At 34.9% G+C, this 72089-nt stretch overlaps 1 pseudogene across 1 annotated transcript; it reads left to right on the top strand.

Annotated features, from left to right (window-relative positions):
• The first annotated feature begins 34031 nt into the window (after window positions 1-34031).
• Window positions 34032-53179, top strand: LOC143584146 (uncharacterized; annotated as a pseudogene). The gene is made up of 22 exons (XR_013144308.1): window positions 34032-34092; window positions 43037-43262; window positions 44488-44937; window positions 45577-45830; window positions 45913-46125; window positions 46221-46352; window positions 46902-47029; window positions 47129-47177; window positions 47250-47351; window positions 47427-47534; window positions 47614-47756; window positions 48745-48808; window positions 48991-49242; window positions 49643-49738; window positions 50299-50388; window positions 50477-50509; window positions 50876-51010; window positions 51671-51731; window positions 52454-52509; window positions 52592-52648; window positions 52773-52893; window positions 52977-53179. The product of XR_013144308.1 is annotated as an uncharacterized LOC143584146 (transcript).
• Window positions 53180-72089: the final 18910 nt, after the last annotated feature.

Below are 72089 nucleotides of genomic sequence, written 5' to 3'. Positions count from 1 at the left end.
CAAGAAATGCCGAATCAATCTACCACGACTGCTCTAGCTTGCATGGATCAAATCATTCAAGGTGCTCAAGTTTCAAGGTCCCAAGTCACGTGCAACTGAAGATTCAAGCTACTAGGAGACTTTGCCACTCGTCGTATTCTATCTTACTCGAATTTGACTTTTCTGCTTTATATCGACTATTTAATGAATTTTTAATTAACGTTTATATGAATTATTGAAGTACTAAATTAAGATTTTCTATTATTATGTCTCTCGATTAGATTTAAAAAAAATATTTATCGAAAGGTTGTTTTATAAAATTCCCCCATTTTAGATAATCAAACTATAATTTTTATTTAAAGGATGTCTCTCTTATAACTCTTTTCCCTAAAATATTTCTATTGAAATTAGATTTTCAAACGTTTTTGTAAATCCACACGATGGGACGAGTTATATGGACCATCCGACGATCTAAATAATTATGGTCCGGAACATAATTATCGAAGTCCTCGCATGGAAATCATAATGCGTACCACTACGTGTCGTAATAGAGAATCAAAAGTGGTTGAGATAACGGTACAAATGTAAAGATGATAAGGACATGGTAGATACGCCGCTGGTACATCCTATATATAAGTGCCCTTATCGATTTTCATTTGGAGCACTGCTTCAACTATTCAAAGTTCTGTATTATGATTAATTTTAAAAAAATATATTTAATATTTTCCTTTCCTCAAAATTTAATAGTTTTGTTATAGTATCCTTTAATTTCGAGATGAAATTCCCTAAAGTAGGAGAGACTGTAACAACTGGTACTTTTCAAATTAATATTCTTGTTAGAAACCCGACCCATTTCGATGTTCGGGAAATTTTATCGCGTTTATCGAGTTAATTCATTTTTATATGTTATTCTTAATTATTTATTCATTATATAATTATAACTTTCTTACCTTGGCAAAAATTGCCCAAACATAAACTCGTATCTTGTTATGCATCCATCCTCAAACCCTAGGGTTTAAAATGAAATTTCTTATTATAACCCATCAAGAATCTAATTAAACCAAGATCCGAACCAGATACCCATACCCATTTTACTATACCCGATTATAATCATGTGTCTCGGACCTCAATTCTCATCATTATTTTGGAAATCAAATCAAGATACGTGTTATTCTTATGGTAATCGGTCTACCGAGTCTATGTATTAGGAAACAAGATCAATATGGACATGTAATCAACGTTTAAACAAAACAGTGTTAGCCTAATTATCAATATACAGTATAATCATCATTTTACTTCAATTGATCACACCTGCACCCTTCTCATACCAGCACAAACAAAACCCCTTAGGTTAACTGGATTTTTTAGATCTGCAACTACTCATTCTTAAACGTTATTCTCCGGCCCTGTGTTGATCAAATTAACCATCGTCTGATTATATTTTAAGGTAATTAAAACATATTTTGTGTTCTTTTTTGATCACTAATCAAAAGCCCTAAACCTAATTTATCTGATTCATAACAGATTTAGCAGTTGAATTGTTAGGGTTCTTGAATTAGTTTTGATCTTGCGTCTGTGTGGTTATTATTTTTATTCTGCAGAAGTGTATCATCTAACACCCTAGCTCAGATGGCTAGGGTAAGGGTGTTAAAGGTTGGGGGTGCTGGAGGGCGTGGGTTCGATCCCCTCCAGACTCGATTTTTTTGTTATTTTTTGTATTAATTCATTTAATCCAATATATAAACATGTTTAACTATTTAAACTATATTACAAATATAATACATACAATAACTAATCAGTACTTTTATAAAACCGACACATTAACTAGTTTTTTCCGAATCGTGTTTAACACTATATATAATACATACATATATATGTGTGTGTGTGCGTGTGCAGGGCCGGCCACAAGGGAGGGCAAGGAGGGCTTAGGTCCCAGGCCCATACCTTAAAGAGGCCCATGATTTTTTTAAAAAAGTTTTTACATATATGTAGTTTTGGGTCATACCGTTTGCTTATCGATTACGTAAGAGGAGAAACACCAAATTTTGAGTTCCTGGATTTTTTTCCGGCGAGGCTGAGAGGATTGTGAGGCGGCAGTAATATGGTTAATGAAGAAGACACCTTAAACTAAAGTACAATATTTATTTTAATGTTTTGTTTGATTTTTAATTTGACGTGTGGGAGTTACGAAGCATCACTTTGTTACATTAATTCATAAGAGACAAACTTTGTTATTCAAATTTCCTTCATTAGTGGGTAACATTTAGTAAGACTTCTTTTCACATTTTTTCTAATTTGCCATTCAAAATTATTTTTTATCGTTTTATATGTATTTATTTATACTTCAAATACCAACTAAAGTATTATTATACGAAGGCGTAAAGTATTCTCACGTATAATACAACTATCGTTTAAAAAATTACCTACATATACTTGTGAGTTATAAAATAAAGTTTTATACAAACCCTTAGTTAAAATTTCTTAGTTTCACCACTGCAACAAAGAACGGGTGACGAAGAAATGATAAGCTAGAGATTGCCTTATTTGCTCCTTACTAGTACCATAGTTGCGATATCATAATCTCCGAACATAGACCACATACCTTATTGATGTTTATTAAAAAATAAAGAAAGAAAACTAATGTTTATTAAATTTTTCATTAACATGTTACTAAGTTATTAATGCTTAATGACCATAGTTAAATAAAAAAAACATAAAAACAGAAATAATATAGAAAAGAAGTTAAAAAAGGCACAAATCGTTTAAGAATTTAGTTAGATCAGTTTGCTAAAAAAGCCTTTTGTTTTGTTTATTATTATCATATTCGTTTAAAATAAGATGAGCTTATATTTAAGGGCCTTTTATTTTTTATGTCCTAGGCCCCGAGTTTTTTCCGTATTTTCATAGACGGCCCTGTATGTGTGTGTGTGTGTGTGTGTGTAGATAATAGATATTTGAAATTTATTAATGTTAAAGGTTTAAAAAGGTTTTGTTTATTTAACATATGTATGTAAAACATATTGTATACCTTATTATTATATATAATTATTTGGCTAACTTTTTTATAAAATATTTTATTTTATATAAATTATGTATTATTTACAATAGTTATTTAAAAAGAAATCATTATTAATGGTAATATATATATACACACACATTAAATGTATTTTTAGCGTAATTATTCAAAACAATCCTCTTTATATAATTTATCAAAACTCATAAATATTTATTTAATTAAGTATTTTATCTTTATAAGTATATAATTAAAAATATACTATTTATTATAAACTTAATAAATAATAGTGTTGATCCAAAATAATAAAAATTATTAATAAATAGCTTTTGTAATATTTACTCTTTCATCAAAATCCTGAACCTCCATCTAGTTTTAGATTTGTTGTCGAAGTTATATTTATTCCCTCAACTATTCTTTATTAGGTTTTCTCGTCGGTATTTTCAGAAGAGTGTGACTCTTATTTTCTACCGTATTCATTTATCTCTTGCTTATTTACTCAGGTGATTATATCACTCCCCTCTTTTAATTATTTTATCTTTCGGGGACATATGCGTAACTAGCTATTTTTATATTATATGGTATCAAACCGCAACTGTTTTCCTTTGTGTGTATATCAGTTTCCCTAACTTGATATTTGCTTACATGCTTTATTTGAACGCATTTTGGAGAAGTTCCACATTTATAGTATGATCATACGACTATCTTTGGCAACCGATATTTTTATGGTAAGGGTTTAGTCCTTGTTTTGTAACCAATGTCCATTTATATGGAATTGGTTGAGCCCTTTCTTTATGGTTTGATTGATTGTTTATGTGTTATGGCTTAACTGTTTATCTCACAGGAACAGTTCGCACTTTTATTTATTATTATTATTATAGTGTCTTAAATCTGGTGTTATACTCACTCAATCTAGTGTTGACAAAATTATTGTATTTTTAACGCATATGCAGGTTATCGTGTGATGTGATTCTCAAGTTGTTTGAAGACACTTAGGAATGCATGCTAGAGAGAAAAACAAGAATATTATATTTTTGTTTGTCCTTACTTGTTCTATTTATGAAATCATGTACTTTGATTTATGGAAATTAAATTATAGATATCGTCATTTTAAATATTGATAGTACCTTGTGAGCTGTTAGCAATCAGCTCACGCCCCGGAATTTCCGCTTTAGGTTGGGGTGTGACAGGCTGAGATGATAATAGAGACAATTGCTGGGCCGTCCGGAGATGGTGAAGTCAACGGTGGCGGTTCGGAGATAGTGACCGGGATGGTGTTTTTCATGATTTTTGAGGAAGAAACAAAGAGTTATAATATTAAAAATAGTTTAATAAATTTAATAAAGTTGTAGGGTATTTTTATATTGTTTATCTTTTAGAAAATTAACACTTACTTAATTATCATAACTAACGGAGTTAACAGTTTGTTAGACTAGGGTTGTTGTCGGTAACAAAACTGAAAGTTGGGATTGTCACCGGTCAAATTGTTAGTTGGGATTATTATCGGCCAATATTTGATAGTTTGGATAATTAGAATCCAATTTTCCTTATAAACTTGATGATAATCACATCAATGATAATAACAATGACAAGATTCCACAAAGATTAAAGTTAAATAACCGACCTGCATGTCTGAAGTCCCCAAGGTGAGGTTGTCACGAAGAAGCTGCATTATAAGGGTGTTATCCTTGTAAGAATCCTCTCCTAGGGTATCCAACTCGGCAATAACTTCATCAAATGCCTAGATAATTACAAAACAGCCATCAGCTGTCTTCACACACTCATAATAACAAGCAAGTATGAATATATATAACTTGTTTTTCAACTATTTTGCAAGATTACACGCACGATCAGGTGAATTCAAAATCTAATAGTCAAACATGGAGAAGTTGAGTGCAAGTACAAGTCGAATAGGATGTGTGGGAGCCAGTTCTCCATTTGCAATATCATGCAATCACTAGACTTTAGAGTTTGGATCTTAGAAACTTGTTTTGGTTTAGCATATACTAATTACAGGATGATCATTTTCTGTATTCTTCGCTAAAGAAGTTGGAGTAAACAAAAGAATCGAGAATGAATATAGAATCAATCATGCGAATCAAATAATAATAGATAGATTAAACATTCATACAAATTGCACAATCATTTAAACAGTGTAACAGTTTATTATTTTATGAATGCAGAATGCAACAGAGCCTTAACCGTTAACAACACTAAACTTGTGTGTTAGTAACATGTTGAATCTATGCCTCAATTCAAACTAGGAAATGGTACTTAAAACGTTCAGTCGCTCACTAATCAATATTCCAATAGTTTAGTGCACCTGATATTTTAGCAAAGATTAATTTCATATTTCATTTTCAGAGTTATAAAAATCCTAAAACAGTGAGAGTTTAGATGAATGCACCAGAGTAGGGTAATGTTTCAAGTGATATGTAGTTGAGCATAATTTATTTTCGAAGGTATTTTGATAGTATTAAATATGTACACAAATGTTATGATTCTGTACTCGTTATTGCAAGTAGAAAAATACCCAGTAACCATGTTGAATATGTACACAAAGATAAGAGTAAACCAACAGCTATAACTAACTAACTAAACAAGCTAACATACCGCAACTCACTACCCAAACTAAACAGGCTACATGTGGTGATGTCACACAAGGTGATAGGTGTACAAGAAAGAAACAAGTGTAACTAGTGAATAACTAACATAATCAAACAAAGTTAAATTTAGGCACTATACCCTTCCTAAATGTCGTAGCGAACAAGTGTATATTACCTTTTGGAATTCCTAACTGATCAAATTAGTAGGGGTGATTATTCAAATTGACTTTGAATTTGGTTAAGGTTTAAAAAACCGATAAAAAATTTACAAAAATTTTAATATTTGAAAAGCCTTGAGATATATATATATATATATATATATATATCACTTCTAGGTATTCTCTTTAAAAATAATTTCACATATGAGCACTGATTTACACAATCTAACAAGTAAAATAGTGATAAAATTTAATCAACAAATTCAAAACCCTAACCTGAGCCGCAAAATATCGGTCAGAATTTAGGAAGAGATATTATCGGCAATATTGATTGATATTTGGCTTCCTAGATATTGGTCATCTCACTGATTTTTTCAGTTGAGAAGTTTTGGGCCATAATATAAACACTTTTAATGTTCTACCACCTACCCATCAAAATTGTTGGCCCAAAGACAAGTACCCATTATACTTTGATCAATCGTCCAATTGTATACCCTAATACCCACCAATCGACAACCCATTCTTCTCCAATTCATCGGCAGTCATCGTCCCAACTCCGCAAGACTCCAACGCTCCCAAATTTGACTCTTGATTTTACAATTAATGTTATATAGGTTTTAGTGTTTTACACATGATATTATTAAAATTACCAATAGCCCTCCGATAACTCAAATATTGGTCTTTGACCGAAATTTGGTTTTTTACCACATTAACTAATATGAAAATTCAATGATATGACGTGAGGTCGAAGACTCACTCAAAAATAAACCCAATACAACTAATTAGATAGCAGTAAGTGGGTGTCGAACACAGAGAGTTTGTGGAAAATGTGTTACTAAGTAGCTTTGTAATCTGACTTTATTAAATTAAACTAAATTGCATAAAAAGTAACTTCAAAGATTTTTGTTTGATTAACGAAAAGAACTGAAAACAATTTAACGAGTTTTACTGATTCAATAAAAAGAATGCTCTCTCCCGATTTCAGGTTTCCAAGATTGATAATGTTAACTTTTACTTTTGGGATGAACTACATAGACATAGTTCGTGAGTATGTGTTTGATTGTGATAAAAGAGGACTAAGTACTTGGATTGTAAAAACGCAAGGTTGTCACTCGATAATCAGCTTTATATAGCCAACCCTAATTCCCTTCCAATAAATCCCGATTGCCTATGGCACCAAGAACTGATAGCCAAGAACATGAATTACACTATACTAACAATTACTAATCAAACTAACAATCACCATAGCAAAACAATCATAAGATCAATTTACTATCCCACAAATAACATAAACAATTAACAAACATCCAATGGAAAGCCTTACAATTCGGGAGAGAACACAAAAGAAATTAGCCATAATTCAGTTCATCATCATATCAATTAGGGTATGCATATGAATCAAAAATACCAAATCAATGATTGGAATCAGCAAACTATTGTTCTTGAGCCCAAATATTGTCGCTAGGTCGTCTCCAAATGATAGATATATGAAAAGACATTGAAAAACGGAATATAAACACAAGAACTCGGCAGTTACAACTTCCTGACCGTGGTCCACGGTGCCCACCGTGAGCCACGGTGCCCAGAACGCCACGGTACGGTGTGTTCTAGTCTGTTGTGATCAGTTAGATCGTGGGCCACGGTGGTCCTCAGCCACAATATTCATTTACTTGTCTCTTTTGACCTCTCTCGAGTCTCCGGTTCCTTCGGTTGCCTCATTGTACACCATAATAGCTCCGTAACCTCCTTTTAACCTGCAAATAACCACACAATAGTAGTCATCTAGTTCCATGAAATTAAGACTTATTACATAGATTTTTATATCTTTAAGCTCACTTACGTGTCATACTCCGATGCACCCGTCACATTCCCACACTAAACCGTTGCTTGCCCCCAAGCAACACCTCAAATAACATTTTTTTCATTTTTAACTTATAACCACCAAACATACCAACAATTCTGGCTTATTCAAAGTCCCAAGTCATACCATATTCCCTCTTTACTATAGGTTTGCACTAGCATACAATAATATTCTATTAAACCATAGAATTCTAACCAAACCTATCATGCTTTCAGTTTTTACCCATACATAGCACACCTTCACACTTTAACCCTCTTCTCACTGATCATTCACAAATTTTCAAATATAACCAATTCTCCTAGCATACGCTTGTACAATCATCAAATCTCCACCTATATAAATGCTTTGACACAAATGCAAATTAAGAGGGCTTAAAACAGTTTATAACGGGGATAGGTGTAAGGGTATGGAAAGGAATATTTAAAGTAGCTCAAACGATCCTTTCCGGCTTATTACAAACAAACTAAGTAAATAATGAAATAAGCCACTATATATATCACTAACTTCTCTTTTTTTCATGTTTTTTCACTACATAACACTTTGAACATTGCATCTCTAACACAACTTTTTTTTATCAAAACATAATAAACATAATGCTTAATACATCCTACTGATGAATACTAAAACAATTAAAAATACAAAGAAACCTACTAAGCTGGATCATATCGCAATTTTAACATCGGGGTTGATTGAATAAACAAAATAAGTCCAAAATTGTTTTCTAAGGGAACCAACCCCCCCCCCACCCCCACCCCTCTCATTATCCACGCTCGTATATGTAACGTATGAGGCCCAACCCCCAAAACCCACACTTTCACTCATCCAGAAGAGGCTTTAACCTAATTGCCTCTATCACTTTTGCACTCATGCCAAGCTAAGGTCTCGAAATGCACGGATTGAACAAGTTCCATCGAAGGATATCAACCTTCTCACCAATCTTTACTTTCTTAATGCCCAAGTGTGAATGGACATGTTATGCATGTTATTATACCAAAAGCATGCTAACCTTGACTAGAATAATACATAACCTCCTTTTTTAAAACAACTAAGCAAACATGTCTTTTAGGGAATTGTGACCATGAAAAGGGACCAAAACCTTACCCCGTCATCTTACCACTTTCCGATTTTCTTTTTAAATTTAAAAAAAAGTTTATTTTTTTATTTTTTATTTTTTTTAGAAAAAAATTGAAAAAGAAAATTCCCCGACCCCCACACTTGAGATACATTGTCCCCAATGTATGGTTTTAAGAAAATAAAAACAAAGACACTACTAAGTAAAACTCCACTTCTTTCCATGAAAAACCTGGGTTGTTCCTAACAAAGTGTCAAAGAGAAATCCATAATAATTTCCCCACACTTGGTTTTGCTAAAATGGTAGCTTAAAATACCACTAATAACAAATAAACTAGAAATTATAATACAAAATAAAATTAAAATATACAAAATGTATAATTACCACCTTTTTGAAACTTTTATGACATTCAAGGTGGGTGACTGGCTCACTCCCGTGCAGCTTTCTCGTTATAAGCACGCTCATTTTCAAGCAATTGTTTCCAGTGTTTCGGCAAACCAGGGTCAGGCCTAAACATCCTCATCCTCCACCACAGATGATTTAGGTTATGTGGGTGTCTCACTTTCGTCTTCCTTGGTCAACTACCTTTTTCTTCCACCTTCTCACTCTATTGTTGTTCAACTTCTTTCTTCTCAACTGACCAATCAACAGAAAACACTCCACTTTCGTGTGATCCTTTCTCAAGGATACACATTGTTAACAAAATCCGCCTTCAGGCTTTCCTTGTCAACAAAAGGGTCAGTAATATTTTCAAATAATAAACATTTATCACGATTCCCACACTTTATTCCCAGTGTCCCCTTAGCATAATCAATCACTGCAACTGAAGTGGCAAGGAAGGGTCTACCTAATATGACTGTGGGTTGCGTGTTAGTTATATTTTTAGCATAATCAAGTGCTAAAAAGTCAACTGGGTAACAAAAATCTTCCACATGCACCATCACATTATGTATCATGCCTCAGGGAAGTGTATGGGTTTGATCCGCTGAAACCAAGGTGGTGTTTACTTTTTGTAGCCGAAAAAACTCATACTGATCATATAAACTACCGGGCATGATAGTAACACAAGATCCAAGATCTAGTAGTGCCCGATCAGCTTTAAATTCACCAATTTGGATTGATAAAAGGGCCACTCCTAGGTCTTGAAGTTTACTCGGGATAATATTATTATCAACCCTCTCATCCCATATTTTGGTTAATTTGTCATATAAATATTTATCACAAGAACAATTTTCACAAAAAGATGTTTCATTCGGTTGTAATTCAGAGTTATTTTGAAAAATTGTTTCATAATTACCCAAAATTTCAATATCATCACTAATATCTTCCACCACCCTCTAAACAAACTGTGGTGTTGGATCACTTTGAACACTAGAAATTCCAAAATTAGGTAAAAGACTTGCCGCGTTGATATGTCTGTTGTTCCCCTTCTTTAAGCTCGAGCTGTTTTTCTTCAAATTCACCACATCGGTTGCAAGTTGACCCATTTGAGTGGTCAATGATTGGATGGCTTTGTCATGGACTTCTTCCTTTTGCATTCTCACTTCATCAAGTTGATTTCTTCGTTGCATGTCTGGTTGCATCATCTTTAACATGTCCATGACTTCATTCCCACTTGATGAACTTTGACCCGCATACCCACTTTGACCTTGAAACCCTTGATTATTCCCACCATGAAAATTACTTTGATTGTTATATTGTTGGCGAGTAACATAAATTCCTTGATTCCCTTGGAAATTCGGGTTGGATTGAGTAGCCGGATTTCCATAGCAAAAATTTGAATGATTTCTCAACCCGGAGTGGTAAGTGTTTGAGTTCATATTGTAATTCTTACCACCTCCCCCTTGAAGTGCATTCACCTCTTCTACTTGTACTTGTTCCACCGTACACACCTCCTATGCATGAACCAACTCATTACAATTTGTATAAACATCAATTACCTTGTTAGTGGTTTGTACCCTTTCATCTTCAACGGCCTGTACTTGTGGTCTTCCAATTGCCAGCCTTGCTCTTCTTTCGGTTTGAGCCTTTCTCTTTGATGTGACCGCCATTTGATCCAAATATGCCCAATCATCTTGTTCATAATTAGTACCAAATGTACCATTTGTGATTGACCTCAAATCCCACTCATCTTCCATACTTAACCCCTCATAAAAGCATTCAGCAATTCCTAAAGAGCAATACCATGATGAGGACAATTCTTAATCATCATGTTAAACCGCTCAAATGCTTCATGAAACATCTCACCTGATTGTTGTTAGAAAGTTCTCAAACTCCTTCTTGCATCATTGGTCTTTTAAGCTATGTAATACTCTTCAAAAAATTTTTGTTGCATCTCGGCCCAAGTATAAATGGATGCGGAAGGTAATGTGTAAAATCATCTCTTCTCCTTATCTTCCAATGAGAATTGAAAAAGAACCAACTTAACCTCACCCGATGAAAACCCTTGACCTCGAATCTTGTTGCAAATTGAGTCATACGCCTCCAAGTGAAAGTAAGGTTCCTCCGTTGCTAGACCCTTATACTTTGGTAGACTTTGGAGTGAATTGGTTCTAACCTCAAATGCCCTTCCTTGTTGATTGTGAGGAATAACCACCGGAGATGGATTATTAGTGATGATTGGTCGAAATGAGCTTCAATCCCCCTTACCATCTCTCTTGCATGCCTTCTTGGTACCCCCATTGGTATTCTTGGTTGACCCATTTGCCTATAAACGGGCCTTGGATGTGCAAATTGTTGAAATTGTGGTTGGGGAAATTGTTGTTGAAATTGTTGCCCATGTGGTTGCACTTGTTGTGGAGCTTGTTGTTGTTGAATAACATGTGGCAGTCGAACTTGTTGTTGAATAACTGGTGGTGGTTGTCTATTAATTTCTTGCACAGGTTCCGTTTACTGCCTTTGAACATAACCAACATTCCCTTGATGCACCATTTGACTTCCATCACCCCCTATGTAGTAACTTTCCACTTCATACCCCTCAAACATAACCATCACCTTGTGTTCTTGAATATTGAATGAAAGGTGGTGGTTGATATTGGTAGCTAGATTGTGGTTGTTGAAAGGTTGGTTGTTGGTTTTGTTGAGATGATGATGCACCAAAGGTAGGAAAAAAATTGGAAATAGGTGGCAATGTTGATGATATTGAGTAAGTGAGTTGAGTTTTCATTGGCTCGGTTGTGTAGGTTGGTTTTACTTCACTCAATGAAGTAGGTATGGTAATAGAAAATGGTGGAGGTGGAATTGGTGGAGGTGTAACTGGAACTGTTTGACCCGTAGTGGGAGCGGGTGAATCCATGGTCTTGTTTGATGCAGTTAGAGAACCAAGAAGCTTGTTCTCCCTAAGTAACACTCGGTTTCGTCTAAGATTTGATTCAATCCCGAGATCAAAGACTAGTGGTGATGACATGTTAGAGCCTTTAGTATGCATACACCTGTAAGTAGCTGCACACTAACACAACCAGCATAAACCCAAAAATAACAAACAAAACAACAAAAGCTAACACACGTTGCGCACTACTCCCTGGCAACGGCGCCAAAATTTGACGTGTGGTCGAAGATTCACTCAAAAATAAACTGAATACAAAAAATTCGATAGCAGTAAGTGGGTGTCGAACACAGAGAGTTTGTGGAAAATGTGTTACTAAGTAGCTTTGTAATCTGATTATATTAAATTAAACTAAATTGCATAAAAAGTAACTTCAAAGATGTGTTTGTTTTGTTTGATTAACGAAAAGAACTGAAAACAATTTAACGAGTTTTACTGATTCAATAAAAAGAATGCTCTCTCCCGATTTCAGGTTTCCAAGATTGATAATGTTAACTTTTACTTTTGGGATGAACTACATAGACATAGTTCGTGAGTATGTGTTTGATTGTGATAAAAGAGGACTAAGTACTTGGATTGTAAAAACGCAAGGTTATCACTCGATAATCAGCTTTATATAGCAACCCTAATTCCCTTCCAATAAATCCGAATTGCCTATGGCACCAAGAACTGATAGTCAAGAATACGAATTACACTATACTAACAATTACTAATCAAACTCACAATCACCATAGCAATACAATCATAAGATCAATTTACTATCCCACAAATAACATAAACAATTAACAAACATCCAATGGAAAACCTTACAATTCGGGAGAGAACACAAAAGAAATTAGCCATAATTCGGTTCATCATCACATCAATTAGAGTATGCGTATGAATCAAAAATACCAAATCAATGATTGGAATCACCAAACTATTGTTCTTGAGCCCAAAAATTGCCCTTAGGTCATCTCCAAATGATAGATATATGAAAATATATTGAAAATGGAATATAAACACAAGAACTCATCAGTTACAACTTCCGGGTCGTGGCCCACCGTGGGCCACGGTGCCCAGAACGCCACGATACAGTGGGTTCTGGTCTGCTATGATCAATTGGACCATGGCCCACGGTCCAGACCCTGGGCCACGGTGGTCCTCAGGTACAATCTTCATGTACTTGTCTCTTTTGATCTCTCTCGAGTCTCCGGTTGCCTCATTGTACACCATAATAGCTCCGGAACTTCCTTTTAACCTACAAATAACCACAAAACAGTAGTCATCTAGTTCCATGAAATTAACACTTAATACATAGATTTTTATATCATTTAAGCTCACTTACGGGTCATACTCTGATGCACCCATCATGATACAATCAACATATGAACCCTAATTCCACAATCTAACAACTAAAATAGTGATAACACCCTAACCTGGGCTGCCTTGTAAGCTGAAATTGTATTCTCAGCCGCATTTTTCCTTTAGAAAGCCGTCTTAAACTCAGCCAAATACCTATAATAGTCCCCCTTTCATCTTCAAATAAAACACCTTCGAATCCCTACTACTCGCTGTCGCAATCAGCTTCGAGTCCAGAACCTTCAGAATCCCATCACATATCGACGACAACTTCGTCTCAATCTTAGACCTGTACCCACGGATCATGGACACATTTCCTTCATTACCTCTACTCTCCTCTTTCTACTCGATTGATGAGATTATTCGCCAGGATGCTCTGTGTGCTCCGATGATGTTCTTGGAGGTTACGTTCCTCGACAATAACTTCTTCGGTTACGGTGGTGACGAGTTGTTCTATGAAGAGGACCATTTCCTCATAGCGTTAGGCCAGTTGGCCATGTACACGTTGTCTTCACAAGGTGAAGGTGATGATGCTGACATTAAAAGTGAACGGAGCGATTACTGTGAAGAGAGATAGAGATGGAGAGTGCGGTATTGTACACAAACTACAAAGAATTTATTGGTTCCAGAGTAGAAATGGAAATGACTATTATCAAAAGATCCGATGTATAGTGTAACTAGGGGTAGCCTCCGCTAGGGGTGTACAAAAAGATCCGAATTCCTATCCAAAAATCCGAATCCGGACTATCCAAAAATTAACGCCGCTCATAGTCTCCACATCTCATCTTCAGTCTCCACTACTTTGGTCTCCTCATATCCTCTCCTCGTCGCCTCTGATGAGTGATAACCAGTGGATGACGATAGTGGACACCGGTGATCGTTTACATCTCCTCTTTTCCTCTCCAACTCTGTCGCTCTCCTTATTATTCTCTTCCTCCCTCCGATGGTGGTTCGAGTTTCCGATGGTGGTGTTCTAAATTTCCAAATTAGGTAGATATTGGGTTCGTTTATAAGATATCACAATGTGTTTTAGATTTGTGATATATTACTTGTAATCTTGGATTTTGATACGTAATTAGAATTTGGAACAGTTTTTATTTCTTTTTATTCTTTTTTTTCATTTTTTTCGAATATCTGTTTTAGTATCTGAACGAATATCCAAAATTTTGGATATCCAAAATTTCGGTTACGGATTCGGATAGTGAAATACACTATCCAAAATGTTAGGATATCCGAAGTTCGAATATCCGAAACTCCTGATATCCGGTCTTGAACACCCCTAGCCTCCGCTACCCCTCAACTTTTCGTTGATAGTGTAAATTTGTTTTATTTTGGGTCGGTTTTCATATTTCGTTACCCTGAAAAAAGATTGTGTTACCCCTATTTGTTTATATGCCAACCAATTTAAAATTCCAAATAAAATAATGCCAAAACAAAATTGATAGCCCAAAGCAAATAAAAACCATTAACCATTTCTTTTTCTTTTGTTTGAACGAGAAACATCAAACAATCACAAACTCAAACGGAAACATGCTCAACAAAATCATCATTTTGTAAAAGTTCAAATCAAATAAAGCCTAAACAAAGTTTATAGCCCAAATCAAATAAAACCCATTACCCATTTTTTCTTTCGTTTGAACGAGAAACATCAAACGGAAACATGCTCAACAAAATCATCATTTTGAGGTTGAAGCTTTTAATACGGTTTTGGATATGCAAATTCAAGAACATGGAAATAGATTCGGTGAGCTCTCAACTAGTTTGTTAGAAAATATGTCCGGTGTAAATCTATGAGATTCGTTTTCCAAGTTTGGCTTATCTAAGATGGTGGCATTTTTCGGAGATATGTTCGAATGAATTTAGTAATGAAAGAGGGTATATTTCAAGTGATCTGACGACCTTTTATTATATTTTAAATGAAGATGATAAATTTGGAAGATTGGATGGAATGTGTGAGTTTGTTCGTGTAATGTTGGAAACCGGAAAGCACACAACTTTTCCTTTAGTTTATCGAATATTATAGCTAGCGTTGGTTTTACCGATTGCAACCGCAACTTTTAAAATATGTATTAGAAAATGAAGCTTATCAATGCGGGTTTGCACAACGAAATGGGTGATGAATATTTTGACAAATGCTTTAATTTTTGTGGTCGAAAGAGAAACGTTTGATAAAATAAAAGAAAAGGGTGTGATGGCTCGATTTCAAGCTTTTAAAAACCAAACAGGAGAAATTGTACCCCATGTGTTTAATTATATCTATTATCGCGTTTCTACTATTGTTTCGTTTACATTGTATGAAATATGGTAAAAAAATTGAATGTTACCCATGAAATTTATGTCTAGATCCACCATTGTATTTCAAGTAAGGGCCGTCGAAATTATCAGTCACTCGAGCTCGCACCTCGATTGCTTGAAAAATATTTGTTTTTTCGCTCGATTGTAAACGAGCCGCTCTGCTCGGTTTGGTTTGGCTCGAATATTTTTAATTTATTTTATGTATAATTATATAGAAACTAATATATATATATATATATATAAGTTAATAGACAAAACACATAAATATAAGTATACAATTTTTTAACCCTTTTAAATTTTTCTTATTTTTGTCAAATTTATAATTTCATTTGTTCGCTTCAAGTTTTTAGAATACTGAAAGTTTGTTTACATGTTCATTATATCTCACTCAAACTTTTTAATCATAAAAATCTACAACTCATTACACGTTTGTCTAACAACTACTAGTTTGTTTACAAATTTTATTATTTACAACCTTCAAACTTGTTTCTTATTGAAAGTATTAAAGTTGAAAAGGAAATAAATAAAGCTGGAAAATTGTTTGATGTTTGATCAAAAAGTGTTTAATTCGATTTTGGTTCGTTTCAATTTTCGCTCAACTCAGATTTCAGTTGTTTCATTCGGTTCGGTTGTAAACGAGCCGAGCAACAAGCAAGTCTTCTCTCGGTTCGGCTCGACTCGTGAATAGCCTTAATTTCAAGCATTTTTTTAAACAACTAAGTGTTATAATATAAAAATAGAACTTTTAGAGAGATTTAGAAGGGAAAGAAGTACAATATAATTATGGAAGAATATATATATGTGTGTGTGTGTGTGTGTGTGTGAAGGTGCATTATTTCCTCTACATTAGCATGGTATTTATATTTTATACTATAGGAAGGTATATTGTTTAGTAGACAGATTCACTATTTAGGGGACAACTAGATTAGTAACTTTCACCCTAGCATTTGAAAATTGTTAACCCAATAATCAATAGATATTCATAACACTCCACCTTTGATGAAAATTTTCAAAACTTTGGGGTCTTGAAGTACTAACTCATTAAAAACCTTAGTTAATAAAACCTAGTGGGGATAAACCTTACTTAATGAAACCAAGTGCATTACATTGTTCTTATATGTCGCATGCCAATATCATGAACATGTTTTCTAAAAGTTGTTGTGGTAAGTGCTTTTGCGAAAAGATCAACTAAATTGTTGCTGATTGGACACGTCTTATTTTAACTTGTTTATCCTTGATAAGAACTTGATTATATGAAAAGAACCTCGAAGGTATATGTTTTGCTATGTTAGTTTTAATATACCATTCTTTCATTTGCGAGACACAACCAGAATTATCTTCATAGATTGGTGTTGAACTTGCATCTTTCTCTAATCCACAAGTGGTTCCAGCTATTAACCAAACACACTCTCTAGAAGCTTCATCTATTGCAATGAATTCAGCATGATTTGAGGGCGTTGCAACAAGTGTTTCTTTCTGAGAGCGCCATGAAATTGTAGTTCCTTCATTCTTAAACACATTTCCAGTTTCAGATCTTGCTTTATGGGGATTAGACAAATAACCTGCATCTGCATAACCAACTAACCTTTCTTTTGAATCATTAGAGAATAAAATAAACCTAAATCAATAGTTCCTTCTAGATACCGAAAAATATATATAATGTAATTCCAATTTTTTTAGTAAGGGATGAACTTAATCTTGCCAACAAATTAACTACAAAAGAAATGTCAGGTCTCATACAGTTAGTAAGATACATAAGCGCTCCAATTTCATTGAGATATGGTAATTCTGGAATGGCACTTGTCGTGACAGTGCGTAATTAAAGTTCATCGTGTCTCTAACTACTACTTGTGTAGTATTAGGGCTACTTAGGGGTGTATGGATCGATCCTAGTTTTGTTCTGATTTCTAACTTCTGCTTTATGTGGGATGGAATAATGTGTGTACGCCACACGCACCTTCTCATAGGTGCATGTACTAGCTGGATGTGTATCCCTCTGTTTCTGGTTTTGGATGCTTCTGTGTTACACGACCTATTTTATTATTATTGCATCACAATCGTGTAGTTTAGTATATGTGTATGCTTCTGTTATAGTTCTGATATGTTTGTATACGTTTATATGTATGTGTTTGTGTATCTGATTATGTTCCAATCGTGTATTGGATTATGGTTCTGATTATGTTAAGCATTTGTTTCTATTTCGGTGTGGATTTCGAGTTTGTATTCGTTTCAGTTTTAGCATCAACTTAGTTCATACTTTAGTTCAATATATATGTTTTGTTTTCTGTATTGTATGTTCATCTTTACATGTACTATTGTTCTTTCAGTTACAAAGAAATTTTTGCCCAGTTGTATATTCTTGTTTGTGTTAGTCTTATTTGTATACATGTAATCCGAAAAATATGTGATGAGAGTAAAATGAAGTTCAAAGTAAAGACTTTTATTTATTTTCTTTTATTTCAGCATTTAATAATGTTTGGTTTATGATGTGTGTGATAATGACATGTCAGCCTGTTTCGGATCGGGGTGTTATAGTTATGGTATTAGTGCCAGGTTCTTTCTTGTAGAACACTTAAATAATAATAATTAAAAATGTGAGTTAATGGGTAGACGTCGGATTAGGATTTCCCTTTTCATATTCTGCGTATTCCGAAAGTCTTTATCTTTCAACTGATATGTACACCTTGTTTTCATATGCCTCTTAGAAGACGTGTGACCCACCAAAACGAGAATTATGTTGAACGCGACCCTCCTCTTGCGACCCTTTTTACTAAATTCGTCAATGCAACTATTGCGGCATTAGTCCCTAACCTATTACAACTGTTACAATAGAACAACCCCTGAGGTAACAACCAAGAGGCAACAATCCTGGTCGCAATAATCCTTTGGTAATGGTAATCCTCTTGTTGGTATTCATGTATGGCTTGAGCTTTTTCCAAAGCAAAAGCCGAAATTCTTTAGTACCACTAATACTCTAGTTGAAGCCGAAATTTGGATTGCGTATATCGAGAAACGATTTAAGGTGTTGGGTGTTGAAGAAGTGTTTAAGGTTTGGCTAGATGCTTACATATTCATGGATGATGCTCATAGATGCTGAAAGACTTTAAAAGATGCTCATGGAGGAGACAACTATGTAGCCACACTTCCTTGGCATGATTTATGTACCCTGTTTTATCAGCAGTATTTTACTGATGTTGACCACAGTGAATATCTGAGGGAATATTCTTCTAGATGATGAAAATATCGTAGAGTTAAAAATTTGTTTTTTTGTTGTCTTGTTAGTTTTCTAGGCCTGACCATAGGTACTCAAGAGCAACGATGAGAAGTATAATAGAATCATATACAATATTTGCAACGATAAGCAATGTTTGCTTCTTGTATGGTTAATGATCCTGTGGGACGAGCTTGATGGTTTTTCATTAATAACTCGCTATTTTTCTCTGCTACGATAAGATTTTCACTTAGATTAGACTATTTTTGAAACTTTTGTAACCATTATTTGTTGTAAATTTATATTTGATGCATGAAAAGTAGAGTAAGTTTTCTCTAACTTATCTTCCTTAGTAACAGTTTGTCCATAAAGTTCAAGCTTTAGAACAAACACACGCACACACACATATACATATATATATATATATATAACACAGAGCATATGTGTGATCATTCATTTTTTTTTTAATTCTTGGAGTCTAAGATTGTTCCATTCAACTCTAGCAGTAAAGAGTAATGAATTCCTTTGATGATCAAATCTACTTTTTAATTTTTTTCATAAAACACTTGGATTATCATAATTAAAATACTCCAATTGAAGTATTCCGTCAATGTATTTATGGATAAAAACATCATATGTTGCTCTGTCATGTTCATCCAGTGTATTGTTTTCATCAATTGCCTCTAACACACCCATTGATTTTGGGGTGTCTTTTGACATTTGTTGTTCAGGCCATATAGTTCTCTCTAAAACTTTTGAGAGACAAAAATTCAAGCTTTTCAATATTTGTTATTTTATTACTAAACACAAATTAAATACATATTAGAATTTACATACTCATAAGAATTGTAATAAAATACATAGATAAAGCTACAAACAAATAACGGATAGGAAACAATATAAATTTTTAGGTGGGAGATTATAAAGTAAAACCACAACCAATATTAGCATTATGGTGTCTAACACTAAAACTAGGTGAATCATGTTTCAAAATATTATATTGAGTAATCATGAGAAGAAAAGTTTTGTATTTGTGAAATAATTAAGATTGATCATTGGTTATTTATAGTAAAAAAATTATAATCATTTTTAGCAGCTAAATGACCGTTTCATCAATGGTTATATGTAAGTTATATGTATAGATATAAAAATGATTTTATAAGTAATAGAATAAATGAGATATAAACGACAAGTTATTAAATAAGATCTAAATTTAGTTTGCATAAAAATAATAATAATGAACTTGTTAGTATACATAAATAATAGTTAGTACATGAATAAAAGTTAGTGCACATATAAATGTTAATTTACATAAATAAAAGTTAGTTGACGTAAAATAATGCATAATTAAAATGTTAGATGCATAAATAAAAGATAGAGATATAAATAAAGGTTAGATACATAAATAAAAGTCAAAGAGTTAGTAAATAAAGGTTGGATGCATATATAAAGGTTAGAGAATTAGTAGTCCCATAGTTAGTAAAAGTCCATTATAAGATGTCTTTTATATTTGTTTTGTTTATCATTATAGTTGACTTTTTATCATTATTAACGTTATGTTTACCTTGTTTATGATTGATGTCTTCTTACTTGGGTGAGCTTCTTGATTAAGACATAAGCGAGTCCTGCTGATAACGTGTTATAATATAATGATAACTAACACAAAATTAGTGTTAAGTTTTAAGAACATTTACGCCTTGTTCTTGAGTTTTTTAACCAATGAAAGAAAAGGAAATGAGAGGAAATGATAAGAAAGGGAAGGAAATTTTTTTTAATTATGTGTGTTCTTGAGTTGGAAGGAAATTAGAGGAAAGGAAAGGATAACTATGTTAAAAAATAGTTATCCTTAATAATCATCCCATTTTTTGGAGGATAACTTATTGGGAAAATACATTAATTTAATCCTTCGTAACTTCTCCTACTTCTTTCCTTTCCATCCTAAAAAAAACTCAAGAACATACATTTTTTAACTATCCTTAGTTTTTCTTTTTTTTCTTTCCTTTAAAAAAACTCAAGAACAGGACGTTAAAGAGATTTAGAAGGGAAAGAAGTATAGAATAATTATGGAAGAGTATATATGAAGGTGCATTATTTCCTCTACTTTGGTATGCTATATATACTATAAGAAAGTAAACTATTCAGTAGACAAATTTTACTATTTAAGGGACAACTAGGTTAGTAAATTTTTACCCTAGCATTTGAAAATTGTTCATCCAATAATAAGTAGATATTTTATAATACTAAGAGCGTTTCTTTAGTAATTTAGTGTAAGTTTGGTGTATGCGACGTGAGTCTTTATAGAAGAATTAATTTGCTAGGTTTTCTTTTGGTGATCTTAGGCTATACTCAATCAAAATATCACAATCTCAATCTCATATTATAATATTAATTTCTTTCTCCTTAATCTATATAATTTACCTCATCTCAATCTTTTACACACTTTCATAACCCATCCCAACTTAAAGCAAGTATTTTTTTTTCATGATGTTCGTTTTTAATAAAATTTATGTCGGAATGTTCATAAAAATTTTTTAAGAAATATCGTGTATTTATTTATTTTTTTTTAGTTCGAATATTATAAGTTAATTGAATAATTAAGTTTTGGGGTTAGTTTGAATTGCAATCTGGGTTTGCTTCACCAACCCAGATTGCCAATCTAGATTGCTTTATCTTCTATTTTAATTTTTTTTTTAACTTTGGGCCAACCAATCTCATTATGAGATTGCCAATGAGAGTAGTCTTAGTTCGAGGTTGGCTAAGTTTTCTTTAGTAATTTCGTGCGGGTTTCGGTTGTATCGGGCGATTGGGGTTGAGGTTTTCCTCCTGGTTTTTGGTGGTTGTATATGGTGTTTATAGCTATTTACTAGCTCGTTTTTTTAATATATATTTGTTTGTCGTTCAAAAAAATGAGCATTTTCAACTTATCCCATAAGTTTTTGTAGGAGAATTTTGTAAATTATAAGATAGGGTTATGAGTTGCTTTGAGCGGATAAGAAAGAAAAGTTTGTGATTTTTTTATAAACTTGGGGAAAGTTTGTTAGCCACTATTTATTATTTAAAAATAGTTGAAATTAGTTGCGAGTAGAGGAAAAAGAAACTTCAATGATAAAGGAATAAAGCATTATTATCTAATTGAACAAGAGAGAAAAATGAAGTGTTTCTTAATATAATTATAGAGATGGGAATGAGAGACAAGCTGGGTATGCTCTAACGGATAAAACTGCAAATATTTGAGGTAACTCAATGGCACAAGTCAACCATATACCCCCGTGATTGTAGACAGAGTTGGATAATAGGATGGATATCAACTACGGGACGTGTTAAAATTACATAATAATCTAAAGCTGTTGAGAATACGTTACATTCTATTGGAACAAATGGTTTACTTTTTTGTAGTTTTAAATTTTAGATATTTCAACTAATAATAACTATGATTTAGAATCCGCACGTTCCACCAATTATTCTTGAGGAGAAGGTGGCTGGTAATTCTGTTAAGCGGGTTGTTGAAGATGGGGTGCGATGGTGGAGGTTGGATGTGGTTTTTCCACAATTGTGATTTTCCTTCTTGTTGATGATTCTGGGTAAGTCGGGTCTAGAGTGACAAAATTAGTATGAATTATTGACATCCTATCTCGTAGGAAAACTAACTTAAGCATTAGGAATAGTTTCAAACATTGTTTAAAGAAACAAATGGCTTGTCGATTAATATTTTTGTTACAAATAATACAATTTTGTTAATCGAAAGCTCCAAGTATGAATTGATTATTTTATTAATACGTAAATCTCAACGCCTAATCACTAATTTGTTATGCTAACAATTAACATTAACTTGTTGGTACAACGTTAGAATTTTCTTGGTACCAAAAATTTTGAATTACCCTCACCCCACCCACTATCCATCGACGGGCTACTTGCTACCATCGGTTAATTGCTGATGGTGGTGCAAAGAAAATGAGGGAGGGTTGGTGATATTTGATTGTTATTGAGGATGCGGTATTCCCTTCTAAACACAAAATCACTTTTTTATGTGTAAGAGGCGCATAGCCCCAAATTGGTTAACCACATAATTACTTAGTTTATGTTAGGTTTTTATTTCAACATGTGTGTAGTTAGAAGAATATTAGCGTCCAATCTATAGAAGTAAAATAATAAGGTTGACAAACTTAGTTTTTTTTTTAATGTATAACTCCAAAATTACAAAATTAAACTAGACAATTATGTTTAAACTACAAAACCCAATGCTCATTTATCTGTTATCTTAAAACTTGACATAAAGCACTCAGAATAATTTAATTATAATACAAAACATTTTTTTAAAATGATGTATAGAAATAAATAAGTTAAACTAGTCAATCAACAAACCCCTATATGTCAACGCAAACCCAAATTCCTTTGGCTAAACATGTTACGTGTCGACAGAAATTAACCAAAACCTGCTTAGACGAAACCCAAAACACAAATTTCATGTTACATTCATAATGTGTTATAAATTCACCCCTTACATACAACAACTAGTTGGTCTTTAAACTCTTTCAAACCAACTTATCTTTGTATAAACATTATACGTGGTTTTAAAAAGCAAATCCCAAATGCTCACACTAAAATCTGAAAGGGATATTCAATCCAAATCATAAATCAGTGACAAATACTAAATACAAACCAATTGTAAAAAACAAATTCACCAAAACTATGATCATATCTCCAAATCCCATGTATAAACTTATCATAAAAGAATAATCAACTCGCCTGTTGTTTACCTTGTTCTTTACTTTGTTCTTTCGCCTCTTCTTTACCTTGTTCTTTCACTTCTTTGCCTTGTTCTTTCACCACTTCTTTGCCTTGTTCTTTCACTTCTTTACCTTGTTCTTTCACCACTTCTTTACCTTGCTCTTTGACATGTTCTTTACCTTGTTCTTTCACTTCTTTGCCTTGCTCTTTCACCTCTTCTTTACCATGTTCTACCGACCCTTCCTTTTTACCATGATTATGATTTTTTCCACCTATAAGGTCTCCAATCTTCTTAAACAACTTCTTCCTGTGATAAAGGCCATAAAGATAATACCCCTTATTGAAGAAACATGAAATGAATCTGACCTGATCCATGATGATGTTCCCCGGTCTTCGAGATGAACGAACCACGACTCGATCTTCTTCTCCGGTAGCTTGAGATCTGCAATGGTTTTTGGGGGTGTGGAGGTGACTGCTAAGAAATCTCGAGGATCTCTTGTTTACAGACACAAAAATGGTTATGGTGGTGGCTCTTATTGAGAACAACAACCCTTAATAAGGAGGTGGAGACCTCCTTATATAGGGAGCCTCATGGCCACCATCATGGTACCCTAATGGGCCTAGCCCAGTTAGGGTTACCTCCACAAAACCCCCTCAGCCCAATAATATTGTATTAGTCCATATAATAAAATAAGCCAGACATAATAAATTAAGGTCGTAAGCCGGGTTTAGTACCATACCCCTACAAGCCCCCCAAGTCCAGTGTTGCTCCTAGGCGTGCAAGCGTTTAGGTGGAGCGCTGGACTTCATAAGGTGTGTTAGGATATGAGGCGGTTTTTTCCCCTTTCTTCGGCCTTGTCTTTATTGTCTTTTAGTTTTGAGAGGTTTTCTCCATGATGGTGACATGTTGTGATCCTTATGATAATAATGGTGCACTGGCATGAATAAGATATAGCACGCATCATAACAATAGTGGCGCGGGGCCTGATAAAAGATAGAGTGCGCATCTCGATAATAATGTAATGCAACTTGCGCGCGAGGCAGCTTACGAGCTATAAAAATAATGAAGCTTGCGCGCGAGGCGACTTACGAGCTATAAAATAATGAAGCATGCGCGAGTTGCGGCTTATGAGCTATAATATGATGATAATGACTGGCCCACAAGGGCCTCTTCTATGCAGGATGACTATCCCGGCTTGTCTTCAAAATAATAATGGAGTCACAAACGGCCAGATAATAATAACAATGTCATAGGTGCTTGTGCGACTCGTAGCCGAACCTGCAAAAACATATCACCAAAAAGTGGATGTATTACAAGGTTCCCAGCCTCGGGCAAATTATGAGGTGTGCCCAACCTACGTTGGCGCGTGGCCGTTTGGGATATTATTAGGCTCCCGATCTTTGTGTTTGGCGTGTGGCCATGTGGGATATTATTATGCTCCCGACCTTTATGTTTGGCGCGTGGCCATGTGGGATATTATTAGGCTCCCAACCTTTGTGTTTGGCGCGTAGCCGTATGGGTTTATGAGGATCCCCAACCTTTAAATTTGGCGCGTAGCCGTATGGGTTTATGAGGATTCCCAACCTTTAAGTATGGCGCGTATTGAGGACCCGCGGATGCGCATACATGGCAGCAGAATGCTGATTCGCGGCGCGCATGCATGGCGGCATACTAAGGATCCGCGGATGCGCATACATGGCAGCAGAATGTTGATCCACAGCGCGCAAGATGGCAGCGTAATGAGGATTCGCGGGTGCGCATGCATGGCAGCGTATTGAAGACCCGCGGATGCGCATACATGGCAGCAGAATGTTGATTCACGGCGCGCAAGCATGGCAGCGTAGTGAGGATTCGAGGGTGCGCATGCATGGAGGCGGAGTGGTGATCCAAGGTCGCGTATGTATGGCGGCGGAGTGGTGATCCGCGGGGGCGCATGCATAGCGGCTGAAAGTTGAGCGCACATGCATAGCGGAGAGTTGAGTGCGCATGCATGGCGAAGAGTTGAGCGCGCATGCATGGCGGTGAGTTGCGCACAAGCATGGTAGAGGGTTACGTGCACATGCATGGCGTTGGAGTCTTCTACGTAAAACCAAAAGCATGGAGTCATCTTTCGAACTCACATGGTGGTTTCCGCGGGCGCGCATGCATGGCTGCGGAGTGAGGATCCGCGGGCGCGCGTGCATGGCGGCGGAATGGCAGAAAGTTGAGCGCGCATGCATGTCGGGAGTTGAGCGCGCATGTATGGTGGAGAGTTGAGCGCGCATGCATGGCGGGAGTTGAGCGCGCATTCATGGCGAAGGGTTGAGCGCGCATGTGCTTTGCCTTAGTTGTGCTTATGTATTTTTATGGTCCAGCTGCGCAATACGTAGGATGGATGCTATGAGTAATTTGAGCTAAGGCTCATATTATTGGGCTAAGGCCCTAACGTTTTAGAGTTAAAACTCGTTAACGCGTCTGAGCTTGAAGCTCGCGCATGTATGTTTTACTTCGTTTTATTTTTAGTTTGATGTCAAAACAATGTTGTCATATTGCTCAAAATTAATAAAGGGAAGTGTGAAACATGTATGCAAAAGGTAATAGAACGCATGTTAAGAAAAAATAGAGCGTATCATTATTCATAATGGCTTAAAAAGCCTTGATTACGAGCTTGACAACTTTTACATGAGACATTTTCTAAGTTGTGCTGCGTTCTATGTGCGCGGGATCTTCCATAGGTGGTGGAATGTTAATCCGCGGCTGTGCGCATGCATAGCGGCGGAGTGGTGACTCGCGGGCGCGCATGCATCGCGGCGAAGTCTTGATCCTCGGCAGTGTGCATGCATGGAAGCAAAGACTTGATCCTTGGCAGTGCACATGCATGGCGGCGGAGTCGTGACTCGCGAGCGCGCATGCATGGCTGCAAAGTCTTGATCCTCGGCAGTGCGCATGCATGGCGGTGGAGTCTTCTGCGTAAAACCAAGGACATGGAGTCGTCTTCCGACCCACATAGTGGTTTCCGCGGGCGTGCATGCATGGTGGCACGCAGGTGTTGACCCGCGGTAAGTGACCCTCGGCAGTGCGCATGCATAGCGGCGGAGAGAGGACCCGCCGGCGCGCATGCATGGTGGCACGCAGGTGTTGAATCGCGGTGATGCGCTGCTCGGCACCAGCGCGTATGAGTGATGGCGCGCTGCTGCTTCATAGTGGCGGGACTCATGCATGGTGGCATGCACCATGGCGGCCAGATGGTTATCCGCGGTGGCGTGTACGCGTGGTGGCGCAATGACATTACCCGGTGGCGAGGTTTACTTGTCATGGCGCGCATGAATGTTGGCATTGTATTGAACCACGGCGAGCGCATGCGCGGTGGCGGAGCGTTGTGCCACGGTGATCATCACAACTTGCGGCTTGCTTGCCGGAGCAGGAGGTGGCGTGGACTCTAATTGCCCGCCATGTTTTTGTTTTTTCCGGTGATAGGTTTTTCAATGAAATTCTTGGATGATGATAAGAAAATTGGAAACTGGACCCACCGGGTATTTAGGATCCTACCTCCACTAGTCCCCCTAGTCCAGTGCTGCTCCTGGGCGTGCAGCGGTTAGTTGGAGTTCTGGACTTATTAGGAATGCTTGTACGGTTTTTCCGATCCGGTGCTTCCCAAATGTACTTTTTTGCTTATATTTCTACTTTGCTTCGGGTTGTAAGAGGTTTTAATCATGATGGCGCGTTGAGCGAAGCAGAGCGCGTCCGGTATACGGAGCGTGCCCAGCCTTGTATTAGGCGCGAGGCCGTATGGGTTTATAAGGATTCCCAACCTTTAAGTATGGCGCGTAGCCGTATGGGTTTATGAGGATTCCCAACCTTTAAATTTGGCGCGTATGTTACCCGCGGTGATCGTGTCGGAGCTTTAACTTGGCCTGCGGGAGCCGTACCTGACCGGCCATTTCTTTGCTCAGAGCGTACATGTGATTCACAAAAGCCGGGTTTGACCCGCGGAAGCTTTCTTGTGACCCGCAGAGGTTGTACTTAAGCTGCTGGAGTTTCTCGCCATGACCCGCGGATGTCAGATTTGATCCGCGGTTGTGCGTTAGTGACCCGCGGTATGTGAGGTTGGTCCCTTCCAACATTTAAGTTGCCCGCTAGAGTTATTCATTGATCCGCGGGAGTTCACAATATGATCCGCCAATTATTATTTAGCGCGTACGGCATGCTATGGCGGAGTTGAATCGCCGGAGCACGCATGCGGCTTGTTTGTTTCGCGAACGGCGTGGAGGTTGATGTTGATTGCGGAAGCTAAAGTTAACCCTTGAGGCTTTGATTGTGCCTTTGTTTCGCGGGAACTTTGCTTGCGGAAGCAGAAGTTGATTGTGGAAGCTAAAGTTGACCCTTAAGGCTTTGATAACGCCACGCGGGAACTTTGCTTGCGGAAGCAGAAGTTGACCCTTGAGGCTTTGATTGTGCCTTGCGGGAACTTTGCTTGCGGAAGCAGAAGTTGATTGCGGAAGCTAAAGTTGACCCTTAAGGCTTTGATAACGCCACGCGGGAACTTTGCTTGCGGAAGCAGAAGTTGACCCTTGAGGCTTTGATTGTGCCTTGCGGGAACTTTGCTTGCGGAAGCAAAAGTTGATTGCGGAAGCTAAAGTTGACCCTTAAGGCTTTGATAACGCCACGCGGGAACTTTGCTTGCGGAAGCAGAAGTTGACCCTTGAGGCTTTGATTGTGCCTTGCGGGAACTTTGCTTGCGGAAGCAGAAGTTGATTGCGGAAGCTAAAGTTGACCCTTAAGGCTTTGATAACGCCACGCGGGAACTTTGCTTGCGGAAGCAGAAGTTGACCCTTGAGGCTTTGATTGTGCCTTGCGAGAACTTTGCTTGCGGAAGCAGAAGTTGATTGCGGAAGCTAAAGTTGACCCTTAAGGCTTTGATAACGCCACGCGGGAACTTTGCTTGCGGAAGCAGAAGTTGACCCTTGAGACTTTGATTGTGCCTTGCGGGAACTTTGCTTGCGGAAGCAGAAGTTGACCCTTAGCGTTCATAAAGCTTCATTCGCAACGTGGAAGCAAAAAATGACCCGCATGAGATTATAGTTGATCCGCGGGGAGCGCTTTTGATCTGCAGTTGATTGAAGTTGACATGCGGGGGCTATGGCGGAGAGTAATCCTCGGGAGCGCGCATGCAACCCGCTGTGGCGGAGAGTAATCGCCGGGAGCGCGCATGCAACCCGCTGTGGCGGAGAGTTGAGCGCGCATGCATGGCGGGAGTTGAGCGCGCATGCATGGCGAAAGGTATAATTTATTTGAAACCCCAAAATGGGATAATATTGATGGCTATTATTTTGAGGTTGTACACAGCCTGTCATTCTCCTAGAAAATGCCTTTCCACATGAGTCAAAGATATGCAAATATGATGGTACCCACTGCAAAAAGAGTTGTACCTGTGTATTCCTTTTTTACACCCAATTTTTGCTTTGTGACTATAGATCTAGAACTTATTCCAGCATTGAACACTGAAAATCAGATCTGGATCCGGCACCCATTGCGTATGAACGCAGATCTAGAGAGAAACAAGAATATCGAACGTAACTGTTGCTCAAACGGAATCAGATCTGAAGGAATTAGACCCAGATCTAACCTCCGTCACTCTAGAAACACAGATCTGGACATGAAACGGGGAAGATTGAGGTGTGGTTCGTTACCGTCCCACGGATGGCGCCAATGAAGAAACATGAAATGAATCTGACCTGATCCATGACGATGTTCCCCGGTCTTCGAGATGAACGAACCACGACTCGATCTTCTTCTCCGGTAGCTTGAGATCTGCAATGGTTTTTGGGGGTGTGGAGGTGACTGCTAAGAAATCTCGAGGATCTCTTGTTTACAGACACAAAAATGGTTATGGTGGTGGCTCTTATTGAGAACAACAACCCTTAATAAGGAGGTGGAGACCTCCTTATATAGGGAGCCTCATGGCCACCATCATGGTACCCTAATGGGCCTAGCCCAGTTAGGGTTACCTCCACAAAACCCCCTCAGCCCAATAATATTGTATTAGTCCATATAATAAAATAAGCCAGACATAATAAATTAAGGTCGTAAGCCGGGTTTAGCCCAGTTAGGGTTACCTCCACAAAACCCCCTTATCATCACCATGTTCTGAATGACTCCGATGATGATCCGCCTCTTCAAAGTGACCCGACCCTGAATGATGATGATGGCCTTTCGCTTTTGGTGGCGTTCGTAGTTCTGATTTTGGTGACTCGTCAGTATCAAAAATAGACCCTTTAAGGGCTTCAAACTTCTCTGGATCAACATCTACAAAAGTGTCATTATGATCATCTTCGTCTTTGTTAAACCCTCTGAAGTCATCAAAATCAAAACTAAACATATGTTGTGGTGAAGAATCCGGGGAGTTGAAAACCTCGGTATGATGATCTTCACATTGTTTACTAGCTTCGGTTTTTGCAGTGAGTAATGTTTTGAATTCATTCAAGTGTTCATTAGCCGCAGCTTCTTTGGCTACCAATCTTTCGTTTTCTTGTGCAAGAGCGCGTAAAGATTCTTCCTTCTTGGATAACATGTCTTTGAGTTTTGAGGATTCGGCTCGGGCTATGTTGGAAGCCTCTTTAGCAACGTTTGACTCGTTTACAGCTTGTTTAACTATATCACGAAGCTTGGAAGTTTCTTCTCGTGTGATTCGTGTCGTGTTTTCAGCCGCCATTAATGCTTCGTGTAGCTTATTGTTTTGACGTGTGAGTGAGGCGTTCTCTTCATAAGCCGTGTTAATGCAAGTTATGAATCCCATTTCTTTTGCGGACCACGCAGCTATGGACTCGTCGGTTTCGATTCTTAACTGGTTTAGACGTCTAACTTCTTTCTTTAATATAGCCAATTCTTGTTCAGATGATTTTTGTAAGTTAAGCTCTTGGTTTAAGTGCTTAATCTCAAGCTTTGATTCTTCTAAATCCATCTTAGTTTGTTCAATCTGTCTCGTTTGAATCATCAACGAATCCAACATATGCGACTCCGATTGCTTCGTTTTCTCCAATTCATCTTCCAATTCCACTATTCGTTTATTCAATTTCTCAATAGAAGCCTCTCTTTCCCCTAGCTTAACCTTATACACCTTCGCCGCCTCGACCTGACTAATCAACAATTTAATCTGTTTATCTTTGGACTCGATATCCCTTTTCGCACTCGCCAACAAATCGTTAGCATTCTTCCTCTCGGTTTCGGACTCATTTAACCTCAATTTCGTGTTCCTTAACTCCTCCTCTAAACTAGTCATTTGTTTCTGCATCATTGCAGCCTTAACAATCCGATACTACGAAACCGCAAATTATAACATGATTACACAAAAGGTTCCGGATTAGGTAGAATAAATAATACGTACCTCGGATAAGCTAACGGTATTGCGATCGACGGACACTAAGGCTTGTTTATCAACCTGTGATGCATTATCTCCTCTACAGATCTTGGACCCAGAAATTGTTCTAAATAAAAACGAAGCATGCTTCTTGTTTTGTCCAAATTCTTGATACCCGGATGATCTAGAGATAAACAGAACAGGTTGGTGTGAATTATATATCAATCATCAGAAATTGTAATAACGGGTGTTACATGTAACGTGTGATTATGAGATGATTAAAAGAATGATGAATAATATGAGAGAGAGAAATGAGAAATGGTACCTTGATTTGGAACGTAACATTGTGTTGTGTTGTGGTGTGAAATTGAGCGGTTGAAGAAAATGATCGGAATGGTTGAGGATTTGAAGGAAGCCGTGGTTGGCGGGTGCAGACTTCCTGTGTAACGTCTTTGCTTTGGTCTAGAATATCACAATATTAAAGTCTAATGCATTCAATGTTCATTAATATTTTATATTTTCTTTTAATTTAATATTTAGTCAAGTGGAAAATATGTTAATTTATATTTTATTTAATGGCCAACAAATGTTTCAAACGCGTGACGGGATGAATTCAACATATTGGGATACATTTGCTTTTTAATCCCGAGAAATTCTCACCAAAGGCCAACACCGTGAATACTCGCCCGAATGGTCGACAGCGCGGTAAGATAAAGCTCGTTCAATTCAAGAATCCAACTAATAAACTTCATATGCCCGCCTAGTCTGCCACCATCGTCTTGGTGCTGTTGAAAGTATATGCTGGCGACAGGATCGAACCTGGTTCATGTGAAACAAGTCTCTTCCTTAACACTCCATAATTGTATACTTTTATTTTTAAATTGATTTTTAGAATAGTACTCTCATGTAATGAAATATTTAAGAATTTATAATATTAATTAAAGATTATTTTTTTAAATTGACATAAAAAGAAGATTTATTAGTTGATTGTTGTTTAGTGAAATTTTTCTCACTGCTATCATCTAAATTTGAAGAAAAAATTTGTAATTAAGATGAATGCATGTACGTTCCATTTAAATCAATTAACTTTAAAAAATAGCATTTATAAAATATTTCACAATAATTGAGCAATATTAGACCATGTGTAATCATAAAGCTCCACTATCAAAGGTTATACGTCACGTGGCGCCCAGTCAGAGTTATGGTTTTGTACAAAAACATGCTATAGTCATAACTCTCCACTACCAGGTGTTATGCGCCACGTGGCGCCCAGTCATTATTAATTTTATTTGTTTTTTTAAATAATAATTCATTTAAATAATTAAATATATAATTAAAACACTACATTAAAATAAAAAATACATTAAACGGATGTAGTAATCTAATATTATTATTATTTTTACGATGAATATTTGATATAGTTATGATATTAGTAACATAAACATAAGCATAAACCAAGTTTTTTTTTACCAAAGGGGTTTTGGTAAAAAGTGTTTACCAATATGGAGATTTTGAAACTTATTTACCTATAAATTGTGTTGGGTTAAAATTGCAATAAAAAATATATTATGGGTTTAAAATTACAATAACAAAATGGTGTGGTTTATAAATTAAAATAAAAATATATAACACACCACTCCTCATCTCGTCTCTTCAATTCGCCGGCCACTAACTCCGACGACTGGCATTTAACCGGCGATCCCGTTACCACCCACCACCACCACCATTTTTCTCCTTTTTCTCCGATCTGTAACTCACCCACCACCACCATAACAATAACATAAACCGGCTTCAAGACCCACCCACCCAACGGCTATTTTTTTGATTTGTGTGCCAATCCCCGCGTTTTGCATACAACGCAGCCAAAAAATCAATTTCATATAACGCAGGGGGGCGGTGTACCCCTGCGTTTTCGTCCTCAACGTTGGTGGCAACGTTGCCACCACGGGTGGTCTTAAATAGATGTGATAGTTATTAATGGGGGTGTCATCTTGACCCAAATTATTTTAAATGGGTTTTTTTTTTAAATTAAATGGGTTGATTTAGATTATAGATTTTAACTAAATAGGTCAAAATGGGTTACTTGAAATTTTATTTTGTTTGATCGATTTTTTCGATTTCGATTGATTTGGTTCGGTTTGGCTTTTTGTTTCATTTTCATTGATTTTTTCGGTTTCGGTTCAATTTCTAAGTGGGGTTTTTTTATTGAACGAGGATAACGAAAAAAACATTTTAGGTTTTTTTACTTTTTATGTTTTTGATTATAATTTGAGTTATATATATTTTTTAGGAGTTTTTTATCTTAATAGAAAAATAATCAGAAAAAAATTCCAAAAAAATAATTAAAAAATAATAACTTAAAATACAAGTAAAAAACAAAAAATCTAAAAAAACTAAAATGTATATGTTGTTATCCTCATTCAAAAAAAAACCCTAAAACATGTTCCGACCGGTTCTGACCCTAACATGTTCCGACCCAAATCAAAACAACTCTTTTTTAAATTGACATGTTCTGGTCATAACTCGTTTTGATCAAAACTCGTTTCGATCCATGATCCGTTCAACCCAACCCAACTCATTTACCACATCTAATTATAAAGTTTTATGGATGAAATTAGTGAAGCACAAGAAAAAAACTATATCTTAATGTGATAATTTTAGCCGGTACTTCATTTTAAAGTTTCTTTGACTGTTTACGAAAAAAAAATCTAAAGACGTTACGTGTACATTCATTTCATTTATATGTAGTATAAAAAGGCATTACATGAGCCATGAGGGGTGAATGTGTTAATTTGAGCCATTCGAGGTAGTATATTATTTGAATATGTAGAGTAATTGATTGCAGAAGTAGTTCGCGTGTGACCTTGTCTAACGGCCGGCCAACATTGTCTTGGAATAACGATCCTTTAGTCAACCTTCATAATTTGGGCTCAGTCATCAATTTGGGCTTTTGGGTTTCTAGTCAAAACAACTTATTATTTTATTGTGCAAATTCTATAGAAAAATAACAATAAAACTTTTTTTTAACAAATCTGTTATAATCTAGGGACTAAAATTTTATGATGAGAAACAAATACATGAATACAGAACTACCGGGACTAAGTAATGGATCCCGATGATTACTTCCAAATGATGCTCTTCTGGTTAACTCTAATGATTATTGAAGGTAGAGGTGCACAAATCGGGTTTTCTAAATACCCGGGTTCGGGTATAGAACCGGGTTCGGGTATGACCGGGTATTGGTAATAATCGGGTAGGGTTCGGGTCGGGTATTGTCTCTAAAAATCATACCCTATACATCGGGTTCGGGTCGGGTATAGACCCAGGTATTCTAAAACTTGGTATTTGAATACCCTATTATCGGGTATTGAAAAAACTCTATTTACGGGGTTTTTTCCGGTATTTTTTTATATAGATTGGATTTTTTAAAAGTTTACACTTTTTAGGGATATTATTCGGGTATATTTAAGGTATTTTTCGGGTATACATCGGGTATTTGAAATATCCGGTTTCGGGTATTGGAAAACCTCGGTTCCGGGTTCGGGTATTACCGGGTACAAATCGGGTTTTCGGGTATTACCGGGTACAAATCGGGTCCGGTTCAGGTTCGGGTTTTAGTGCCAAAATGCATACCCTACGGGTAGGGTCGGGTTCGGGTTCGGGTATTAAAAACCCGGGTATTAGAAAACCGGTTCCGGGTATTTATTTCGAGCCCGGTTCCGGGTTCGGGTTTTTTGTGCACCTCTAATTGAAGGGTTGACTTATATAAAACAAAATATTGTGAGCCTCGTCACATAAAGATGGTTTCTTCTTATTATTATCATCCGACATGAGAATAGGTATCAGTTCATTGAGAGAACCAAATTGGAAATTTTGTTAAGAAATAAGCACTAGTGAATTTCGTGACTGGTACATCGTAGGGAAGATCATCCATTCGACCCGCTGACATTTTGGTGTTTGGATTGTTAGGAGGAAAGCATGCTTGTGTGGATTTAACAAGGGTTTCCCCTCTGATGTGCTTAGGGAGTAGTGGTTTCACAATTGGTCAATCTGATTTGAAAGTTGTTACAAGCAAGGTGACTAAATATGAGAAGACGTGTCTTGACAACTAACATATATTTATTCTTTTTGTTTTTGACACTTTTGGTTTCCGTGCCTGAAGCTATTGAGTTACTTAGCCGAGTTTAATGAGTCATGCATATGTTATGACTCCAAGATCAGCGAATGTAGTTTTTAAAGATTGTGTTTTGCAATTCAAAAGGGGATTGCATCGCAGCTTGTTGCTCGTTTGGCTTCTGTTTAAATATAATCACTACTTTTCAATCATATAATGAAACTTTGTTTAAAATATTAATAATAAAATAATAAAGAAAAAATCGGAAGCTACTTGTGACATTCGTCAAAATTCGGATCTCGATTTGTATTCGTGTTGTAAACTTTGATTATACAAACCCGACTCAACATTTTTGTTTCCTTATTTAATCATTATATAATATTATTATATATCTCGATCACCAATAAATCGATGTTTGTCATACTATAGAGTCGTTAAGAAAGTCGCCGTGCCTTTATGTTTATCATTGTATTTTGTGTTATTTTCGTCATTGATTGTGTCTTTTTTCCTTTACAATGTGTTTTTTTTATATTGTGTTATATTACTCAACACTGTGTTATATTTTGTTCGACATTGTGTTATATTTTGCGATCTATTGTGTCTATTTTAGTTATAATTGTGTCTTTTGTTCTCGCCCAGCTTGCGGTGCACGCATATAATGTATATATGTGTGAACCCTCGGGTGGACAAAAGTTAAATTGCGCTAATTTTGACGTTATTTTATTAATCTCATAAAAATAACGTTAAAAGTGCCGGAAGGTTAATCAAACATCATGTAGTTGCGTCTGATGTGGTCTAATATATATATACTAGTTTTTATCCCCCATATTACGGGAGCTGTTTTACATTATTTATTTTTAATATTTATATACTTTTTTAATTTTATTTATTGTAAGGAAATTTATAATATACTTAGAGTTTGATGATAAAAGGGTTTCACAAATAACTAAGATGTAACAACCCGGTTTAAAAGTTAAATGGGTTTGTTGAGACCCAAGACCCGCTTAACTTTTTTTACTATGAAATTGTTTCTTAATTATAAATAATATCTTTTTTTAAAAATCATATAATAACTTTTAGTATATTATATTTTATAGGATTTTCACATCAATAATTTGGTGAGAATAATTTTTAATTTAATGAGATGTTATAACCCGTTTAAAGAATATATGGGTTTAGTAAGACCCATACCCGTAAATTCGGGTCACATGCATAAGAAGTCCTCATTTAAAAATCAAACAAATCTGGTGACTTAAAAAAAAGAGGGAGCGACCACATCGCGACACGTAGGATTTTTATGTTTTCGTTTATATATATTATAGATGATAGATTTTTATATAAATATTTCTTAAACTTTTAGTACTTTGAGCTTGACTTTTATTAAATATATTTATATTTGTCTCATATTTGGATTTTAAAAGTTGTATGAGACAATGAACTAAAATGGTTAATATGTGATTAATAATCATATTACTATTATTATTATTATTATTATTATTCTAATTAACAATATTGTTAGTTCGTTTTTTTTTAATCATAAGAAAAGAAAAATGAAAATAAAAAGAACCAAGTTGTTAAAAAAACAATATTGAATATACAATACTAATTACACACATTTCTTTGTTTTGTTATTAGGAATTTATATTAAGAGCCCACGCAAGAATAAAAGGCTATGTCTTGAACTAATGATATGGATCAAAATATAAGACCCTAAGACGTGATGGATTATTGGACTGAAGTCGGTAGACAACATAAATAAAAAAAGAAAAACACACAACAATAAAAAGGGATACACGGCTTACAACAATTATTATTATTGTTAATTTTGAAGTTGGACAGAAAAGATTATTATTATTAGATTTCAAAACCCCGCGCCGCAAGTAAGGGTTTTTCTTGTTTAATACATTTGATTTATCGAAAAGAAGAAGAGAAAGAACAAGAGAAGAAGGACGTTGTTTCGAGCAATGATCGTTTGGGTTTAACACCTACTCAACCAAGCATCATCAATATTTGGTTTTAATTTATTATTTTAATCATAAGCTTGGTTGTGACTTAATTATTTTAGTTTCGTTGATTTTAAGATGCTAGGCTAAACTTATTAGATTGCCTAGGCTTTTGATAAACCATTGTTTGAAGTTTTATTTTATTGGAATTTGCTCTTCGTTATGGTTTTATGATTCAGTAAATTGTTTGGTCTATTTGATTAATGTGTATGTGTACTTTGTTTTGGTTGTTCTAGTTTTATTATTCCACAAAATTCTTGATAATTGTTTCATATGATAGGATTCTTTTAGGTCATATGCTGTGTGTTTTGACTAGTTTATGATTGAATTCGAATAAGATCATAGGAATAATATTATTAGTCAAACGAATAAAAATGTGCTGATAACCTAGAAAGCTGTAAGGTGATAGGTTATTGCTAGATTTTTGTTGATTGAGATTGCTAGATTTAGTTCTTCGTAAGGAGTCCATTTAGGTTTGATTAATTAATATTGTCTAGCTAGTCAATTAAGTTTGTCAAATTAACTTTGATTTCCGCGCTGTAAGGTATGATTTCACTATAAAGGTAATCTAACGTAATTAATTAGATAACCGTAAGGAAGTCTAATATTAAAATTGGTATGTTTAAGAACTTAATAGATATCCATAGGTGTCTTCTTGAGAATGATCAAGGGTCTTGTTTGGGTTTTCTTTTTAGTGACTATCTTATGATCTCGGTTCCATAACAAACATTTTCCGAATAATTGATAACTAAAACTTTGGGGATTTTAGCCTATGTGATTTTTCGTCATCATCTTATTTAAATCAATTAAAACTTTCTCTTGTTTATTTTAATTATTTTCTTAATAGTTTAAATTTAGTTTTTAAGTAAAACCCCCCCTTTAATAATAATAATAATAATAATAATAATAATTAATAGTCGTGTAAGTTGGTCGAGTCTAATTAGTTAATTTACGTAATTTAAAAAGTCTCGTGGGTTCGATATCCGGACTTACTTAGTTTTACTAGAGTTAATCGGTTCATTTGCCGGTTAGTAGTTTAGTCGGGTTTTAGAGAGTCTAGAGTCTTACTTAGTGTCTATTTTAAGTTAAATTAGTTAATAATTATTAAACTACTTTTAGCACATCAGCGTTGATAGCCGAAAGACAATGGTACATGCACCAATCGGCAGTGTCCCGATGGTTGAGTGTTATGTGCCTTGTGTCCAAGGCTTGATGCAAAGCTACTATCGAGCTGGGGGTCTCACCGGAAGCAGCCTCTCTATTCCTAAAGAGTAGAGGTAAGGCTGTCTACATCTTACCCTCCTCAGAACCTACCATATCTTTGTTATTGGTGGGATATACTGAGTACGATGATAATTGTGTCTTTTGTTCATTTTCATCATCGTGTCTTTAGTCACACAATTGTGCCTTTTCGTCATTTTTTTTGTATTTTTAAAATTTTTTTTGAACGGGAATGATCGAGGAAACAATTTTTGTTTTTTTTTCGTTTTTTATTTATATTTTGAATTATGATTTTTTTTATTTTTTAATTTATTTTTAAGTGGTTTTTTTTTTTGTGGTAAAAAATCCTTCTCACACTTCTTATTTTTGTCTCCGTTTGTATTTTAACTTTACCCTTTAAAAAGATTGAAGAAGCAGAGTCTTGTATTGGTCAAAGTCAGGTGGTACTCCATACTAGGGGCGTTCACGGTTCGGTTTGAAACCACGAAACCGTCTAAACCGGTTATCGTTTCGATTTCATGATTGCTTTTTTTTCTTAGTTTCGGTCGGTTGATTTCAAAACTTTCAAAACGTAGCGAACGGTTTGGCTTACGGTTTATACCGAAAACACACCGTATAAAACCGAACCGCACTCCATAATTTAATTATATTTAATTTCTTAAAATATTTTAGATTATATATGAATATACTTGTATTAGTACTATTAGTGTGTATAATATATATTAACTACATACTTGAAATGAGTTAGAATATTTGCTAAGCTAGCTATTAACTTCTTAATGTATCTTGGCATATTGAAGTTTGGTCTAATAGTTATTTTGATATGTGTTTCGAACAACTTGTGTTTAAACTTAGATCGAGGACAGATTGTGTTTAAGATGTTTGATATTTGTAACTTATGACAACTTTACTATAAATATATATCATACCTTACGATGAACAATTTGTATAAAAACCCGAAAGGCCCAAACCGTGAAACCAAACCGGAGCCAAACCGTTACTAACCGTTTGGTTCGGTTTGGTTTATGAGTTCTACGATTTGGTTATGGTTTGTAAAAACTAAAAACCTTTACTAATGGTTTGGCTCGCTGTCTGACCCAAAAACCGAAAAAACCGACCGTGAACACCCCTACTCCATAGGAGGTTTGGAGTACATGTGGGATTTAGAATGTGATATGAAGTAGTATCTTAATCTATGTAATTAATCTCGAGGATGATATTAAAGGTGAGAAGGATGCAATGTCCGTCAAATTTAGGGTCCCAATTAAGCATTTTAAAAGTTGAAAGATCAAAGTGTAATTGAGCCAAATATTAAAGTCTGTTGTCTAAAATGAAATATAGCAAAAAGTCGGTTTGATGGACAATATAACCTTTAAGGGCCATTTTAAACAGGTCGTACTAGGGTTATAAAAGATTTAGTTGTTCTGATATTAATCGTGTTCGTGGAATCTACATAATCAAAAAATGAATTCGAGCAATAATGGATAAAATGAATGCTTGTATTAATTGTCAATCACAACTCACAAGTAGATAGAGAATCAAAGGTAAGGCTAGACAATATATTCTTTAAAAACATAGGTACATAGACTGTTCCGTAGATAATGTATTTCTTCTCCATTTGACGGTTTTGCTGGGGTTTCACATGCTATTTTAAAAGTTAAAAGATATATAGTAGCGGAAATGTGCGTACGAATCGATCGATCGCCTACCAGGAGTTTGGATGCAAATCAAATTAAAGAAATAAATTACAACCATAGGGTGTTTAGAAGCGTGTATATTAACCGGTTGTAGTAGACCGTGATTCACAAGACACCTCAAGACAATGACTCGGTCGCTAGATCAGAAACACGAAAACTCCACAAGCGAGATGAACCCCAAAACTTTTTTGTTTCTCTAAAGAAAGCACCAATCAAAAACCCTAGAACCTGACCCGGTCGGTTATGTCAAACCAATGTCGGCATAATGTTACAATGCCAATGAACACGTCCCTGTTTCTATTAATATAACATCCCCTTTTTCCTCACTCTTTCGAAATTGATACAAAAAGAAGTGGTTTTTTCGTGGTTTTTTCTATGTTGTTTGTCTTAGTTGCTGTTGGGGTGGGGGGGGGGGGGTAGGAAGACCTGTGTGGGGGCACCTTTTAAGTATGAGATGTTCATTTAGCCGGTGATACTCTTACACTTTTTAGATAAAATAAAGTAAGATAAGAGCTAGGTAGAAGTAGTTTCGAATAAGTGGAAAATGTATCCATTGGTTAAGTAATTTTTTGTTTGGTTATAAGTTGTTGAGAGAAAAGCAATTAGTTCATTTTTAGGTATACAATGACATTAGGTGATTACTATTGAATATAAAAAGATATTTAAGCCATCGACTATAGGAGTATTCAAATTCGAAAGTGGATCTTTGTGCTCATAATGTTGTAGAATGACACTTAACCTATATCCCTCACAAATAGACATGGAAATTAGAAGTATCCATCTTGTAGAGCAGATCGTGAATATAAAAAAATTATCAAGGAAAAATGCTCATATTTTTAATAGATTCCCTTACTGGAAGAGATAGAAGGCTCATAATCTTTGCCCATTAATAGATATGCTCGAAGTACTGGAACCTGTCCCAAACGGCTCTTTCCTCGTAAGCCGGTGAGGAGTGTGGAATCTATCGAGACTGAACCATCTTCGCTAGCCAATATGTTACTTCTATAGGGTATGAAGTTCTTTCCTAGTATTGGGATGAAGAATTCATACTCACAGGTATAGAGACTAAATAATAAACAAGAACATAAATAGCATTTTGAAAGAAGAGAGCATTTTCCTAGTCCGTGGTACGAGAGTTCATCGTCAAACTTACAGTCTCAATGTATTCACATCAGTTACAACTTATCATTTTAGTCACTTCCAACCTTTAAACAAAAGCACTTCACCCATTGAATCAAGTAATCCAAGTCCCCTTCTTAGGGCATGTTTGGCTAAGCTTATGGAGAGCTCCTTATGACTTACGGAGGGGTAAAAGGACAAAAATGCCCCTCCATAAGTCACTATAACTTATAGTGACTTATGGAGGGGCATTTTTGTCCTTTTACCCGTCCGTAAGTCATAAGGAGCTCTCCATAAGCTTAGCCAAACATGCCCTAGAGTGAACATGAAAGCCTTCTATAGTCCAACAAACATTCACCTCTAATTAGTTAAAAGCTTTAAAAACCAATTTTAATTGAGACCGTTGTTCCAAAGCTTTAATAACCAATTTTTGTTTCCACATCACCACATATCTTCATAATTTTGTTTTTGCTTCTCTTGTTTTTGGTCATGAGCTTTAAACAAAAAACATTGTTTCTTTATTATCGTCTCATCAAGTCGTCATCTCAATGAAGCAAAGCAATCCATAGCTCATATTACAACTTAAATCCCTCAACTCATCAATCTTGGTGTCCTGTGTCCAATTACACTGCTGTAAACGAACCGAACGAACATGAACAATGGCATGCTTGTGCTCATTCATTTAACTTTAAACGAACAAGAACGTGTATTTTGTGTTCGTGTTCGTTTATTTAAAAAGTGAACATGTTTGTGTTCGTTTGTTTAAGTTCTAAACGAACAGTACATGAACATAACTGAATGAAGATAAAAAAAACTTAAATGAACATATATAAACAAATACAAGCGAACACAAACAAACATAAACATACATAGGGTATGTTTGGCAAAAAACTTTTATGAGCTTTAAGCTACAAGCTTTTAAGAAAAAAACTTATATTTATTAAAAAGTCTTGTTTGGTTAGAGTAGCTTGAAGCTTTTAGGTTATGAGAAAAAACTTTGAAGCTGAAAAAGCTACAAGCTTTTGGTATTTCAAATTTTACAATTTTGGTACTTGAACTTTCATAATCTTTTGTTAATTCATATAATAATTACATATTTAACCCATATTCAAAACCAACTACCCCATGAATTTTTAAAACACCATAACTTTTTCGCGACGTTGATACTTTTTTAAAAAAATTGCATCATAAAAACGAGCATTTTATTCTCTTTAATATAAGTATCATTTTGTTATACTTCTTTAACTTTAAAAAATTTACATATTATGTGAATATTGGTCAGGATCGACAACAAGTCAAGCCAGGCAAGCCCGGGTCATGTGTAAGATCAAATTAGGGTCGGAACGAGTCGATGCAAAAAGGGCTAATTTAGTTCGGTTCATGTTGGTACGGCTTTGAGTCGAAAGGGTCAAGTTAGAATAAGTTTCGGATTAAAACGGTGTACCGCGCGGGCACCCAACTAGTTTTATTAAAAGCTTCAGTTACTCTACCAAACACCTAAATAATTATAAAAAGCTACATCTAACAACTACTAGCTACAACTTCTAGCCACCAGCTTTCAGCTACATACCCATAAATGAACACAAACGAAAACACTTAAATGAACACAAAACCATTAAATAGCTGACTTTCCAAGATAATATTTAATTATTTTCCGTTAGCATGTAAATGAATTTTTACAAATATAATTGAACGAATGAAACATGTTCATGTTCATTCACCATTTAAATAAACGAAAAGAACAAAAACGAACTTCGGGCCTAATATTTCATTTCAATTTCCCCAGATTTTGGCGCCATTTTGGTGCCTCGTATCAGGTCCGAACCTTCAAACATCTCCTCCTCCTCCTTCCCTGCACAAGTCTGCTTCCAACCAGACAGAGAAATGTCGTCGATTCGTAGCAAACGACCTCTCAAACCATTCGTTTCTCCAAACTCCCTAAACCCACCGTATCAGTATCACCTCCTCCGTCTCAAACCCTAACTCCGATCGATAAAATGACTTCCATCCTCGCAGACGCCGGATGCACACTAATCAACACCTCCGGTCCGCCTTGCCTGCCTCCCGACTTACACAGCCTCCGTCACCGTCTTCAAACCTGCTTCTCCACCGACTCCTCTCTCCGCTCTCAGTTCTTATCCGGATTCGCCGCTTACATCGACAGCCGAAACGATTTCCCAAGGTTAGTTGTTGTTGTAAATAGTTTGATAAATGATTCTGTTGTGGTTAGTTAAACCCTAAGTTTATCCCTATTGCTGTGTACGGCTGTTTATTATTCTTAATGCTGTGAAATTTTGAATTCTAGAGTTTTATTACCTTCAAATCGTGATCATTCCGTAACGGACCAAGTGAGAGTGCTCCTGCTGGTTCTTCGATTCGATTAGATCTACAGAATATGTTGATTCAGAAGCGTAATTACTAGCTAAACTATTCAATTGTGTTTAGCGAAACCATATTTTTAAGCGAAAGTCGAATAGGAAGTGTCTAGGGTTTATGTTTACATATAAATGTTGAATTGAGTGTTTTAGTATGGCTGTTTAGCGCCAATTCGGTGAAAATTTGAATTTACGCTTTTTGCTAGGGTTTTATTCGCGTATTGTACGCTTTTGTAATTCAATTAGATCTTCAGAACATGTTGATTGGGAAGGAAATTGTTATATATACTTCAAAAAACGATTTAATTGAATTTAGCGAAACCTTACTTTTAAGCAGTTGCGAGAGTCGAATAGGAAGTTTCTAGGGTTTATGTTTACTATACAGACGTTGAATAACTTGAATTGAGTGTCTGTATAGCTGTTTACCGCCAATTTGGTGAAATTTTGAACTTATGCTTTTTCCAGGGTTTTATTATCTTCAATTTGTGATAATTCTGGTAATGGACGTTTCTGCAATTCATTTAGATATGCATAACATGTTGATTGAGAAGCAAATTGTTATATATACTTCAAAAAATGATTCAGTTGTGTTTAGCGATACCTTAGTTTTAAGCAAAAGTTGAATGGGAAGTTCCTGGGGTTTATGTTTACATACAGATGTTGAGTTGAGTGTTTTAGTACGGCTGTTTAGCGCTAATTTCGTGAAATTTTGAATTTATACTGTTTCTAGGGTTTTATTATCTTCAAATCATGATACCTCGGGTAATGGACGGATTGGGAGCTTAGTTAGAGTGCTCTTGCTGGCTCCTTTGATTTAATTAGTTCTTCAGAACATGTTGAGTGAGAAGGAAGTTATTATATAAACTTCAAAAGAATGATCTAATTGTGTTTAGCGAAACTTTAATTTTAAGAGAGTTTATAGGAAGTTCTTAGGGTTTATGTTTACATACAGGTGTTGGACAACTTGAATTGAGTGTCTGCACGGCCGTTTAGCGCTAATTTGGTGATATATTGAATTTATATTTTTTCTAGGGTTTTATTACCTTTAAATCGTGATTATTTGAGTCATGGACGGGGTGAGAGCTTAGTGAGGGTGCTCTTGCTGGTTCCTGCAATCCAATTAGATCTCCAGAACATGTTGATTGAGAAGCTTCCGGAGTATTTTGATAATGATGGTCAATCCTCGTCATCCACTTTGCGGCTGGATGAAGATGTGGCTAGGTTGATACTAAATCAGTTCCGGTGGCTTGATTTTCTGGTGGATGCTTAAGCATTCACGGAGAGTTTGTTCCAAGTGTTGTCAATTTGCCCTCCTCATTTGAAGAAAGAGATTATTGGATCATTGCCTGAGGTTATGGGAGACACTAACAATAAGACTGTTGTTGATTCACTTGAGAAGGTGTTGCATGATGATTCAACGACCACAGTTGCCGTTATTGATTGCTTCTCTAGTCTTAATTTGATGAATTGTTGCAAGATAAGGTAATTTGGCTTACATGTTTGTACACATATAAACACAAATGTTTATGTGAAGGTAATGTAACCGGCACATGACTGACACATGTGCAGGTTATATATACAAATGAAATTTGTTCTTATTTTTTATTTCTAAACTTCAGGAGAGAACGAGAGATAAAAAACGTTGCATTTTTACCGCAAAAAATTGGACAAACACATGTGTAAACGAACTAAACCGAATGGGACCTTGTTCATGTTTGTTTGTTAAGAATTTATTGGACAAATGGACAGGTTCACAAACATATAACTAAACGGAACTTTTTATTCGTGTTCGTTCATTAAGGAAACGATTTTGTTTGTGTTTGTTCGTCAATTTCATCAATGAACACAAACCGAATACAAACAAACATATATTAATTTGAAAAAACCCTTAGTAGTTGAACATAAACGCATGTAAACGCGCGAGTCTTAATGAACATATACGAATATACCTGAATGAACACATTACCGAATGCCCACTAACACAATTGAACAAATGTAACCCTTGTTCATCTTGTTTATTATATTAATCGGTTCGTTTTCAGCCCTACCTGCATGCACATACACACATATAAACACGAATACATAATTGTTAACGAGCATTGTATTTGTTTTTTTCTGAAGGTTATAACAATAGCACTATCATGTATTCGAACAATTGAAGCAGAAAATTGCCATATCTACTTAGGTTTCTACTTTTATCTGCAACACCAACAAATGCTCGGAGAATAATTGCACAACTTAGAGAACAATACAAGCTTGTTGGAGTCTTTGATATGCGTTCAACTCAACATAATAAACTTAAGGGAAAATCAGTTGTGAATAATGCAGAAGCTTCGGTTCTTGATGCTTTGGGATCTAGTCTTCGGTTTAAAAATGTACTTGAAGTACTAGTGAACTTAAAAGTATTCTTTCCAAGTTGGTTATCTAATGTTTTTTTTTGTATGTTAATGCTTGCAGATTCTATGCCAGGAGATACTAAGAGAACTTCAGTATATTGACAAACCACAAGATCATAAAGTGATTGACATTTGGTTATTGATGCTCATTTATAAAAACTGTGAGCCTATGCAAAAGAGTGTTGAGAAGCTACTAAAGAAGAAAATCACTGAAGGCTCTATCCATGATGTTTTGTTTGAGCAATGCATATTGGGTAACAAGGAATTGGTAAAGGTATGGTGTCAATTACATTCATATGCATGAAATGAAGGCTTTTGTAATTTGAAAAGATAAGTCACTATTATTTTGTGTCTTGTGTTTATTTTTAGGATCACTTTTGTTCATTTTTGGTATTCTCGGAATACTTATTGGCTTGCAAAGAACAGAAAGTATGCAAATTTGGCATTCAGATGTATAAGTATTTATTTGAGGGGTTTCCTGATACTTACTCAAGACAAGAAGTAAGCTGCAATCACACTACTTTGTTTCGATATATAATATATGCTCTTTCTTCTAAAATGGTTACTATCATAAAAAAAACCCAACATATTATCATTTTTCTGAAAAATCCTTCAAGAGAAATTTTGGCTAGTAAAAGTTTCTGCACATGTCAAAAAAACACGATAAAATCTCTCAACCCAAATTTGCTATATTAAAGTTCCTACACTTGTCTAAAATGTATGAACTTGTTAAAATATATTTAAAATAATGACTCGTTACTCCTTCAATTAATCAAAATCAGATTCTAAAATATTTTTTGCAAAAAAGTTGAATGTCATTGAACTTGACAAATTTAAGAGATAACGGATTATTGTTATTATTTTTACAAATACATGCATTTTAGATAAATGAAGAGACTTTATTATAGGAAAATTGGGTTAAGGGATATTTTTGTGTATTTTTGACATGTTTGGGAACTTTTTTATGAAAATTGAGAAAGTATGTTGGTTTTTTACGGTATTATCTCTTTCTAGAAGGAAAGAAAGTAACCTGCTTCTAATAATTTATAGGTTTTAGGGTCATTGGTCACTCATGTGGGTTCTGGCATTACATTTGAGGTCAGTTCTGCTTTAGTTGCTATGGTCATGCTAGCATCAAAATACTCTCAAGAACTAATTCCAATTTGTTCTTACATAACCGATATACCATTACTTCTCTGTTTTATACAATTTGATTTCCACTTTTGCTTCAGTGTTAAAGTTCAGTAATACTTGACATGTTACTTTTCATAATATGTAGGTATTTTAGATTATATGGAAGGGTTTAGCACTGAAAACCTGCATAAGGTTACAAATATGTTTTAAGATAGTTTATTTATTTCATAACCACTAGCATTTTTACCCGGTATGGTATTGCAGGTATATGATGTTTTCTGCTATCTATCACGGTCTGCACGGTCTAATACTGAATCGTTTGGATCATCTATTGCAGCTGAACTTTTCATGATCGTAAGGAAGCGGGTATAATTAGTTCATTATATACATCTGCTTCCAAAACTAATATGATATTTCACATTAATGCACTTTATCTGACAGGTTAGTAATCCAGAATTCAAGTACAAGAAAATGGGTCTCATTGGAACCTTAAAAATATTGTCCCATTTTGGAAACACAAATGATATGTCACATTCATCTTCGTCACAGGTAAGAAAAAATGTGAACTTATAACACTTGCTTATCACTAGATGTGATTTGTGATGTATATTTGTTGGGAAATGTGTAGAAGTTGAACTATGAGGAGGCATTAGAACTACTGAGAACATCCCTGGATTCATGTCAACAGTTGCCAATATCATTAATCCTATTTTATGATGAACTATCTGCTATTGTTGATTCAGAAAGTCTTCATCCAGCAATTATGGAACGGTGAGTTATATGGTGATAAATTAATGATCATACTTTCATAGTAGACAACCTACTGCATGCATACTTTTTGTTGAAAACTTTATTTGTAGAAAAACAAGTAGCAGATGTGGCGGCTGTAAACGATTCGAACCGAACTGAATAAGATCTAGTTTATGTCTGTTTGTTAAGCATTTATTGGACAAACGGATGGTTCACGAACACATAATCAACTGGAAGTTTTCCTTTTGTGTTTGTTCATCTAGGAAATGATTTTTTTCATGTTCGTTTGTGTTTGTTTGTGAATTTCATAAATGAATACAAACGAAATATATTAATTGGTATAGGCCCTATGCAGTCGTTATCGGTACTATAGCGGTTATCGGACTTCTTGCAGAATATCGGTCAGATCATCGGTACCGTCATAAAATTGGCGATACTGACTGATGTTTGACTGATATTACCGATTTTCCCGATATCAGATTTTTAAGTTTTAATTGTCAACTTTTAGTGTTTAATGTTAGTGTTTTAAGTTATAATCAGTTCTTACTTGCTACAGTTAGTGTTTTGTAAGTTGCAAAAGGTTAATTTGTTATTGGTAGGAGAGTATACTGAATTGTTAGTGTTAAATTGCTATATATATACATTCTGCATAATATTAAAATTATCGATATCCCACCCCAATAACCAATATATTTCGAATATCAGTCCTGATACCCAGTATTTTTCTGCATTAACTGCATAGTGTAGGCCCAACAAATTGATAGTCACATTTACTCCTAATTGATTTTTGCTTGGTTATAGTCGTCCGTTTACTATCGCGAACCATTTGTTTATACTGTTATTACTGTTAACCAACATAAACGAACACAATCACATTCATTTTGTTAACGAATGAACACCACAAGAAAACCCTGTTCCTTTAATTCTTCGTGTTTAATTGTTTGTTTGGTTAAAATTAAACAAACAAACATGAACACACCACACTCATGTTTTATTGGTTCGTTTACAGGCTTAAAGAGTTGATTTGGGTTATATTTTTATCTTTAACAGATCAAAGATGTAAAGTTTCAAAGGTTATCATAAAAGGAAACTGGTCAAATGGGTCAAAGTCGCCCAAAGTTTAACTTTGGTGTGTAAAACCTCCTGAATCATTTTATTAAGAAATCAGATCATTATCGAAATATTATTAAGTTTGAAAATCATATTTGACACACTACCATATGTACTTTATTAAATAAATTTTGGGTTTTATTAGTTATTTGATTGCCTGGTGATCTATTTTGCAGCACTCTGTTGTTCATTTATGCTTGCTTTTGAAGTGGTACTAACATTGGGGTCAGTAGTTATATCTATCCAGAAAGTCATTGACATGCCACCTGAACAAACTGCTAAACATAAATCAACTGTCATTCAAGAACTCTTTGTCACTTCGCGCAACAAGCTCATTTCTTCTGCTCACAAAGTACAGAGTCATGATTGGCATGACATTAACGGTTGGAAGGGGAAGGTAAATCTCTATGCTCGCTTTGATTATTTAGATCTTATGGTTTTAATCAGTTTTCAAGTTAATTGCATAGATGGTCTATGTGGTTTGGGCAAAGCAACGGCTTTGGGTACTAACATTATTAACAAGTTTGGGCTTTGTGGTTTCGATTTTGTAACAAATTTTGGGGTCTAAGACTAACTTTCGTTAACTTTTCTGTTAAGTTTGGGTGAAATGACTAAAATACCTAACTCTAAATGAGAAAATAATAATTTAGAGGGACTGGTTTTTTAAATTTCTTAAAATATATAAATAATAAAAAAAATAAACCCCTCTCTAAATCACAGGGATCATCTGTGTAGTTAACTTTTAATTTTATTATTTGTTTAGGTTTTAACGGTCTTGATTTTTCTATATGTTGCAGGGGGAAATGGTGCAGAAGATTGTTCGAATTTACTTGGAAAGTTGTGAGTCTACACTTCAATCATTGGATAACCTTGCATGCTCTATTTTGCCTACGGTGAGTACTATTTACTTGTAAAATATATCGAATTTGGTTATTTTTTGTTACATAATAAACGAGCTGTTAGAAGCCATTAGTGATTTAGTTCATTGTTTAGCGGGTTTGTTTTAAGTTGTTTGGGGCTGTTAGGTCATTATATATGCCTATCGAGTTTGCATGTTTCGGTTTATCCAATTTGAATAAAAAAGTTTTCTTCTTCTCTAGCTTTCTTTCCTCCATCTCTGTTAGTCAAATGGTTACCATAAATAAAACTTTGAAACCTGCTTAACTCAAATTGTACAACTAGACTTGCAAGTTGCAACATTATTATCCTATACATACAAGTTGATTACATAAATCAGTTATTTTACTTGATCCAAAAGTCTAACCCAACTTTTGTTTTGACCGGCTTGAATATTCTGTGACCTGTACTCACACAAACCTGTGAGCCTAACGATAAATTCTAACAATCTCTTTTGGATTTTAACATTTTTTATTTAAATCAAGTCAGATGGGGAGAATTTCAAGAAATTAGGTAAAAGTGAGTACCGTTTATTTATTGTTTGTTTTGGTTTTAGGTATCTTTTTCCAGCAGCTCAGTAGAGGAATATATCCATGGTTTTACAACTCTGTGTTCTTCAACTTTTGCTGTTTGGTACAAAGAGTTGGTAAGCATCTTCTCTCGTTTTATGAATGTTTGTTATTTTGTAAATGCTTATGATATTTCATGCTAATAATTTGTTATTTGCTTTGCAGCATGAGCAGAACCTTGCTATTCTTGGCAAGCTTGTAAGGCATCTTTTATTATTATTATTATTATTATCATTATCATTATCATTATCATAATTATTATTATAATTTATTTATTTATTTATTTATTATTATTATTATTATTATTGTTGTTAAAGCATACATATGATGCTGTAACATTTAACAGTTTTAACATTTTACTTCAGGTTAAAGAAGCTGTTCAAATAAATAAATCAAGAGCTACTCCTCTACCAACCGAGGTGCAAATACTTATGGAGAAGCTACATCGATCTGTTAACGTATTATTATTATAATTTATTTATTTATTTATTATTATTATTATTGTTGTTGTTAAAGCATACCTATGAAGCTGTAACATTTAACAGTTTTAACATTTTACTTCAGGTTAAAGAAGCTGTTCAAATAAATAAATCAAGAGCTACTCCTCTACCAACCGAGGTGCAAATACTTATGGAGAAGCTACATCGATCTGTTAACGTAGTTGTATCTTTAATAAATATTTGCAAAACCCATGACAAGGTATGTGAAAATTACTACTACCTCTATTCTGTTGAAAGTTGAAACCAACCGAACCGTCCAAACTGATGGGTTGGCCGGTTTGAGATTTATACAGTTCAGTTTGCAGCCGATGGTTTGGCAAACGGGTTTAATGGTTTAGTTTAGGGTTTAGAACTTGGAACTGACTGTAAAATGACTAAAATACCCTCTTGTGCAATGCACGTGACTGGACTTAATGGAAAAATTTAGCGTTTGTTAGTGTAAAGGACGTAAATTGTTACAACATATTAACATAAAGGGTATTTTTTTTATTATTCTTATAGTTGAAGGATGAAAGGTAAAATTTGCTATATACCTAAAGGACTAAAACTGTAATTACTCATTTGTTTATTTTTCAAAAAATAAATATGCAGTTATGCATATGCATAATATTCATGAACCATTTTGTCATTTTTAGAAATATAATACAAACTAGCGATTTTTAGAACAAAGTAAGAAGCAGGTTTAAACTGCCAAACCAAACCGTTTTTATAGTCCTGTGGACCCAACCAATCTGGCCGGTTTGGTTTGCAGTTCCCTGAAACAGGTTCACAATTTTAGTCAAAGCCAGTTTAAACAGACCATGAGCACTTGTACTCACTGCTTCAGATTATGCAACTTTAATGTAAATTGTTAATATAGGTTACTGTTCGCACAATGGCAGTCAAGTATGGTGGAAAGTATGTTGATTACTTCTTAAAAGGTAGTTGTCGACACATGGCACTTTGTAGCTTATGTCTAGAGGTGGCAAAATAGGCTGGTTGGTCAACAGGTCAAAACATGTTTGGTTGCTTTGGACTAATCTGAAACACTTCTAGTTCAAAATTGATATTTTTTATAAATAAATAGTGTGTTGGATACAATTAGTAAAATGTATATGATCTTAATAACAATGTAATGTTGATTAAAATTATTTAGGAATGTGTAAACAAACCAAACATTCAGTGAACCGCTCATTTATGTTCGTTTATTTAATAAACAAACGGACATGAACAAAACCTTTTGTTCATTTAGTCAAATGAACGAACATAAACACATGTCTTGTTTGCTTATTTATATTTGTGAACCGTTCATTAATACTATTAACGAACAAACTTAAATGAACACGAACTCGCTTATTTTTTAATGAATGGACATGAACTAGAAACCCATTGTTTAAGTGTTCGTGTTTGATCGTTTGTTCGATTAAAGTTTTAACGAATGAACACGGACATGTCTGGTTCGTTTTTCTTTGGTTCGCTAACAATATTTAGAATGGCTTCTGCATTAAAATACATTTTTGGCTGCTTTTAACTTGTTTGACCTGCTTTATTTAGCTAGTTCTATTAAATGTTTTTGATCCATCATATAAAAAATATAGCCCGAATGCGGCCCATCTATATGTACTTATGTGTTATGGGTTACTGAAGTTTGATTCTTGTGCAGTTTTTGAGTTTCTAGAAGCCCAGTTTCAAACCCATGAACAGCTTATCATTCAACTGGTAGGTTAATCTCATTGTAGTAAACTATACAAAGTGATACAACACTATAATGAATTCTTCTTGTTATTGTGTTTTTTCTCAGTTTAAAGACTTTCAGTTGGGGACAAGAACAATACAAACTCTATGTTCAGAAGCAAAGGTAGGCTTTGATTTTTATACTGTTATGTGTTATCATCAAATTGTTCATTTCATTCACCAGTTAACCATTTATGGAAGCTCATCCTATCTTTTAATTATTTATTTTAAATTTTGTATATTGGAAGGGTTTGAAACAAACGAGTATCACTTGTAAAATCCCGGCTACCAAAAGATCTCTCGAACGGTTTTTATTTCGTGTTAAGGCTCTTCTTCACTCTTCATCGAGTGGGTGCACCTTCTGGATGGGTATGTAACCATAACCTAGCTTTTTTTGTAAATAGTATATAATACTCTAATTAATAGAGATGTTATTGTTGTATTAATAACAGGCAACTTGAAGCACAAGAATTTGATAGGACAAGCGGTGAGCTCACAAGCATACATGGATGGTGAAAATGAAAATAATGGTGATGATTTTGTTGAGAATGTTGCTGAGGATGAAGTTGTGAGAAATTCAGAGGATGATGAAGAAGCAGAATGCAAGTGTTATGAAGGTTGCATAGATGTTAAACGACTTGTTTATGGTACATAAAGGCTTTTTGAGTGTTTTTTTTTAAAATAGTATTGATATGTCTAATAATATGTTAAATGCTCAAAGATACATGGTAAGATAACAGTCTTTTTAGTTGTGCTGAAAAAAAAATAATAATAAATTAAAAAATGAAGTCTTTTTAAGTTATAGTGATATGTCACTCTCTAGTACTATTGAACCAACATCACTTGTGAAAGTTAAAACATAAAAGGCACGGCTGAAAACCGGTCCACTCATAGTGACATACTCCCCTCATTATCGGATACGTCTATGAATAGTTAATATATAATCCAACGGTCATAACTTTTCATAAAGCAATGCGTAATAATAGCGTTTTGCTATCAAAGTGCGGCCCACAACGAGGGTTACACCACCCCCACCTTCGTTTTGGTGCTTGTTTTTGGACTGGTTCGTTGCATCCACTAGTCAATATGACCGTTACCAAGCGATCACAACCAAATAAAAATAAAAAATAAAAATCAACTTTTTACTATATAATCCATGTAACCTCAATCAAAGCTCACACTTTTCACTAATCTATGCACGTTATTCTACGACTATTTTATCAATTTCTTCTTAAACCACCACTTTATAGGGAGTAACTAAATCCTTAACCGATAATTAGGGTAGGATCATAAAGATGGACCCATGAAGAAGAGGTAGCGTTATCAAATACTTGGGTCTATGTTTCCAAAGACTTGAACCTGTGGAACAATCAACGTCGGGGTTTTTTGCCACGAGTTTGTAACTATTTTGTTTTAGATGGGAGAATCAAACGATTGTACAAAGGACCAAGTGTGCTCGAAATGACAATATATGATTAGACAAATTAACGCTCACAATAATGACACGTATGAAGTCATAATGAAAATCAAAACCCGTTATAATTGAGAATAACATTTTTATCTATTTTGCTTATTGAATAAATTATATTTTTAGTACTTTTACTTTTAGTATTTATTTATTTTTAATGTAATTTGTTTTTTTAATAAAATATCAATTGTTTTATTTTTATTTAAGAAACTAGAAAAAAATAATTGAGTGTTGATTATAGATAAGTTTTATCACTACGTCATTTTTTACAAAATTAGTCATGGCTGACTAGGATGTCACGTGCCACACAAACCCTTCTATGTGCTTAGTTATCACTACACGTAGTCTAAAAGAATTCATAAGAAATTATTTATATCTTACTTGAGGGTAAAGTTAAAGTACAAAGGGAGACAAAAATAAGAATTGTGAGAAGGATTGTGGCCACACAAAGAAAAAAAATCATAACTCAATATATAAAAAACGAAAAAAAATTAAAAAACCAAAATGCTTCCCCGTCATTCCCGTTCCAAAAAAAAAAAACGACGAAAAGACACAATGCCAAAAATGCACAAACAACACAATAATAAACAAAAAAGACACAACATATTGCAAAATATAACAAAATACCGAACAAAATATAACACAATATCATGAAAAAAAGACACAATATAAAGGAAAAAAATGCACAATCAATAACGAAAATAAACACAAAAGACAATGATCTTTTTCATTCAACATTGTGTTTTTTTCGAGTTTTGTTTTTTTAAGAATAAAGAAGATGGTGGAAACATTTTTGTGTTTCTACATTTTTCGTTGTTTTATTAAAATTTGGGTTATGATTTTTTTTATTAATTCTTCATTATTTTGTTTGATTAGTTTTTTTTAACTACAAATCATTCTCATTTATGTTCCCTTTTGTATAATAACTTGACCCTCTTACACATATAGAGAAAATAAAAAACAATAATCGAATCAGTTATCCTAATTAAAACTTAAAAAGACAATCAAATCAGATATCCAGGGCCGGCCCAATAGTAGGTAAAGCTAGGGCTTTAGGCCTCTGAAAAAATAGGGCTTCCGTTTAAATGTTTAGGTATTTATGTATATGCAGAATCACATATTTATTACATTTAACTGATATGTTAACCAATCTTTTTTGTTGGCCTGGTGGTTAAAGTTCGTATTTTCTTTTTACTAAAGGTTATCCACGCAAGTTCGATGCTCAAGATCAGGATTCTTTTTTCATTTGATTGCTTCACTTGGTACCTGTTAATTATTTTGTTTTCTTTTGCCAGGGATATATATATATATATATATGATTGATTTCTTTTGAGAACCATTTTGATAGAACTCAACGTAACAATTTTTTTTCGAAATTTTTTTACACATGTGTAATACGTAAGTGTAAGTGATGTACAAAAAAATATGGTATTTTTTTACACACCGAATCGACTTTTTACACATGTGTAACTAACGTTTCAACTTGTGTAATTATTAAAAATATTTATTCTCTCTCCTGCTTTATTTTTTAATTAAATTTAATCTCAGCCAGATGTTTCATATCATTTAATTAAATGTGTGGTTCAAAATTGAGTTCTTAAAACTCAACTTGATTATCAAAATAACCCTCCCATATATATATATATATAGGGTTTGGATCAAATACAAATGAACTTAACGTGCTAAACGTGAGAATCAAGTAGAGTATTTATATATACAAGTAGAGTAATTATGTAATTACTCTATGATGTAATTACATAATTACTCTACTTGTATTTATAATTACTCTACTTGATTCTCACGTTTAACACGTTAAGTTCATTTGTACGTTAACCTTCCCCTATATATATATATATATACACCTTGAACTTGTATTAAAAGATAAATTCCATTCAACTTTTATAGTAAAATTAGTTCTAAACTTTATGATTAATATACGGAACTTGCTCGGTAAATTTTAAGTAAATGAAGTATGTAGATATATAGTTTCCCTTGATTTTTATTTTCTTATACGAAATACGAAAATCGATCAGTAAATTTTAAAAATAAAAAAATATGTCTTATAATTTTATTTCTCTAACTCTCAGTCATTGCCCTAAGCTTTTCATCCGCTTTAATCCACTTAAATGGTTGGGCCGACCCTGCATATATCCAAATTACGATAAGTAATATAAGAATTCCTAACAATATAAAAATATATTGTATACACACCAGGAAGTTGAATGCATATGTCCTTTGTTATTGCGTTAAATTGGGTATCTTAAATAAAACAATTGGGAAAAAGTGTTATCTAATTTCTTTTCTTTAGACCATGCGTACTCGGCTTAAATTGCGGCGTTTCGGGCTTAAAACGCCAGGGGCACACCCATCCCCCACACTCCAGGCGTTATGGCTTGGCGTTTTGGGATAGGCGTTTACTACAAAACGCTATCATGGCACACACTTTCAAATATTTGACCGTTAAAAACGGTCATATTACCGTTTTTTTAAAACATATTTTTTTCCCCAATCAAAACTCACCAAATTTATAAACCTTTCTTTCTTAAACTCTATATTTCCTCACACCAAATTTCTTATAAAACCTAATCTATGGATTCTTCCACTTCTATATATAACCAATTTTTCGCGCCGTCATTTAGATGTAGATGTTGTGCTTTAATTAAAAACAAGTATTTATGAAGCTTAAATACCTATAACTAGTACGTGTAAGTAAGGCCGTCTTCACAGGAAATCAGTGGAAGTGCAAGTAAAGTTCATAATTATTAAATAATAAACTAAGGTGGAGAAACTATGTCAAGCGGTTTAGAAAAGTTGATTTATAAGAACACAAGATTATTTGGAAAAGTTTGTAAACAATTATATGAGAATGATTCACTTCAGGTTCAGGTAATGTGATGACCGACTAATCACATATTCATAAAGATTAATTGCACAATAATTACTAAACCTATCAGTTGGGTTGTGAGGACAAACGATACCCTAACCGAATTGTGGACACAACTGAACCCCGGTTTACCCAATTACCAGTTTAATGTATGAACATCAATAATAAGAAATGACTAACGATTACTAGTTCAATGACATAAGAGCTAACCCTACATGTGATGAACACAACCAGAAAAGTGATGCAAAGTTTGATAATCAAAATCATAAACTGTTTAAACAATCAATTCATAATGTAAAACAAGATTAAAGACATTCAATCAAGTTCACACTCATTCAAAACATAGAATCTGATCAAATCTAGTTTACACAAAACCCTAGCCTAAAGTGAATACAGTGGTTTTAACCTGACATCCTCATCACGAAGGATTCGCTTATCTGATGAGAGGACGAAAGCATGCGATGAACGGACGAACCAGAGGCTTCGGGATGATGCAAAATCGTCCTAGGGCTTGTACTTGGTTGATGGAATAAAGGATATGTCGACATAGGGGCTCAAAACTGATTATATATCAAAGTTAGGGTAATTTTCCCGTCAGGAGGGATGTTAGCGCGACGCTAACATCTAGGGAGTGAGCCTTTAGCGCCGCACTAAAGAATAATTTGTCTGATGATCTTAGAGTATCTCTAACATCACCCTCAGGACCCCTTAGTGCCGTGCTAAGGGTGTCTGACACAATTTTCTTTATTTTCTTCTTTTATTTTGCATTGGAAAGCGTGCCAATCATCACGAGTCTTCTACATCTTCGTTCGAAGCCCGTAATTCCTCCCGCTAAGTGTCCTTAACGTCACGTATCCTGAAACACATAAACATGCTTGAAGTACCAAAGTTCACATAATATTTAAACTAAAAGTAAAAAATAAAATAATAATATACACGACTTTTACCCGACCATTACCGACCAACAAGCCGAAGACGACGCGGAGGAAGACACGGTTACGAGTGCGATTGACCCCCGGTTTCAAAAAGAACATATATCGAGCGAGGCCGTATTTGCGCCAACAATCGTTTGATGGTAGATAACTTCAATGACTCGTCGAGATACAAGAACCCGAAGACTTTTAAGCGTCACTTTCGGATGTCTGAAAGTATATCTATGCGCATTACCAAAGATTTGGAACGTGAGCTTGATTACTTTAAGCCAAAACTAGACGGTCGAGGGACACTAGGATTTACAGCTATTCAAAAGGTTACGTCATCCATACGCGTGCTCGCCTACGGAAACACGTCCGACATTAACGACGAGTATTTAAAGATGGCCGATAAAACAACTCTGGTCACTTTGGAGTATTTTTGTTACGGTACTTTTTATTTTTTTTAAATAATTATATCACTTGTTTAATTTAATTAATTATTTTACAAATTGTATAAAATATAGGAATATTAAACTATATGGACCACATTGGATCGAGTTAAAGTAAGAAAACGAAGTTGTTATAGCCCAGAACTCGTTTCATATGTAAGACGGGCATAACGGGTCGAAAGAAGAGGTTAGATTGGAAAAACATAGAGAAACGAATCGAATCGTATCGATAACAAAACGAATCGAATGAAAACTCGATTCGATTAAAATCCAGACTTAATTCGATTGGAATAGACTTGCCTCAGAATAATGGAAAGTCAGTTTTCTAATGAATTTCTAGTAAAGGGCTATTAATGAAAAGATTTTTTTTTTCTAAAATGATCTGGACCCCTAGCCAGGGCCTTTGCCCCTTGGGCATGCTACGGGCCGCTGCCCCTAGGACCTTGTTTTCAGGGTGTTGCCCCCGAACACCCCCCACCGATTAGCTAGGGGTTTCACTAACCTAGAAATATGATATAGTTAGAAGTAGTTAATTAATACTTATATTATTACACAGTTAGCCGTGCACAACTGAGGAGGGATATTACTGTTAACTCAAAGAAGAACAGGACACAAGTGAGTTCTAGCTAAAAGTGGAAAATGGGTTGGGTCGAAACGAGTTTGGGTTAGAATGAGTTTGGGTTAGAACGGATCAATTAAAAAAAGGGTTGTTTTGGTTTGGGTCGGAATAGGTTATAGGGTCCAACTAGTCTCGGGGTTTTTCTTTTTTCTTTTGTTTTTCGTTTTTTTTGCGAAAGATGATAACGGCGGAAACATTTTTAGTTTTTTAGATTTTTTGTTTTTTTTATATTTTGAGTTATGATTATTTTATTATATTTTTTGAATTTTTTTTGAGGGGTTTCTATTAAGATAAAAAACCATCAAAAAAATATTCAAAAAAAAAAATCATAACTCAAAATAAAATCATAAAGAAAAAAGTAAAAACACTAAAATGTTTCCTCCGTTGTGCTCGTTCCGAAAAAAAAAACCCACCGAGAATCTAACCAAAACCGAAAAAATCGACGAATATGAAACAAAAAGCCAAAACCGAACCAAATCAATCGAAATTGAAAAATTCAATCAAAACAAAACTAAAAGAATTAAAACCGAAAAAAAACGAAACAGAAAAAAACGGACAAAAACGAGTTCGAAATCGACCAAAAAGAAACAAAAGAAAAACAAACCCCAACCGTCCTGTGTGAAAACTCGTGTTGGCTTGAAACCTGAACTGAACCTATTCCAATCTGAAACACGTTTCGTGCCGAAACCTATCTTGTACAAAAATCCATTTTGATCCGAAACCTGCCACATTTCTTTAGGACACTAACACATATCGATCCATTTTTTGAACTTGTCGACCCACTTTTACCCGAAAATAACAAGATGAAATTTCAAATGACTCATTTAGTTAAAATCTATTACTCAAACCAAACCAATTTATTTTTAAAACAACCCAAATTGACCAATTTGAACGGGTTTGGGTATATTGTCATCCCGAGTTCTAGCCCATGTCTCTGTAATGTTTCTTTTGGTGCTGTGTGCATACTCTATGTGATAGGTTAATACACGTATCATATTTGGTAATTGTGTGATATGTGAATGTGTATGTATAGATGTATGTTATTTGTACAAGGGGTAAATGGTATGTGTGGTTGTATGGTTGATTAAGCAAGTAAAGAACATGCCCTAATAATATCTGCGAATGTAGGGAACGGATCCTAATAATATATGCGAATGTATGGAACAGACTCTAATAATACATGCGAATGTAGGGAACATACCCTAATAATATATGCGAAGGGTGTAGGGTGAAAGGCCCCTTTACAACGTAATGATATTCATGTATGTACCATGTAAGTTAAAGAGAAAAAGTATGAAAGAATGAATGAATGTATGTATATATGTATGAAAGAAAGGTAAACAGGTTAAGTATGCAACATGTACCTTCGAGTATGTGTGTGTGTGTGTGATGTATGCTGCCTGATTAAATAGAAATCACTTGACGTAGCTAACTTTTAGTATGCACGAAGGTGAGTGGAATAAAACAACTGGATTGAAAAGGAAACTTGACAGAAGAATAAAGAAGCTGGCATCTGAAGAATGGAAGTTATGATATTGTTGATGTAACGTAAAGAAATGTTTTAATATTTGTTCATATTTACGCTATGTAATGGATGGTTGTCTTTTATGTATTCCCCGAAAAGTTTTAATTCACTATGATATTTAGAACTGTGTTTATGAGTAAATCCAACGTCCAAAGTAGGGCACCGTAACCGGGGCCTTACACAATGTATGTTCAATTTGGAGGTACCATCTACCAAATCTTCAAACAATGGAATGATCTTAAAAACAAAGTTGGTCAATTCCACCAATTCTACGTACGAGCACTTGACGAGACTCTCGTACAAGATGCATTTTCACAAGTGCAACGTAACTCCCGAAACTCTTTCAATTAAAGGGTTTTTAAGAATCGAAGAGTGGGATATTTTGAGAAATCATCGCCAATTTGTGGCTCCGGCTCAAGACGATCCTGACTCGTCATATCCAAGTGGAGGATTAAATTTAGGTTTTTTTATGTCTTTTTAATTTAAATGTTATTTATGTTATAATTTTTTATGTTTTTTATTTGAAATATATATTTTGTAAGAGAAAAAAAGGTTTTAGGTAGTTAATTAGTGGAGTACCCCTGAATGTTTAAAGGATTTAGGGTTGTGAAAATGAAAATGATATAACATTAAAGGATTGGTGGGTGTTAGGATACCTTAGTTGAATACCTCTCTTGCCCTAATATACTGGAATGTTGGGTGTAACCAGTTTAGTTTCAATTTAGTTGGTTTGAAATGTCTTTTTTTATTTGAAATCGAACGGAATCAAATAGAAATGATTCAAAACCGAACCAAACACCGAATTCAAATACAATTCTCTTTTCGGTTCCAATCACGTAACCACTATTTGTCATTGATTGTGTTAAGCAAAGTAAAATTCAGCTAAAATTGTTATTAAAGTAGGCTAAACAACATAACTTGAAAAACAATTATTTGTTAATTGGCTTATGGTAGAAATCGAATTCATACTTTTGAACACGAAAACTGAATATGTTATACGGTTCAATTTTAAACACTTTTGTTTGATTTAACTTTTGTTTAATGTTGTTGAAACTAGATATCAAACACCCCTAGTTATCTATTGTAGATTACATAGTAAAAGATACATGTATATTATAAAAACTAGTTTTAAAGCCCGTGTAACACACGAGGTTATCTGATGTGGTGCGTGCGTAGCGGTTAAATATAAAGGATAGATTGATTTAGCTTTTGCACAAGATCGTGTTTTAAATTTATAAAAGTGATTTCTACTAATATTAAACACACACAAAATAGGCAAGTGTACCTATCGTATATGCAAAATAGTATTGGTAAGAACCAAGTATCGATCCGTGGACACAAATGCTTCTAATAATAAATCGTTGTTTTACTTTAATCGGAAGTTTAATCATTTTGGTGTTAATTTTCGAACTTTTTATAAAATATAAATACTTATATATAATATATAGGTGACCAAGATGAGAAATTCCAAACAAGTAGTTCAATTATATGAAGGTTACCATATAAGATCAAGAGTCCACTCCATTTTATCATTGATGATTAATATGTAAACATGTGGTAAACTTGCCGTAATAATATATGATATCTAGATAGCTCCTCATTTCTAAGCTAGCATCTATGACATAAAAGAGAGTAGCATGTGCATTTTAAAGTCGACCATTTCCTAATGTCATGCTACCTCGAGAATGTCAATTTAAGTTGGCAAGTAGTTTTATAAAGTAGAAAGATTAGGATTGACTTCGATTTCTCAAATACCAATTCTAACAACTTCGGGTAGTTATAGTTTATCAGATAACCTCCCCTTGGTTGATTTAAGTAGGTTATAATTACACATTACATTAACATATGATTTCTTTAACTAGCATGATATCCTAAGCAATTGCGTTAGCGATGCCATTTTTGGATTACCAAAACTTAGAGAAATAAATCATAACTTATATCTCGTCATTTCTAAGTACAATATAAGGATCCATGTTTCGATAAGTTATCAAAGTATTTATATCTTTCAAGAACATGAATCGATCATGAATGATTACCAATATGACAATCACCAACTTTGAATTGTTGAATTGAGATGGTGAAACATTTCTCATCAAAAGATAATTGCAAGATAACCATGTACTTTACTAAACTAAACCACATGTTTTATAATTATCAAGTAAAACAAAGCCTCTTCATAGATTTTAGATGGTAAATGGAGTTTAGCTCATAATGAGCATAGTTGTGAACATTAGAATGGATGATTGTTAGTACACGGTTTTGCGTCTCGAGTCTTTATATTTATCATTTATGTATTTGTCGTTTTAATTAATGTATTAGTTATTAAAGACCTTATTGTAATTCGTTAAAGTAATGACTAGTTCGTTAAGGGTGTTTAACGAACTAGGTTTAAGTTATGTTCCCTCCTGATTCGTTAAGGATTTTTAACGAATCAGGGGGTGATTCGTTATGTGTGTTTATTTAATGTATTGTAACGAAGTGGGTGGCTAGTTCGTTACGGAATGTGTAACGAACTAGATCCATCTTCTATATATAGTGGGTTCGTCCACTGTTAATTTAAGTTTTGAGTTTTACATTATCGAACCTCTGCTGAATTACTCTCTCAAGCTTCAATCTAATATTATACATACACATACATACAATTAATATAATCTATAACATATAATCAAGTGTCATCATGAACTAGATCCGTAATCGTGTTAATTATATGTATCAGATCTGAGATATGAGATTAGCATAACGTATTCACAAGTGGTATCAGAGCTTTCGGTGTTCGAATGCTCTTGATTAGAGTGTTAATTGGTTATTAATAGACTGTTAATTGGTATTTTGGTTTAAGTTTATATCCGGGTTACATTTGGATCGAATTGAGTGTGATTCGGAATTGGATATGGAATGAATGGATTGGATTTGAGATTGTTAATGTATTGGTAAGGTTTAGTTGTAAGTAATTGGAATTTGGATTGACTTGGTTTGGATTTGGATTTGGCCGAAAACAAGGTAAGAGTTTTGGTCATATTGGTTGTGTTATATGGTAATTTGATTTACGAGATAGTGCAATTTGGATTCGCGTTGTGTTTCCGTGTGTGTTGGTAGTTTAATTGAATGATTTGGTTGTGTATCGAGTGAGTATTACGAATTTGATACCTGGTTGAGTGTTCATATGTTTCCAGAAATCTGGTAATTTGTGTTTGAAGGTTTGAAGATTCAAGCTAATTTGTTAACATTTCTGGTTAATTCGTTAATGTCTTAAGCTGATTCGTTATGTTTATTAGCTAATTTGTGAACCAATTCGTTACACATCCTAATTCGTGTCAACCAATTCGTATGACACGTGTCTCACCTCGTTAACTGTTATTATAACAACTTTTTCCAGATGGCAATTGTTGTCAGAAGTTTGTTACAACCGTTGTAACATCCTGATTCGCTATAAGTTGATTCGTTATCAACTGTAGCTAATTCGCTACTTAAGTCGCTAAGATTACACTTAGTGATTCGTTAAAGGAAACCATCTGTTTCGTTAACCAATTCGTTATAATCTGTTATGTGTGAGATCATTCCGGATTCGTCAAAGTTACTGTTTTAGATTCGTTAAAACCATTTCTAATTCGTTACATTATGATTCGTTGACCACTGTTCACAGTTCGCTAATTCTACTGTTCACAGTTCGTTAATATAATTTCCATTTCTAACCCTTGGAGTTTGAGAAAATTGTCATTTAGCAAACATGGCTGGTATGTATGCACTACCTTCCCAAAATATGTCAATGCAACAAATGTTGCAACTGGATACCGAGATCGGTTCACATTCAAAGTGTCCACATTTAATGAAATTTAGCGATTTTACTAAATGGGAACCCTGTTTCCGTGCTCATCTAGGGTCAGTTCACCCTGATTGTTCGTATTGCTTGGATGAGGTTTATATCGTTCCAATTATTGGGTATGAAACAATTGGTTTCACACCTAAAGCTATCTCGCAATATTCGGTTGAAGAAAAGAAAGCCTTGGAAATTGAAACGAAAGCTTATTCTACTCTCACTATGGCTTTACCCAAAAACATCTTTCATCAAGTTGGTAGCATAAATATTTGTGCCTCATTATTCCAACACATTCGTATGAGGAGTATGGGTAACACTGCTGAAAGCAAAAATGTTATGCTCAAGTTTCAATTTAGAAACTTTAACCTACTCAAGGGTGAGACTGTTGAAGAGATGATAACTAGATTTAATCATTTGAAAGCTGAGATGGATAAGATGAGGTTGGAAACTTCTGATATTGATAAGATTGACACCATTAAAAGTGCATTACCGAGTTCTTACTCAACTTTCTTGACGGTTCTGAAGGAGAATAATTATTTCAACAATGAAGATTTAACGACATCGAAATTTATGCAAAAGATCGAGGCACGAGAATACGATCTTAAATGTCAAAAATCTTCAAAAGATAGTCAAGATCCTGCATTGTATGGTGGAAGTATGCCATTAAGTTCAACCATTTCTCCTATCACTGCATTTCTAACACAAAATGCAAGTGATAATGCAACAACTATTTATAGTGATCCACATGCTTGTTTCTACACAACTGGAAATACTGGATCATCTGATATTTCTGGTTCATCTGGAGGATCTGGAAATTCATCACCGTCAAATCAATTCTCATCACAACCGAATGTAAACATGAGGGAGGCCGAACAAAATTTTGCTTTCTTGTCTGCCTTCATGACTTCATATGAGAATCTGGTTAGTAGTAAAATTGCAACGAGCGATTTGACTGATGAAGACTATGATCAAATTGATCCTGATGATTTGGAACTGATGGACTTGAAGTGGAATATGGCTATGATAGTCAGGAAAGTGAAAAAGTATATGCAGAGAACGGGTAAAGATCATCCATCTTTGAACAAGAAATAGGGATTTGATAAATTAAAGGTCAAGTGCTACAACTGTCAAGAGTTTGGGCATTTCACTAAAGAATGTGATAAGCCAAAGAAAGAGTACACTGGTCCCAAAAAGCAAGATTAGAATACAGCTGGTAAAAGTGGAAGTGATGTGGGAAAGTCTTCTGGAACCAAACCGTCGTCTTCTGGATCCTAAGCTATGTTGTCCAACTTAGATGGCGATGATTGGTCACAACGATTGTTGTGCCATGATAATCAAGCTAATTTGGTGATGTTTGGATCAAATGCAAGTGGGAGTGAGCTATCTTCTGACGCTGATACTGAGTCTAATTCGGATGATTCTAGTGAAAAGCTTCCAACCACCTTTGCATGTATGGCTAAAATCAGTGATTCAACCACGTCAGCTTACATGGCTAAGCAAAATGAGGTCAGTACTTCAACCTCTAAATTTTCTGTTAATGTTTCATGTGCCGATTGTGAAATCAACAAGCCTAAAATAGACTCCTTAAAACTTCAAAATGATAATTTGCTAAAAGAGATTGTTTCTTTAAAGGACACTTACAGGCAATCCTTAACCTCTCAAATGAATTCAAGAGAGAAAATTGAGGCCTTAACTATAAGTAATCATGATCTTAAGGCTGAGTTATCGGTTAAAATGACTATCAATGATCAAAAGTTTCAAGAAATTTTGAAACGTAGATCAAAGATAACCGAGCTTGAAAATGAGGTTCTTGAGTTAAAGAACAAATTGGGCAAATTCAGAAATTCTTTCTTTTTGCTAAAAGAAATAATTGAAGTATCTGGTAAGCAAAAGATTCAAAGAAAGGAATAGGTTTTGTTGAAATTCCACCACCTTTTTAGAATGATTACAAACCAAACCCTTTTGCTAAAAAAGAAGAGGATGTGATTGTCAAAGAACCTGTGATTTCTGAAAAAACAAAACCAGTTAAACCTGAAACTGTTAAAGCCCAAACTACAACTCAGAAACCTCATGTTCAAAGCAACAAAGTCTTTGTTGAAAATATTGACAAAGTCACCATTGAGGATGTGTTCGAACCTGAAATCATACACAAGAACAAGAACATTCCAAGTTCTAATCACATACTTTGTGAACCTCATGAATTTGAGGAGGACGTGTATGGTTCGCACACAACTCAGGTGAAACAAAAAAATCATGTTAAGGTCAAACCAGTGAGAGCTAAGAAACCAGAAAAACCCAAAATTTCTGATGAGGATTTGTTGCATTTCATCAATCCAAATGTTTCCAAGCCATCTACTGGTCGTGTGTTTAAATTAAAGGGCATAGACATGATGTTCACTGAGAAATACATTCCAATTAGTATCATTAAACCGGAACGGATTGAGAGTGTTTTTCACAATGAAACCTCCAAGATTCAAGATCTTGAACGTCAGTATACTCAAGCTAAAACATCTGTTTCATCTGACCCTTTGACTAAAGCTAAGCAAGTTTTAAAACATGCTAAGAGAGTTCAGTTTGTAAAATCGACTGGAACCGTTTCTTTGAAAAGTTTTTCAAATTGCTCTAACCTAGATTTTTATTTGAGAAAGAAATCAAAGTCATCTGATGATTTAGCTAAGAGTTTTACCAAGAACGTGAGTCATCATCATCCTTCTGTGTCATATGTTACTGCTAAACCTCAACACAATCATGTGGACATGTGAAGCTGTTTCCTTTGTGGTCAACAAGGTCATGTGGTGAGAAACTGTGGACAAAAGAGTTCTCAGAATCTTCACCCATTTGTCAAAGATCAATCAAAAAAAGTTCCTTTGATAAAAGAGATTCTGAAATAACCTGTATCGTATGATGATGATACTCACATCATGTTCTCAAACGTGAATCCTCGAAAGGTTGTTCATGTGAATGAAACTTACGGTCACGTTAAACCAAAGTTTGTTTCAACTGAACCATTATGCAAAAATGTGAACTCAAATGTAGTTCAAGCTGCTTATCTAAGACGAAAGTCTAAGAAGCCTGTAACTTATTCTCAAGTTGCTGAACAACAATTGAATTCGGCTAAGTTTAATGTTTCTCAAGAAAACCAAAAGGTGCCCAAGACTGAGGCCTAGGCTGCCTTTTTGAACTAATCATTTTCTTTTGTGTGTAGGGTACATCCAAGACCATTTCTGGTGAAAACTGGATTATGGATAGCGGATGTTCTCGTCATATTACTGGAAATCTCAACCTCTTAACAAATGTGAGAAATATTCAAGGGGGTTATGTGACGTTTGCTGGGAATTCTAGAGGTATGATCACACAAGAAGGTGATGTTTCGAATGGGCATATTACTTTTGAAAAAGTCAATTATTGTGACAAGGTAGACCATAATTTATTGAGTGTGTCGCAAATCTGTGACAAGCAATACACTACAATATTTACAGATAAAGAATGTCTGATTTTGAAACCGGGTTATGTGATTCCCGATGACATGGTTATCATGAGATCACCTCGATCAAATGATATTTATGTCTTAAATATGAGCTCTAAAGTGTCAACATCTATCGAAACATGTTTTGTCTCGAAAGCAACCGAGAAAGACTCTATTCTATGGCATCGTAGAATGGGTCACATTCATGTTCGTAAGATGAACTATGTAATGGCAAATGACCTAGTTGAAGGTGTGTCTTTGAAGAACTTTAAGTTATTCGATCACTGTATTGCTTGCAAAAAGGGCAAACCGAAGAAAAAGTCGCATCCCTCTAAGTTATTAAATTCCATTGATACTCCTCTTGAGCGACTTCATATGGATCTTTTTGGTCCAGTGAATCGTGCAAGCATTTCTGGAGATTGGTATTGCCTGGTAGTTACTGATGATTATTCAAGATACTCATGGGTCTTATTTATGAGTTCGAAAGATCAAACACCGATTCTTGTTCAAAATTTAATCACTAAAATCGAATCACTATACAAATAGAAAGTGAGGAGAATTCAAAGTGACAATGGTACTGAATTTAAAAATACTGTATTGGATTTCTTTTGTTTACAAAAGGGAATTCATCGAGAATACAGTGCCTCATACGTACGACAACAAAACGGTGTAGCTGAGCGAAAGAATAGAACATTGATTGAAGCTGCTAGAACTATGCTTGCTGATTCAAAGCTTCCTGTCCAATTTTGGAATGCGGCGGTGAATACTGCTTGTTATACACTCAATCGGGTTTTAACTGTTAAGAGACTCAAGAAGAAAAGAACGAGAGTCGGCTTCCTTAAGTCCGTTGACTTTTTGGGTATGAGTTGTTGAATAATCGTAAGCCTAACTTAAAGTACTTAGAACCTTTTGGGTGTCTTTGTACGATGTTGAAGAAGGATGTGGGTAAGTTTGATGAAAAAGCCATTGAAGGGTATTTCTTAGGGTATGCTTCTCCTAAGAAACAAATATTTAACTTCACGTCTGGTTGTGTTGAGGAGTGGTACCATGTGGACAGTCAAAAGTACACCACACCTCCTCAAGGGAAAGGTCCTGACTGGATGTTTGACTATGATGGCCTATTTAATTCATTTACTCCGACAACTGATCAACCAGATGAAGATTTGGTTCGGGCTTACTTTGAAGAACAACTGGTAATTCCACGATTTTCAAGTTCAAATGATGTTGAAGCTCCAACCGATGTTCCAACTGAAGATCCTGATAATGATTCTCCAGTTCTCTTTGATAATGCATCTACTTCGTCTGATGATACTCCATTTGTTGATCAAGTTATTGAACTTGATAGTGATGTTTCATCTCACGAGCTGGGAGAACATTACACTAATTTATTTGAAAATGTTGATGTCCCTGAGAATCCCACTCTTAGGATTCATAATTATCATCCGAAAGAAAACATTATTGGAGAACTTGATGTGGGAGTTCAAACACGTCATCAAGTTGCTTCGTCAAGTGAAAATAATGTATTGTGTGCTTATGTAGATTTACATTCGTCTGGAATTTTACATCTTGCTAAATTCACTTGCTTTCTATCCCAAGATGAGCCAACGACTCCTCGTATGGCACTTCAAGATCCTTCTTGGGTAGAAGCCATGCAAGAAGAATTACAGCAATTTGCACGTTTGGGTGTTTGGGATCTTATCGACAAACCTACTAGAGTCAAGAATGCGATTCCAACTAAGTGGGTATATAAGTGTAAGAAAGACGACCGTGGGGTGATCGTGAGAAACAAATCACGGTTAGTGGTGCAAGGTTTTCATCAGCAAGAGGGTATTGACTACATTGAAGTATATGCTCCGGTTGCAAGATTGGAGTCCATACGAATCTTTCTGGCCTATGCAGCTTACAAGAACATAAAAGTCTATCAAATGGATGTCAAAAGTGCTTTTCTCAATGGTGAACTTCACGAGGAAGTGATTGTTTTACAGCCTCCGGGTTTTGAAGACCCCGATTAATCAGACCAAGTTTATCGCTTAAACAAGGCATTATATGGTCTACATCAAGCCTCGAAAGCTTGGTATGGTACGCTCGCCGACCATCTGACGGATAATGGTTTCAAACGTGGGACTGTTGACTGCACTTTATTCTACAAAAATATTGGTGATGATCTTCTCCTCGTTCAGATTTATGTCGATGACATAATCTTTGGGTCAACAAACGACGCGTTGTGTAAGGAATTCGAGAAATCAATGCAAACCAAATTCGAGATGAGTTCGATGGGAGAGATGAACTTACTTTTAGGGTTGCAGGTTCATCAGTCTGCAAAAGGAATCTTCATTCACCAGACTAAGTACATGAATGAAGTCTTGAGCCGATTCAAGATTACTGCTGGAAAAACCCCTTCTACTCCTCTCCCCGTGGGTCACAATTTATCACAGGATGAATTGGATGATCCAATCGATCCTACTCTCTATCGAGCTATGATTGGTTCTTTGATGTATCTTACTGCTTCTCGACCCGACAAATGTTTGCTGTTTGTTTGTGTGCTAGGTACCAAGCTAGTCCCCGAGTGACTCACCTGGCAGAGGTCAAGCGTATTCTTCAATATCCGAGGGGCAATCCTGACACCGGGTTATGGTACCCCAAGGACGATACTTTTGATCTTACCGCTTATTCTGAATCAGACTATGGAGGTTGCAAGATTAATTTAAAGTCTACCACAACAGGATGTCAATTCTTAGGAAGCCGGCTTGTTTCCTGGCAATGTAAGAAGCAGACAACGGTCTCCACTTCAACCGCCGAAGCTGAGTATGTTGTAGCCTCGAGTTGCTGTTCCCAGGTTTTGTGGATACAACAACATCTTCGTGACTACGGTTTGAAGTTTCTTACTACTCCCATTCTAATTGATAATTCTGAAGCCATTTGCATCACCAAAAATCCCGTACAACACTTTAAAACGAAACATATCGAAATTCGATATCATTTCATACGGGATTGTTTTGAAAAGAAATTAATTGACCTTGAGAAAGTAAATACCGATTTTCAAAAAGCTGATTTATTTACCAAAGCATTTGACAAAATGCGTTTTCAATTTTTGCTTGGTTTAAATGGCTTAAAGACCATTGCTGATATCCTGAAACTAGGATAACTATCTTTATTGTCAGTTTATTTTTACTTTAAATTTTTATTTTGATTTTGGCCTTTAGGGGGTGAATATAGAAAATACAAAAAGATTGTGCTTTTCGTTTGTATAGATAAAATCCAAAAACATTGAAAAAATAAAAAAAAAATTCAAAAATAGTGTGTTTTCATGTCTTTATGTTTCAAAATTTGAAAAATCCAGAAACATTTTAAAATTTGAAAAGACAAAAAGATTGTGAAATTTTTAGTTTTATTTATAAAAAAATTTGAAAAAACAAAAAGATTGTGAATTTTTGTTTATACAGAAATCCGAAAAAAACAAAAAGATTGTGTTTTAACTATGTAAAGAGAAAATCCAAAAAGATTTTTGCTTATGTCCGCTGAAAAATATGTCAATTACTCCTATTTGAAGGACATGTACTTGTATATGTTTGGTCCTGATAATTTCTTGTAAATATTCGGGATAGCCATTTACCTGACATTGGAAAGTAATTGGGGCGTTCGTTATGCTTTTTATGTTATTTTCTCGCTGAAAATTATGTCGGTTATTTAAGTTTGTGGAGCATGCTTGCATGTTTTAGTCCTTTTATCTACCTGTAGATTGATAGGATAGCCATTAATCTATAGACTAAAAGTAACTGGGGCGATTAAATTCATTTTGTTTTATGCTCCACAAAATTTTGAGTTTTTGAAGCAAAAAGAGAAAATGATAGTACATTGATTGTTTGACCCCAAATCCAGTAAGAAATAAGCTTAAAAGACTGAGTGCTTAATCATTGGTGCATTGATAGGTCTTAAACAAGCTGTTAGAGTAAAATATGTGATACAAACATAAAGAAAAGCCAAATTGAAAGAGGTGTTAGTCTCTAGCAAAATTCTCGGTGAGGATGGTAGAAATGTAATAACCGGTCATACTCAAGCCTTATAGCTGTTGATCACCCAAAAATATAATAAAGCAAATAACAAGCGCATGGATTCTGGACACTGGGAGTCTTTATGCTGCTTAATCATCTGGGTATTCATAAGCATGAATATTTCACTCGCTTTTAGAGCAAACCCAAAGTCATTAAACTTGATCAATGATGTACTTCGTACAATCCAAATTACTGACTTGATCAAAATCCGCTGTTAGTCATACATCTGTTCCTCCCTTGTGCGCATCTCATTATCAATAAGAAACGGACCCCAGGGGATACAATGTATGTAAGCCGACAGATGGACTTGTGCAAACTCAGTCACAGTAAAGGAAACTTGATGCATTGCTCAAAAGTTCTAAATCTTCAAA

This window comes from Bidens hawaiensis, unplaced genomic scaffold (genome assembly GCF_021521415.1).
Source record: "Bidens hawaiensis isolate Kalapana, Puna unplaced genomic scaffold, B.hawaiensis_p1.1 tig00032821_1, whole genome shotgun sequence".
In the NCBI taxonomy this organism is placed as follows: Eukaryota; Viridiplantae; Streptophyta; class Magnoliopsida; order Asterales; family Asteraceae; genus Bidens; species Bidens hawaiensis.
The sequence above is the reverse complement of the archived record's forward strand: the minus strand, read 5'-3'. Positions and strand labels throughout refer to the sequence as shown.